The following is a 72,089-nucleotide window of genomic DNA, read 5'->3' as shown; positions in this document are numbered from 1 at the left end:
TGGAAAATGGCCAAAATCATACCCATATTTAAAACTGGGGATAAACACTCCCCGGAAAATTACCGTCCAATTTCATTGACCTGCATTTGCTGCAAGATGCTCGAACATATAATTGCTACTCATATTTATAATCACCTAGAATCCAATAATTTCTTTTTTCGCCATCAACATGATTTCAGGAAAGGATTATCATGTGAGACACAGTTACCCGAATTCACAACTGATCTGCACCTAAACATGAACAATAACCAGCAGACCGATTGCATTTTCCTTGACTTTTCCAAAGCATTTGATCGTGTAGCTCATTGTCGCCTTATTGCTAAATTAACTGCACTTTGAATTGACTGCTTCACTCTAACATGGCTTCGTAATTTTCTTTCGAATCGTCAACAGTTCACAGTAGTTAATAATATTGCTTCGTCTCCTACTTGCGTTACTTCTGGTGTGCCCCAGGGCAGTGTTTTAGGCCCTTTACTCTTCCTAATTTACATAAATGATTTGCCGCTTAATGTTTCTTCTCGCTTACGTATTTTCGCTGACGACTGCATTATTTACAGATCAATTAACAGTACTGAGGACCACCTGTCCCTTCAAAATGACCTTAGCCTAATTCATAGTTGGTGTAACACCTGGTTAATGGCTTTAAATGCGTCAAAATGTCAGGTAATTTCTTTTAGTCGTAAGCATGACAACTCACATTTTTTATACAACGTCAATAATAACGAATTGTTACATACAGTATCGTATAAATATTTGGGTGTTCACCTAACCGATAACCTGTCCTGGACAGACTATATTACAGCCGTGCGCGCAAAAGCTTCAAGGACATTAGGCTACCTACGTCGTAATCTGAGTAATTCACCTTCCCACATCCGCAAATTGGCCTATCAGACATTTGTTCGTCCTCAGCTCGAGTATGCATCTTCCATTTGGTCCCCACATCATACATACTTAATCGACATGCTTGAATCAGTCCAGAACCGAGCTGCCCGTTTCATTTCACGTAATTATAGCCATCACTCAAGCGTAACGCAAATGAAACTCGATCATTCCATACAGCCTTTAGTTCTTCGCCTTAATATCGCTCTGTTATCCTTGTTTCACAAATATGTTTATAATGCCACACAATCCACACTACATATCCAGACCGCCTCGAACACGTCTCGTCGTTTAAATAACCAGTTAAGTTTTGCGCGCATGTACGGTACAACACATGCTTTTAACTTTTCCGCACTCCCTACCGCCATTCGCTTGTGGAATAATCTGCCTGATCACATTGCTTCCGAGTCAGATCTAGAAAAATTTCGTCATCTCCTACACGAGCATTGTTCATAATAGCACTTACAAATAACTTTATCTTGTTTCTTACACTTGGCAATCTGCTTCGAACTTCTTGTGATATTTCTGATGCATTGCTATCTCGCTCCTGTGAATTGCTATTTTATGCTGCGTCGTGTGTTCAGTTGTATGACCTGCATATATTATTGCTTTTTTGCGTCTTTTTCCCTGAATATCACTTTAAGAATTGTACTCCCTGATATGTTCATTCTTTGTGTATTTTACTTTCTAGTATTAATGTCTTACGTTAAGTTTTACTCATGTTATTTCCTTAAGTGTACCTTTGTGGCCTTTCATTACTACAGTTGTTCCTGTTTCATGTTTTTATCTTGGTAGTAATGTTGATGAGCCCTGTATTGAGGTGTATCTTTTGTATACCACATTAGAAGGCTGCTTACTCTGTAACCCCTCTTACACAATGCCCCCATAGGGCCTGTAAGGTATGTTGAATAAATAAATAAAGAATACTTAAAACGACCTAAGAACGGGACGAAAGGAACTATATTCACTGTGTAAGTCCGTCGGGTGACTGGCGCAGGTTTTGTGATCAACGATATCGCTCACCACACAGAAAGTTCGCGCTGTTTCAAATTTGACAAAAATGGACGGGCACTTGTCCATATTCTTTCGCGCTGTGTGTTCGGTCGATTTTATTTATTTCCCTACGCGCCTTCCTGTACGTGCTTCCTTCTTATCTTTTGCTAGTTTTTGCCTCGTGCCTAAATATTCTTAGGCAACAAAATGCGCTAAGCGAATGATAGCAGTGTAAATCATTCATCATTAAAATACATAGCGCAGCTTAAACCAGACAATCACAAAGACGAGAGTAGACACATGAGCGCTTTCTTCTCTCATCTTGCTTCGGCTCTCGTCTTTGTGCTTTTCTGTTTTAAGCTGCGCTCTATATTTTTAATCATGGATTAGCAACTAGCCCACACCCTTACCATCGTAAATAATTCGTCTTGCAATTTTTTTTTACAAAATCTCACCAAAGTCGACCTTCCGTTGATCAGCGCCCTGTGACGGAGCAAACCAGCAAACTGTTGGTAACATATTGGCAAGCATGAAACACCCGGTAGAATTCGCGTGCGGCCGCTAAATGAATAACACAGTTTTTTCCTTACAATATTTCTGTTTCTCTTTCAGCCGAAGAACGTGCCCATAAGAGTGTCCATACAGCAAAACAACGAAAGGATAAGAAAACAATGCTTTTCTCTTTCCTTTCGCTGTTTTGCGCTATGGAACCTCGTGTGAATCGCGCACTATCCCGAACCCTCACCCTTTCAATGTGCCCATAATGTTACTTACAAGTTGATGTCATGTGAGGCCTATAAAAATAAAGGCGCGAATTTGGTGTGCTAGCACTGTGTGGTGTCTGTTCTGCATTGTTTGTCGTGCTTACAATTTGTTATTCATTTCATTGCTATGTGATTAAATTGGTATCAAGTGTATTCTGTGCGTTGTGTGGGTTTGCATGGCATGGACGAGGCGCTGTAGATACGGTACACAATCTTTATTGCAGTCGTTATATGCATTCATATAGCTCACGCCTCGCGCTCTGCAGAAAACCCTGTGTCGTCGGCGTTGTAAGCGGAAAAGCAGGTAGCCCGTCGCCACCTAAGTCACGTGACCTTGTGACGTCATCACAACTTGCCCACCACGGCGGGTGGCAAACACCTGTTAGCCGGAGGACCTTACCGACAAAAAGCATTTCCAAGAGTGATCGCTTGAGTGCTAGCGCAATAAAACTACAAAGAAATCACTGTTTTTTTGTTTTAATTTACTCCAACTAACGATAGCCTGCCCCAGAATGTAACAAACAAAAACAAAAATGGACCCCTAATTTTATTATGTGTCGACAATACTATAGCGTTAGAAGTTGTTGGTGCCTTTGGCGGATATTGCAGGTGGGGCTTTCTAAACCCAGGTTGCTTTTCCAGAGTTCCCAAAAAAACTCTACCACCTGTCGCTGTTGGCAGCTGGGAGGTTCATACAGACCAACCTGGCCTGGTGACGTCACTGCTGGTGCAAAAATTTCCTTAGACAGTCTATAACTGTCCATAAACTTCTGTCTATAAAGTCCATAAACAGTCTATAGACAAACCCTAGAGAACTGTTTATAGGCAATAAAAATCCTACTGATAGTCCATAGACAATCTATAGATTCATGGCCATACACTTTGAGTAGACTTTTATCTATAGACAGTGTATAGACTATGAATAGACGAAAAGAAATATTTATAGCAAGGCAATAGAGGCTATAAGAAGCCTATAGACTGTCTACAGACCATTTATGTAAGGGCTGTTTAGATTTTTCTGCTCTGGTGACGTTACTGATTACTTCACAGCCCGCCAGCCAATCAGGATTTTTCTGGACAGCGCCGAACTGTCACCGCCAGCTTTTTGCTGCGGTAAGGCTTTTGTGTTGTCACATAATAAATATAAAACCTATTACGTCGCTATTTTCGTGTGTCTCATGTGACGTCACCGTTGTTTTAACCCGTCTTTGACATAATAGCCACCGTTTAGCTGTTGAAGACAGAACAATAGGAATATGAAAGTAAACATTTATTTATAAATCATTTCTGTGGCTTAGGTGGATTACACGTGCCGATCCATGTTCACAGATATATTTTGCATCCTTCAAGTGAGCGAACGAGCAACAAACATTCGCTGCCTCTGCTATTATGCAGTTTTCTTTTTAAAATTTTATATGTCTAATATCGCATTCGTATTTCTTTGTGTCTGAACTGTGAAGCATCGGGCTTATCCTCCAAACTAAATTTGAGCCATTAAGGAATAGCTGGGTTGGCTCGCCAATCACGCCATCGACAGAAAGCATGCTACATACGTCATCACCGTAGCTCGCCAACCCATTTCTCCTTCGACTTTCGTATTATGCGGACGTGTGCGCTTTCTCCTCTCCTTTCTACTAGAAAAGACGTGGCGACTTCCCGACCCATTTGGCGAGCCAAAATGCAGCTCCTTCGGTGACAGTGGCAATAGTAACAGCAATATCCTAAAATACTGCGACGCCGGGAAGCCTGTGACGAAGCTATGCGAAAAAGGTGTCAGGAGGAAGACTCCTTGGCACCTTATGTTGCCGATTAAGAAAATTTGAAAAACTGGCTTACCTTCGTTGTTGATGGCCATCAATATCGTCATATAATCTTACCCCTTAAAATTAAACAAAAATTTCATTCGTTAGTCTAATTATTCCTCAAATTATTGATCCATATGGGGTGCATAATGTCCGGCTCACTTTGCAATCCAGCTCAACAGACCTCACCGACGTATCTCTCGAGTTTTTAAAACAAAAATCTGTGGAGGTTACAACAAATCCTTTAAACGCCTTCACAAGCGCCTTAATCACACCGCCGCGCTGGTTGAACATGGGGGCTTCTCGACTATCGCATGAAGCGCTTTGCGACCTAACTGCCATTGTCTTGGCAAACTCAGGCTGGGTCTATTTATACAACATTCTTTTCCTACAGCGACAGTTGTGTGCGCACGTGCGGTGGTATCATGTCGACATCGGTACCGTCGTACGTGCTTTCGGCATCTCCCAATCGCTCATCTCCTTTTCTCTCCTTTAATTTCCCTGCATTCCCTTTCTCCCGTTTACCTCAATATTCTTGTCACACATGAGGCCGGCTTTATATACTACCCTACGCTACCATGACTGACGCACAGTGACATATGTTAGGCCACGCCTACCCTACATCCCTCTCTCCCGCCCTCGACCCCTACACAGAACTACAAACACTGCGACTAGCGTCAACATTTCCTAAGACCCAAGCTCTGAATGCAACTCTTATTAGCCCAGGAGAAAATGCCTTGTAATTTCGTTTTTATTTAGCGGAAAAGTTTAACGGAGAAGGGTACATTTTAATGCAACCAACCTGAATATAACACATCCTCATAAAGTGGCAGCGTTAAGGAAAGATTGATAACCACGACGAGTTAACATTTCCATGGTGCACCAAAATCGGATTACAAAATTGGTTGTTTCCCAGCAAGTTGTTGCATTGTAATAGGAATTCTCATCCGAAGCACGGCTCGAACAAGAAAGACGAGAAAGCGCTTGGTAATAGAAATTCGTTTCTTGTTTTTTTTTTCTCGGACCAAGCGCGGTCACTGCGAAAGGAATTGTGAAATGATGTAAAGGCACAGGGCTTCTAAAAAAAGTGAGCAGCGCCATTAGAAAACCTATACTAAGAAGTTTGTGAACCTGATTCGTGTGGAAGAAATTTTTTAAGCTGCCTTGTTGATTACTTTTAATTGCAGCCTGACACTTAGGGTTGCACGTGCCTTCCCTTTGCATACACGATTCTTTAAAGGGCCGCTGACCATGTCTGGACATTTCAAACAAAAAGTGCTGTGCATAGATGAGGCATCGAAGAAAACCTCGGCGCAATACTAGAGCCAAGCGCGCCTCGAAAATGAGTAAAAATTGAAATCACAGCCCGTTCGCTAACCTTCTCGGGAAGCCATTCTCCTCACCCTCTACACTGGCATTCCGAGCCTTGAAGATGACGTCATCGTCCAAATTTTTGCGAAAGGCGTTTCACTGGTGCGCCATTTTGACTGTCGGGAAGAAGGACGGGTGTAGCCGAGGCATAGCGCCGTCTGTTTCTATGCTTGCGCGCTTTTTTATCCCGTTTTTAGATTTCGCACACGCATACTAAGCCACAAAAACAAGGTTTCTAATTTTCTGTCCCAGTTCATGTGTACTTCAGCGTATTCTGTGGGCTGTGTCATTTCGTACGCTGCTTCTCGCTCGACCATTTTGTCTATATACACTGCCGCTGTCCTGGTTGGTCTTGCCTCCTTTGAAAACTGGGAACTTAGAACTAGAAAAAACAAAAAGGCGCAGAATAAACAAACAGGGACGCACACACGCGTGCACAGGCTTTCTTACCAGAAATGCCGGATGGTTTTCGGGTCCACGCTTCGCCGTGCGCTTCGAACAAAACGGGTTCCTGCCCCTCTGGTCGTAAAGCGGTGGGGAGGCGTCACGGAAACAAAAACATAGTCACGAAAAGGGCGCCCACTGACTATGAATGACAGTGACGAAAACAAACAGATATATGAAAGAGTGCAGTTGCTAAAACGTTGCGGTGGTGAAGCTGGTCGTGTCGGTCGACCGTTGCGTGTGTGGAAAGAATACCTCAACACTCATCCAGAACGGGCAAAGGAGGTCTGGAGGAGGCGGAAAAAAGTTTGAAACGAAAAAAAAACGGGGGCGAGGAAGGGCAAGAGAAAAAAGCGCAAGGAAACACCGCTACTTCCTCTGCTTGCTCGTGGTCAACAAATGTTGCTGTGCAACAACCAACGCTGGAAAGGACATATTGTATGGAATGTTAGTCCGCATGCTTGGAGATACAAAGCAAGAACGGATGCGGGAGGTACGTACCTTCACAAAGAGCCAAATCCACCAGGGACCAAGAATAGCGGAACATTATGTTGCACAAACCCTGCAAGGTGACTGCGATATAGATGAACCAAGTCCTCTACAGCTGAGTAAAGGGCATCAAAAAATAGGTGCGCCCTCTACACGCAGCGAAGCGAAGCAAGTAATAGCTCACCTCAAACCAGACTTTAAAAAAGCTGGAAAAATGGTATCTAATCTTCTCGAGCGATATTGAAAAAATGATATCCAATACTCTAAGTTGAAATAGCTAATGACTAGGGCGCATGAATAGTTATTCTCAACTTTCCTACATTGCAAACTAGTGAGGGTATGCAAAAAGTAAAGGCGTAAAATAAATATGTCATCTATCGAAATATTTCGCCCGTGAACATAAAGCACTGTCTAAGACCATCAGAGAAATGATAAAAGCATGCAGGAGTGCAATAATGGAATTTTTTTTAGAACCCTACGGGCACTTTGGGAGAACAAATTAGCGTTAACAAATGATCACAATTCTCCGACCAAGGTGCGAAGCCAAATTCCGGCGGACAAAGTAGGAGAATAGATGATAGCACACACATCTCAGTTTCTTCTGACATGGCGAGGAAAGGTCGGTGCCCCGTTTTGTGGACTTTTTATAACTGCCCGATTGTTCTTCAATTTGCTGGAAACAAAAAGCAGCGACTGTAAAACGAAAATCTCTAACTTGGGTAATAAAAGCGGTGATCTTTAATTTCTCTTATTGATGCCTCAGTTTCATACCAAGTGCAGGGAAAGGGTTAAGAGGCATCTTCCCACTGAGGGCACAAGAGCAGAAAAAGATGCAAGGCTTAGTTATCCTACATGGGCGTCGTAAAATTTACGCATTACAAGGACCAGGGGCCTCTCAGCACGCTTGTATATATGTCCAAAGCAAAACAATAGCTTCCATTTTGAGGAAGTTTCCAAAGCACACAGATCAAAAGAGCTGAATAAAATGAAAATCGCAGACATTCATTCAGTGAATGATAATACGACAGATATAAGCGCACCGCGCATATAGGTCGTAATTTAGATGAACTATAAAACATTCACAACTAAGAATGCGAGCTAAAGAAGAAAATATCCTGTATGATGATGCGGAGTAAAGTTGAGGGAAGTAAGCTTAAACTATGATCTGAATCACAAGCCTGACGTACAACCTAAATTTTATAACCTTGTAAACAAATGTCTGGCTATTTAACATTGCTAAGCACGAAATATTGTTCGAAAGCACGGTTTTCTGCAAATGGACACTACCGCCACGTACTTGAAAGCGCGATACAGGTGTCCGCTCACCCAGAGAGCCAGTTATGCACGCTTCAACATTTTTATCATCAACGGAAATTTAACCAACGTACGCCGGCAGCCTATGGTCCAGTGACGCGTTTTGCTAACGCCAACGTGAATTGCTCTAGTGCTGTGTTTCTGCCACAACGTTGTCCATGCCAACGCATGCAGCGCACAACTCTCTGTCACTATACAGCCACATAGCTCAAAGCGCGTTGCTCCTATCCATCCGAGGTGTTCCTGCCCCACCGGAACCTCCGCTTCTCTGTCCCCTCCCCCCCCCCTGCCACGCTCTCCCTTACGCTTTTACAACCTTGGCTTCTGATATCAGTATTAGTTGATGAAAATGAGGTGCAGTGCACAGCGAGTGTTTTCCAGTTGAACACCGGGCTTCTTCGACTGCGCAATAGCCTAGTGCATTCGCGCAGTGACCACCGAAGGTGATCTGTTCGCGCGACCGCGGGTTCGAATTCCTATCGCTTATAATAATTTGATGTTTATTTATTTATTTTACTTGACACAGACGCTCAAACATCGCAAGATCGCAACCATTTTTCTCCTAGCGAATACTTTACGTTTATTTATTTATTTTAATTTTTATTCTATAGTGCCAGGCTTGCTAGGGCCACGCAGGGGGGAATACATCATGAAAGAATGCAAGCTCAATATTCATATCACCAATTAAAAACAGAAAGAAAGGGCTTCATATGCATGGATTCTAAGCCTAAATTGTAACTGAACACAGCAAGAATTCCGAGCCAGAAAATCTGTCACATATAATAGGGAGTTTGAAATAGCGGTATGAACGAAAGAGGTTTGAAGAAGACGACGAGGATGGCGATAAGAATGACGTGTATTAACTCATGAATAGAGAAGAAGCATTTGGTGAGGTGGGAAGAGATGATTTGTGGAGAAGAGACGAAGAGGACGACGACAAGGATGATGTGTACCAACGCGAAGGTTATAGCGTGGCACGGGGGGGGGGGGAAGAACAGAGAAGCGCAGGTTCCGGCAGGGCAGGAACACCTCGGCTGGAAGAGAGCAACGCCGGCTACTGCTGCGGTCTCGAGTTCTACGCCATCGCATCGTGGACTTCCTGCCGTGCCTGAGCCCGTTCCGGGGAGTCGACGGCTGACGCAACCACCTGCTACGGCCAGGGGTGCTCCAGCGCTGTTTCCACCCATCCGGGTGGTGCCCACAACGCCAGCATCACCAGCAGCACCTCCACGGGCACTTAGACCGGGAGCTCGTACGATGCAGCCAACGACGCCGCCAGTGACGCCAGCCTGACACCTTCGAACGCCATCTCGACGCCGGCTACTGGACCCATGCAACGCTGCGTCAGCACTGAACCGTGAGCACGAACGCCGAACGCTAGCAATAGAACGCTAGTAGTAGACGCTGATGGTAGTGTTCCCGGGTCACGTGTATTGGTAATCTTCGTGCTTTGTGTGAGTTTTGTTAGTTCTGGGTGCTAGTGTTTGTGTCACGTAGGGTGTATTAAATTTGCGTCTGTGTGGGTGCATCTGTCGCCTAGTCTATTGTTTTTGCCCGAGTGTTCTTCGGAGATCCCTGACAAAGTTAAGCGGCGAGCCTGTTCCAGGATTCATTTTCTTCGATCTCTCGACGGCAGAAAGGACGGATATGGCAAAAACGTTAGAACTGGCGCTCAAGCTAAGGTTAAGCGCAAGGAAGAGGCGATGTGTCTCCGTGAAAAGGATGCAAAGAAGCAGAGAGAGAAGGGCGCAAGCATGCACAGACGCTCGCAAAGCAGAAGAGCGGGATGATAAAAGAGATCGCCAAGCAGAAGAGGGGGAGGAGAAAAGAGCTCGCGTGGCAGAAGAGCGAGAGAATAGAAGAGCTCCGAGGCAGATGAGCGGGAGGGTAGAAGAGCTCGCGAGGCAGCAGAACAGGACAAAAGAAGGATAGAACGGGAGAACGAGTTTATTTTGTGGAAACAGGCTCATGTTGCAGGAGGATTTGAGGAGACCACGGACAATAATCAGCGTTCCTTAGCGGGTACCGAATCTACTAGACAGGCCAGAGTTTGTCCAAGAAAGCTGATGACCCCTTTCGATGACGTGAGAGATGATCTGGTCGCCCACCTGCAATGATTCGAGCGGATAGCTTTGGAGAAAAACTGGCTGCGCAGTGAATGGGCCACGGCACTTAGCATGTGTTTAATAGGGGAGGCGCTGAATGTGTTTGAGAAGATGCCTGCTGCTGATTCCATGGAATAGGAGAAAGTCAAGAAGGCACTCCTCCAAAGAGTCAGGCTTACGGGGGAGGTTTTTCGCGAGAGATTTCGCACCGCGAAACCGGAGGATTCTGAAATCGCTAAGCAATTTTCTTGCAGGCTGACCAACTATTCCGACAGGTGGCTTGATATGTCAGGCACCGAAAACAGTTTTGAAGAGGTGCGTGACAAGCTGGTCACAAAACAATTTTGTAGCGATAGCTGCATTAAGGTAGAATTTCGAGCCTTCAACGTGGCTGCACCGCTAAGGTGTCACGTGGTTAGTCACGTGGTGCGCAGCAGCTGCTGCTGCCGGGGGCGCCGCGCGCCGGCCAAACCGAACTGCAACAGCTGTGCGCATGCGCCGTGCTGAGTGGTACGGAGATGAACAAGGAACGCCCAGCGGAACGGAGCGGGGAAAGACTGACTTTGCAATTCAACTGAGCAAACTGCACTCGGCCAGCTGTAGCTATCGCGTCACTCCAGTTTTAACCAGAGCTAAACCACCGCCAGTTTTTTTAGCATGTTGCAGTCCAAAGCTAGCGCTATTCCTGAAAAAAAAAGAAAGTTGTGTTCATTGGAAGAGTTTGCCGACACCGCGGACCAATTCGAGGCTCAACGGCTGAGAAATATGAGTAAGAAAAAAATAGGAAACTCAAAAAGTTGTAGAGACGAAGGCGACAAAACCAATAGCCTATGGCGGTGCATCTAAGGCGCCAGTAAGGTGTTTCCTCTGTGGCAAGGTAGGACACCGTGCAGTCGACTGTCGGACTAGTAGCGCTGCCCAAAAGACACAGGTTGTGTGTCAAGGTTGTAAGAAGAGGGTGCATGCTCTAAATGAGTGCCGATATAGAACGCAAGACCGAGCTGCATGCGTTGTCGACTCTCGGGCAGAACTTGTCACACCACCTGAAGTTCCACAGCAAAAAAGAGAGCATATGCCGCTAGAAAATGCGGCGGTGAGTGGAACACCCAAGTTGAAAGCAGCAATGCCCGTTTTGGTTGGGCAAATAGGGGACTGTCCTATATTGGTGCTTAGAGACAGCGAAGCCAACACAGTTTTGGTTCGGAGAAGACTGGTGAAGGACGAGGATCTTACAGGGGAAGCGTCGGCCGTCACTCTTGTAGACAGCACAGTAAGGTACCTTCCTGAAGCCAGGATTCTAGTGTCCACGCCATATTACACTGGGCAGGTAGTGGCAATATGCGTGGAACAGCCAATCTATGATCTCATCTTGAGGAACATTACGGGTGCAAGAAGTGTCGAAGACTTCGATCCCGAGTGGAAGTTGTTCGACGTTGAAGAACATCCAAAGGAGGAAAGGCCCGCGACAGGTCAGACGGGTGCAGTCAGTTCCTCGTCGGCAGTGGAGGCAACAGCTCAAATTACAGCCCGAGCAACGCAGCGTCTGCTCTCTACTCCCGTGACAATGTGCCTGAGCGTAACACCGGGCGAAATTTCAATTAGGCAAAGAGAAGACCCGAGCTTGAAAGCCTGCTTCGAAAGAGTGGGGGAAAAAGTGAAAAGAAAGAGGAGTCGTACGTCATTAGAATATCAATGGGTAAGCGGTCTTCTGCATAGAGAATGCATATTTTGCTCGGGAAGGCGGGTCCAACAGCTGCTGTTACCGAAAGATGAGAGACAGTGTTACTCTTAGGACATGACGTCATTATGGCCGGACAGCAGGGTGTTCAAAAGACGGTGTCTAGAATCACCGAGGAGTTCTTCTTGACAGGTAACCAGAGTGACATGAAACGCTTTGTTCGCTCGTATGACGTATGCCAGCGCACAGTTCCGAAGGGAAGAGTTGGTCCCGTACCTCTGGGCAAGATGCCAGCCATCGACCCACCTTTTAAGAGTGGCTATTGACATTGTGGAGCCTATCTTTCCAGTATCCGCCAGAGACAATAGATATGTGCTTACCCTGGTTGGCGCGGCCACTCGTTATCCTGACGCTACTCCCTTGAAGACTATTGACAGTATCCAAGTGGCGGAGGGTCTTGTGGAAATGTTCTCGCGTTACGGGTTCCCGAGGGAATTTTTGAGTGAACGGGGCTCGAAGTTCACATCGGAACTAATGAAGGAGGTTAACCGCCTTTTGTCAGTAAGGCAGTTACTGACGACCCCTTACCATCCCATGTGTAACGGGCTTGTAGAGCGGTTCAACGGCACTCTCAAAAATATGATCAAGAAAATGTGCCAGGAGAGACCTACTGACTGGGATAGATACCTCCCAGCTCTTTTGTACGCTTACCGCGAAGTACCGCAAATGAGACTTCGTTTCTCACCTTTCGAGGTGCTGTATAGGAGAACCCTAAGAGGCCCACTTACAATACTCAAGGAGCTGTGGGCTAATAAAGAGATTACGTCAGATCTCAAGACAACATACACTTACGTCCTTGACTTGCGAGACAAGTCGGAGGAAACATGCAGGCGTGCACACTAGGGCCTGGAAATGGAGCGCGAACGCTACAAGAGCTACTATGACAAGAAAGCCCCTCACATAAATCTGAATCAGGGCGACAAGGTTCTAATTCTGCTGCCCGCGGATCATAATAAGTTACTGACGCAATGAAAGGGCTCTTACCTTGTGACGCAGAAGAAAAACGACACGAATTATTAATTACTGACAAATAACACCAAGAAGGTCTTTCATGCAAATATGTTGAAAAAATACCAAGAAAGAATTCCTGTACCGGTGCACCCCCAAGGTAGTATGCTCGGTAGTGGCAGAGGACGTAGATAATGTTGCCGATGTGGCCATGTGCAGTGGGAAGAAAAGCGTAGGATGGGATGAGGTACTAATAAACGCCAACTTGAATGAAGACAGACGATCACAGCTCTACTCAAAATCAAAGGTGGTGTGTTTTCGTATGTGCCGGAAAAAACGGAGGTCATATCTTGCAAATGAGATCTCTCTGCAGATAGAGCCAACTAAACAGCTCTAGCTATCTCTGGGATGTACCTTTTTGTTTTATGTTGTATGCTTATAAAAGGAAGTGTGTTATGGAGATTATTATGTTTATTAAGGACCCCGTGCAGACAACGGCAGTGGTGTGTTAATGTCCGTATATGCAGTTTGGTGTGCTGTGTCAGTGGTGTGCTTTTGGTGTGTGCTTGACATCTGGCGTGTGTTGTGTGCTGGGTCCAGAATCGCCACAGAGGATAGTCGGTTGGCTGGAAGACTTGAAGATGGGGATGATGTGAGCAGTTTTGAATGAAAAAACTCTTGATAGAGGGGGCCTTTGTGACATATAATAGGTAGTTTGAAAAAGAAGTATGAACTTAAGAGGTTTGGAGAAGACGGCGAGGATGGCGATAACAATGACGTGTATTACACGAAGAATAGAGGAGATGAAGTATTTGGTGAGGTGGGAGCGGATGATTGGTGGAGAAAAGAAAACGAAGACGACGACAATAAGGATAATGTGTACCAACGCCAAGGTTATAGTGTGACACGAGGGAGAAAGAATAGAGAAGCGGAGGCACCGTCTGACCAGACAGGTACCTAATAATAATAATTGGTTTTGGGGGGAAAGGAAATGGCGCAGTATCTGTCTCATATATCGTTGGACACCTGAACCGCGCCGTAAGGGAAGGGATAAAGGAGGGAGTGAAAGAAGAAAGGAAGAAGGAGATGCCGTAGTGGAGGGCTCCGGAATAATTTCGACCACCTGGGGATCTTTAACGTGCACTGACATCGTACAGCACACGGGCGCCTTAGCGTTTTTCCTCCATAAAAACGCAGCCGCCGCGGTCGGGTTCGAACCCGGGACAGGTACCTACGCTTCTCTATTCTTTCCCCCTCAGGAACACCTCGGACGGAAGAGAGCAAGGTCGGCTATTGCTCCGGTGACCTCAAGTTCTACGCACCACCGCGGAGTTCCCGCCGTTCCTGAGCTCATTTCGGGGAGTGAACGGCTAACGCAACCACCTGCTACGGCCAGGGGTGCCTCTGGCGCTGTTTCCACCCATCCGGGTGGTGCCCAGAACGCCATTATAAGCAGCATCGCCTCTGCGGGCATTTAAACCGGGAGCTCGTATGACGCAGCCAACGACGCCAAACCGAGCACTTCGAACGCCACCTCGACGCCGGCTACTGAACCCACGTAACGCCGCAGCCACACCGAACCAACCGTGCGCACAAACGCCGAACGCTGGTAGTAGAAGGCTAGTAGTAGAGGCTTTTAGTAGTGCTCCCGGGTCGTGTGTATTGGTAGTCATTGTGTTTTGTGTTAGTTTTGCGAGCTACTGTTTGTGTCACGTAAGGTGTATTAAATGTGCGTCTATGTGGGTTCATCTTCCGCCTAGCCCAATCTTTCGGCCCGAGTGTTCTGCGGGGATCCGTGACAAACTCACATCCAGAAATTCACATGCTAGGCTTAAGATAAAGCCCCCCTCCCTATATAGGTGCATTGGACACTAAATTCTTTTAGGTGGAGTTAACTAGCACGCACGGATATCCTCACGTATTGTGGTCTCTAGAGGAAAATATCCCCCTCACGACGTGCAGGATGGGGCCACTGGGCCACCCACCTATTTCGATACCCAGTCGATATTGCACTTCAGTGAAGGAGCTAAAGCCAGCAATTTTTCTATGACTTGGGGCAACATTTGCTAGTGCCTACTCACAAAGAAGAAAGTCGCTCCTCTGAATAACATCATTCATTGTCTCCTTGCTAAGAATACCTGCAAAGTCCACGCTGTCGCCTAGCTATTTTTAGCCCTCTTTGTCGACCTGTCAGTTCTCTGGTGCCAACAGCGCGTCTTCGAAAACAGCACATGGGATGCGATTAGTGCCGTGAATCGCTAAACGAGTGGAGTAAATAGAATTGCATGGTTCAAGGATTATTGGTTCGATTTCTATTTGGATATAATGCATCGACAAAAGGAGCTGAAGGCATTGTCGCTGGCGGTTTTCATACGCAGAAATTTCCCCGAAGACCAAATTAACAGGCTAATCGTTAGCAAGGAACAGCCAGAGGACTGGTGGCTTAAAGGTAGGCGAGTGATCTAAAGACTCCAGTTGAAAGCTTAAAGAAAGATTAACAAGTGCTGCATCTTTTGGCCATTGCGCCTTGTCTACATTCTACCAAACATAGCCCCTGAGTCCAGGCACCTCAAGAACTGCTTACTACCACAGTTAAGATGTTGAACTGAACAGTCGTAAACGTTGGTTTTAACAAAGACTTTACGGTTTTAAAACTATTTTAAAAATTTCTTCGTTTCGTGCAGTATTTTGTTCACATTCTGATGAACTGACATTATTTTTCATTAGTTTTTGACGGCTGCATATCTTCATGAAATAAAGTGCACTCTGGCTCTTTTGTTCTTGCGCGCATAAATTGTTAGCGCGAAGGAAACAGAAGACAAAGAAAAAAGGCTTTTATCGTGTAGCCTTTGTTTTTCGATTGTCAAACCATTCTGATGGTCTACTTAACTGCCGTAGTTTGTTCTATGCCTTACTAATATATGTGTGCGTGCTCATTGATTGAACGGTTCCTTCTGTGTGTTCAGTATCACGTAAGTGCGCTGTAACTGTGAACTGCATGATCTCTGCACCTGACATGTTGTTGGTATTGCTTTTTTTTTTCAATTAACATATATTTCCCTGACTTCTGAAGTGTACTGCCATTGGCCGAATTGCATTCATTCCGTGTTAAATTTGTAGATGGAGGCTGAGGCTCCGTCCACTATTGCTACTCCTTAAGCTTCGACCCTCACTCCCTGAGACGTGTTCTAATAAATAAATAAATAAAATACAGCTAATATGTAATATACTCATAAATCATGTATAGCATTACTAAAGCCCTTAGCCCATATTGGGAGGCCACCGTCGCGCGCAACCAAGGCATTCCAGAATCGAGACCCGCTGCATGGAACGCAACAGAAGAAAGACAGCTGACATCGAAGGTAACAGTGCAAGATTTCCCCAACTCAAGGAGCCTGAACCGTGGTCCGAAATAAAGTTCAGTCAATGAGTGCTCCCAAGATAAGGGACCATGAGGACAAGAGACAAACAAAAGACTCCTCCTGCTGCTTGTTTGTTTGTACAGTATATATACCTAAATAAAAAAAATATGTTCTTTAACTTTTGACTCCTCCTAAGAATCAACAGAATATTGAGTCTACCTCATGAAGCATAAGTATTATAGTTCATTATTATCTCGCAAAAGCCAACCACGGAATCTCTTTAAATACGGATGCGATGACTTTCCATAATGAAGACTGACCGCCGAGACGACCTCTAATGTCTGACGGCCATGGATTTCATGATTTAAAATATCTGCTTGCTTAGGATTTGAATGCGGTTATCATATTCGATGTCTCCTGCTCGAAAAGATTGTATTGTTACTTAAAAATCGCGGGTGAAATTTTCTTAAGCTCAGTGCCAAATAAAAATAGGTCTAATAGTTTCCAAAACAAAAAGAAAACGATACCAAAGTCTCCGTGCCTTTATTATTAGTTACTTCGTTGGAGCCATTTTAAACAGATTTAGAACACATTCATTTCATTCAATCAGTGCCGCAATGCTGCACCACGCCATTAAATTATCCTCGAGATATATATTAACAAAAAACAAAGACATCGCTGTCATTAAACAAAAAGTGATTTTCATTTTTGTTCCGCTCCGAAGCAATTTCTGTCCTTCTCACTTCTCTCTTAATCAACGGCAATAAGTGGCTATAATAAACTCCGTGAAGGCGCGAACAACCCACTGTTCTATCTTTCGCTCTTTCTCAACAAAACTTTCTAGCGGCAGTTTCACTCGACTGAGCATTCTCCAATCTTTTATTAGTGCTTTCTTGCATTGCTTTGATGCTTTATGTTTTCCTAAAATGCGAAGGTTTGCAGTATACTTGAGACATTCAGTAATCTAAGACTACGAATTTCGTAAGAGTAGCAAAATTGAAACGTTTGACTTTTTCATTTGTTTGGATTTCTTGGAATGATCGCTAGCCCGACAAGAAGAATTAATATGTAGGGATAGGCAGAAGGTAAGAACTTACATCGGATTGAGGATGAGCAAGCTTTTCGCATGGATTCAAGCCATTTTTTTTTGTTCCTGATGTAGTCAGCTTGTGCCGAAATGATATCAGCGCTTCTAAGGCTCAGTCAATTATAGCCTCCCTCAATTTCTCAATAGCTACAGGTGCGCTTGGCGTTCAAGCTCTTCATTTTTACGTGTGGGCCTCGTATCTCTCTAGCTCATTTTTATTCTGAATAAAACTTCACAACTGTCTCTTTTCAGCGTGGCCAGAGAGCCTTTCAAAATCGATTTTTTTACTTATTCTTTCTGGACCAACCGACACATACAGACATTTTCATATTTATTTGTCGGGAATTTTTCAAATTCCTGTGCGCCAACTACTAGTCCAATAGAGAGCAGACATCGCCCGCAAGGTAGGTTATTATTCTTACGTTCTTTGAAAAGCAAATAAACATCGGTACTTCCCTGATTTTATTTTTTGTAATTACTGAAATACGTTTGTAGTCCACGAGTACTGTTTTCGGAAAGGCTGGCGAGATGCCGTAAAAAGGGGCTGTGCCAGCTGCCGGTTGGAAAAGCAAGCGATGGCTACTGGGCAAGTTGTGCGGTTCCTTCAAGATACTAATGCGTCTGCTCGTTAAAGTTAAGTCAAAAGGAAGAACCATCCTTGCTCTAAAACATCGCAGAAATGCGACAGTAAGCTTCAAAACAAACGCGCAACTCACCCACCCACCGAGCAGGGCTTTCGGTTGCTTCTTCATCCGACGGGGGAGTAGCCCGTATATATGCCAAGCTCGTGTCTGGGAAAACTGTTTTCGCAGGCAACAGCAGTTCCTCGTTAATACTAGAAAAATGCAGGCAAAGTCCTTATGTTTCATTACATCTCAAGGGGCGTAAACCGTAATATGCTATCTTGTGAGTGAAGTTTTCCCTCGATTAGTGCAGTAGTTTGCGCACAGGGTTCTTTTGTACCTGCAGACAGATAAGTACGGAAGTCTCCGTAGCTGTGCATCGGCATGTCCCGCAGGGAACGTGTGCCGATGTGGCACAGGAGAAACTACATCGGGTGGTCACAATTAAACCTTAGTATCCCGCTACGGCATCCCTTTCAGCCCAAGAATCCAGAGAGGACCAAACTGATAAGAAAATCATTACGACCAATATTGATGCAACCAGCCGCGGTGGCTCTGTGGTTAAGGCGCTCGTCTACTGTGCCGGAGTTCCCGCGTTCAACCCCGACCGCGCCGGTCGCGTGTCGATGGAGGCGAAACGCAAAAGGCACCCGTGTGCTGTGTGATGTCAGTGCACGTTAAAGATTCCCACTAACGCTCTAGCGATCGCTCTAACGATAGCTAGCACAAAGGCTGATCTGATTTTCCGTGACTAGAAAACGGCCATCTGCAATTTCGTGAGGGGCCGGATATCGGCTTCGGCGTCTCGGCTTTTGAGCCAAGTCATACGTGGAGGTATGGGAGAGGTTGAGGTGATATGGGTGCCAGCGCACTCCGGAAACCCGGTGAACGAGGCGGCTAACGCAAACGATCGAGGTTTCGAGAGGTAGGCTGGTGTCCTTCCATGACATTAAAAATCACTACAAGTTGAGCCGGAGGGATTCCCCGCCGCCAGATAAGACATTGGTCAAGGAGTAGTAGTGTGTTTGAGAAGACTCCATACGAGATCATTCCTAAGTCCTTACTTTGCAAAATATATCCGCAAGAGGTGAAGCCGGAGTGTGAATGGTGTAGGGACCCGGTGGCATATAAACATATCCTGTGGGAATGCAAGAAAGAACCGCCTCCTATCGCTCTGCTGCAATATCTTTCTCTTGACCATTGGGAGGCCGTGTTGGCCAGCTCAGACCCAGCCATCCAGGCCCGGGCCGCGGAATGGGCCGCCCAGGACGCCTTCACTCGAGGACTGATGTCCATCTAGCACTGAGGCATCTACACGCGCTTTTGACGAAGTAAAGTTTTCCCGCCACCACCAGATGGTCGAAATTATTCCGGAGACCTTCACTACGGCACCTCTTTCTTCCTTTGTTCTTTCCCTGCTTCCTTTATCCCTTCCTTTACAGCGCGGTGGTGGTGCCTAGTAAGATAGGTGAAACAGTTGCTGCGTCAATTCTTTTCCTTAAAACCATTTTCAATTTTTTTATATATTGATATTGATGGATTGTCTGTTTCTACCGTAGCCCTACCGCGGTGGCCACGCTTCGATGAAGGCGAAACGCAGAAGGCGCCCGCGTGCTTTGCGATATCAGTGCACGTTAAAAATCTCCAGGTGGCCGAAATTATTCCGGAGCCCTCCACTACGGAACCTCTTACTTCCTTTCTTCTTTCACTCCCTCCTTTCACTCGAAGTTCAAAAGTGTTGTGCCTGTGTCGCAGCGTGAATTGTCGTAATTATTGTGTTGTTTTCGATCGGCAGTTTTACGCCGGGGACCTCCGCACGTGGGCACCAAAGGTAAACGTGTAGCCTATGTCGTATAGCAACATGTACATTGCTATATATTATAGTTTGTTGGAATTTCAGCTTAAGTTCAAACAAACAAAACAAACTCGGAGGACAGTTATCTCAGCGTTATGTAAATATTCAGCGAAAGCTGTTCAGTTCTTTTCATAGCTTGATATATAAAATAAATACGGGATGCGCCAACCGCAACCACCAGATGGTTGCCGTGACAGCCACGTATGCCTGGCTACGCCCGCTTGTAATGAGGCGGAGACGACGCTTAACTCAGGGAGCGCGCCTCCATCAGCTGTCACAGCACAACATGCCGCCCACCTTCTAAGTGGAATCTCCCTTGAGAAAAATAGGAACACGTTCGCGCGAAATTTCCAGCAACGTGCCAACTGACTTCTTTTCTAATAAATATTGGCCAGCCAAACGCGCATATCCTCCGTCGTTCCCATCTACAGCACGGGAGGTTTCACACCAGTGTCTGATACAGGTTGGTAGGCCTTGTAGTAACTGCAGCAATGCAGGTCACAGTGTTCTCTTCAATGTTATGAGTAATACACGAAACATGCCGTAATTACTTTGATTTGATCCGTATATACGTGTTTACAGGTATCAGCAATGGAATAATTAAATTCCACATGCGTACTTCACATAACATATGTTTCCGAAAGGCGCCATCTATGCTACTTTTAATGAAACCATCAATGGCGGTAGAATTGCACGCCCTAATATTCGCTTTAGGCTTTGGACGCGCAGCTTCAAAACTTTTGAGCTGGTTGATTATGAGCGATTAACACGCTTTGCCGATCAGAGTGAACATCCTCAGCCAGGACCAAAGCAATGATTCATTGGCGTAGGGAATTCTGAAGAGTGTACTCAAAAGCAAGTGTGCTCCACCACAAAGTGTTATATCGGTGAGTTTCGTGTCATTGCCACATCTCCTGAAAGGCAGCAGTTAATTTTCCGGCGAACGCAACCGGTCCGACAAATCAGACAACAGTTTTCTTGAGAAAACAGTTTTATTGAGCCACAAATGGGCTTCTACCTCACGAGGCGGATTTAGGCTTGCTTAGCGGCGGATCTTATCTCTGATCAGTCAAGGAAACTGTGGTCAAGACCCTTTTCCCAAGCATCTCACCCCATAACAGCCGAGAACCAGGCTGGGGGAAATCTTGTACTCATTAGAAAACCGGTGGGTGCCCGGCGGCACTGGGGATCGAACCCAGCACCTCCCGAAAACTTTTGTGATAGGCAGAAGCAAAGACATAACCACGCGATTAATAATTCAAGCTAAAACGATTAATGCTTCATGTGCGACTTGTGTCAGCACTCCATCTATACATTTATGTGATGAAGAACTATCGTTACTCAGCCATGAATAATGTGAGCACAAGTGATAGCATGTCTTTGGCGTATAAATGTGACGCATCTGTGAAATAAAACTTTTTGGAAGTTAGCGCTTCTCTTGTTCGTTTCTTCTTCGTGTGTCCTCTTCCTCTGCTGCACTACAGTCTCGCTTTTAATATGCACCAACAAGCCTAAAAATGCCACGCTGTTGAAATCAGCCGTGCCCTCCTTCCTTTGGCAAAGCTTGATACGGGTATTATTCATCGCCATCGCTGTATACGGCTGATTTCAGAGTGTTAGGGCGAATATCAAATCGATCGGTACCCCGCTGGATGCATAAAGGCAATTTCGTTGGAGCCAATAAAATGGTCGGACGCTTCAAAGGCAACATAACTGGCTGAAATTAGCATTTCTGTACACAAGTAGGGAGTTATCAATGCTCACATTAAAGGCCACAGGAGCTAAGAAGTTAGCTTACCACGTCCTCTCCTACGATGCGTGGCGGCTGCTCTTAGCGCATATAAACCAAACTCTCGGCTTCGACCCTCCGATTACACACATGGTTCTTCCCACGTGCCTCTTTTCTAGTTTCACGAGTGCTTGCTCCACGACGTCTGATCGCAGCCTTCCGGATGTCGCACTCTGAAAATATATTCGAAAATGTGAACCTTACTGGGAAGTGTAGACGTTTTTTCAATTAAAGTGGGTAAGCCTCACTTTCGCGCCGGGGCTCCTAACCAGAGCGCAGTATCCAGCGCTGCTAAAATTCAAACCCGTGCTTCTATTCTAGGTCCTTTCTCAGCGAACAAGAGGGTAAAGAAAATTAAAAAAACAGCTGCACTTCGGCTTAGTAATGTCTGTGACATTTCTTTCCCGGAGCGGATCCGAGTAATCGACTGTACTATATATAGGATGTATCGATTTATCTTTGTCTGCTTTCATATATTTGCATCACAGTATAAAATTTCGTTCATTCAATTATAAAGACTTCTTGAGGTTCTGACGTAGCCGATGGATCTCAAATGGTTATGTTGGAAAAATTCAAAGACAGTCCGTGGAAACTGCATGGCGGCAAAAAAAAAGTGGGATTTTTTTTTGTCTGCGTTTAGCACTTTCCTGCCGCATGGCAACGGCAGTTAGCCCGATGCTACTTTAGACTGTATCTGATACGTGACTGCGTCCCAAGCTTAACAGCCATTTTTCAGTACTGTAGTTCAATTTTTTTTTTGCTTTAAAAGACATTCAGATCGCCTGTTGGGAGCGCGGGGGTTGGGGGGGGGGGGGGGGGCGACCTTTGCGAAAAACAAGACAAATGCCAGTTTCCGTTTCCGAGAAACCCTAGCCACAAAACTCAACTTTGACAGAAGCTCCCGGTTCAAAAAAAAACTCGTTTCGATGCAAGGTAAGACAAAATTGAAGAGGACGCCCTACTTCTTGTGTTTTATTTCTTCACACTAGTTGCGTTTTCCCTTTTCCGCTTTCCTTTGCTTCGTAACCTTACTAGAAGGACGGTGATGATCTTGCCCAGTATACTGGCTGTGCGGTAAAATTTTCCGAAGCTCTCTCTTTCCCTCTCTCTCAAGCACACAGAAATAAGAAAAACCTCTTTCGTAATCTCTAAATACACACTGTTACTTTGCCAATCTCTGCGCAAAAGCTAAATATGCTTCCGAGGCGCTGCAGGCGATCGTCTTGCATGTATCGCTTGGCGTCATTTACTTTTTATTAATACGGCACCAAAGACTACATGACCGCGCTTTTATTGCAAGAGCGTCTGGCCCTGTTTCGTCGCCATTGACGCTGTGCTACGGCGTCCCACGCACGGACGGACGGACGGACGGATGGATGGATGGATGGATGGATGGATGGATGGATGGATGGATGGATGGATGGATGGATGGATGGATGGATGGATGGATGGATGGATGGATGGATGGACGGACGGACAGGTGGGTGGTTGGGTGAATTTTGGATGGATGGATGGATGGATGGATGGATGGATGGATGGATGGATGGACGGACGGACGGACGGACGGACGGACGGACGGACGGACGGACGGGTGGATGGATGGATGGATGGATGGATGGATGGATGGATGGATGGATGGATGGATGGATGGATGGATGGATGGACGGACAGGTGGGTGGTTGGGTGAAATTTGGATGGATGGATGGATGGATGGATGGATGGATGGATGGATGGATGGATGGATGGATGGATGGATGGATGGATGGATGGATGGACGGACGGACAGGTGGGTGGTTGGGTGAATTTTGGATGGATGGATGGATGGATGGATGGATGGATGGATGGATGGATGGATGGACGGACGGACGGACGGACGGACGGACGGACGGACGGACGGACGGACGGACGGGTGGATGGATGGATGGATGGATGGATGGATGGATGGATGGATGGATGGATGGATGGATGGATGGATGGATGGATGGATGGACGGACAGGTGGGTGGTTGGGTGAAATTTGGATGGATGGATGGATGGATGGATGGATGGATGGATGGATGGATGGATGGATGGATGGATGGATGGATGGATGGATGGACGGACGGACGGACGGACGGACGGACGGACAGGTGGGTGGTTGGGTGAATTTTGGGTGCATGGATGGATGGATGGATGGATGGATGGATGGATGGATGGATGGATGGATGGATGGATGGATGGATGGATGGATGGATGGACGGACGGACGGACGGACGGACGGACGGACAGGTGGGTGGTTGGGTGAATTTTGGGTGCATGGATGGATGGATGGATGGATGGATGGATGGATGGATGGATGGATGGATGGACGGACGGACGGACGGACAGGTGGGTGGTTGGGTGAATTTTGGGTGCATGGATGGATGGACGAACGGACGGACGGACGGACGGACGGACAGGTGGGTGGTTGGGTGAATTTTGGATGGATGGATGGATGGATGGATGGATGGATGGATGGATGGATGGATGGATGGATGGATGGATGGATGGATGGATGGATGGATGGATGGATGGATGGATGGATGGATGGATACAAAACTCAACTATCATTCACAAAAGAATTCCGCCGAATCAGTGCGATGCAGAAGCGTGCAGGCGTGCAGTCGTGGAGGCGTGGAGGTGAGGGCGAAAAAGTTTGGTTTTTTGCATTGCTTCAGGAGTAGCGCACCAGAAAAAAAAGAAAGGAAGAAGGGAAGTGTTTTTTTCTGATGCGCTGCTCCTTAATCATGTCAAACCAACTAGCCCTACATTTCATATTGTGTAAATAGTTTGTGTACATTACCTCTCCCCCTAGTCTCTCTTCCTGTTCCCTCACCTCTCATTTCATTTCTCCATTCTGCCTGCCTTTCCTTCATTTCTGCTGCCCCAGCTCAAGTGCTTCAGTATCGATTTCAGATGCCGGGGCTATAAAAAATCTGTACCTTCCTTTATATTATTATTTTAATAAAACCACTTACTGCTACTACCAGCCCAGTCTTCCGCTTTGTTCGCTGCGTTACGATGCAGACGTTGTGCAGCAGTTCAGCGCCCCCTGCCCCGCACGGCGCTCAGTCATGTTCGAGCTAGTGGTTGCGAAGGATGCTTCCCAGTGTACAGTCTGGCGTAGGCATACCGACACAGCCCATCGTGCTCTGCAAGGCTAATAGCGACAACCAAAGCCCGTTTCACGTTCTGCGAATTTCGCCACCTGAAATTCGTTCGGTCTGCGGCTAGAGGGGCCGGAGACGGCTTGTGAACGATTTTTGTGCGACTGGAATTCATTCGCAGACCGAACGAATTCTCAGCGTCTGACAGTGCAGCTTCGTTGCTTAGTGCCACTGAAGAAAGCAGCTGCGCTGTAAAGAGAAATGGGGTAAAGCCGGGGCTCGAACCGCTGCCGCTTGGGTACCCCTCCACCACTGAGAAGCGTTCGTTCAGCGCCACTGTTCAGGGGCTTTCAGCGGCCACCTCATAACGGCTCATCGTCATCAGCCAGCAGACTATGCCCACTGCAGGACGAAGGCCTCTCCTAAGTCTCCGCAATTAACTCCATACAGCATAGTTCACAGAAAATACGAAAAAATAATAGTTTATACAAAAAGAGTGCGTTTCTGCGAAGTGGTATGCAAAGAGGAGTTCAGGCCGCTAAACGTATGCATTAACGCTAAGACGTCATACACTTAGGGCGGAGCTTAAGTGCATCCCGAATTTTGTTCTTTTTCAGTACTGTGTTCCGTGGTTACTTCCTCAAAATGAATATATTCCCTAATTGGTCGCAACAGGTGCTTAGCTATCGTCAGCCACTTCTGCTTCGTGAAACCACTGAGCACTGCTTTTCTTATATGCGCACAAATTTTATTAAAAGCACTATTAAGTTAAAATGTCCGGAGCCAAATTATCGAAAGTGACAAACATGACGAAAATAGAATAATCGGATTACTTGCTAGTTTTGGGAACGATTAAGCTGGTGTCCATTGTGTTTGCATTCCGGAATTGAAAATATTGAAGGCTCAAATCTACAACCTTGACGAAAACTCTTCGGACCGCAAGGTTTGGTTTACATCCCTGCAGTTTCTAACTTTCGACTGCCTTTAAGCACTATATCTCGGCGAAAAGACACTCAGAGGGCACACCTGCCGGTGCGTCCCTATTTAATCCGGGCTGAGGCCACACCTGAGCACTGCGGTCTTTGTACCTGTCAACCTGGCAAATACGGAGCATAGAGTGTAATCCACCTAAATCCCGCGAGTCGCAGCGTCCACGCCGATATTTCTTGAGCTCCTCCGCAACAACTACAAGGACAACACACCACAGTGTGGTTCACCTTGTATTGACCTTGTATTCACTCTGCACTGCGGGTGGCCCGCTTTTTCTGCAGACCCTCCCATTCCTTTGTTCGGTCTTCCAATAAGTGGAATGAATATTCTTGAGACAAAGCGCTTAGGCAGGTCTTGGGATAAGGCGATTCAGTTAAATCTTCGCGCACCCGCCCTGATATTAGAAGCCGACGAGGCTGCGATCAAGTTTGCGTGGGGTTCGTCTAAGTCAACGTGAACCCAGCCTTGCCGGACACTTGATGGACATAAAATTTGCCACGAATTGTGGCGTTCTTTTTTCATTTATTTACTGGATGTGTAAGGCGAGTTTTGTGTCTGACTGGCGCGAAGGCTACTCCATTTTACGTTATGGAGCAACTCACCAGAAGTGCAGGCATATTGCTCAAGAATACACGTCATTACAAAACGCTGTAGACTACAGAATGAGCACAATTCTAACACTAAAATTTCAAGCATTAATGAAAATAAGAAAATAAGCACTAAATATTGAAGAACCCTAATTATATGTAAACAGTAAAGACTTAGCAATAGACTGAATAGATGCACAGCAGAACGTAGGCAGTGACATAACATGAAATAAGCATGGGCCATTTCTAATACTCTTGGAGAAAAATTTTGAATACTGAAAAATTGTAAGGTGGTGATATGGAAATATTGAAGATAGTGTTCCCTTTTTCTGATATGTAGCAAAGTCATTATTTTCTAGTGTTTCCATCGCTGGCATCGAGCATTAAAAAGAACTAATGGGGAACGCTTTCTACGACAGCAAAAACGTTAATAACAAAAACGCAAGCCTGCCAACGGGAGTTCTGCGGATATATCGATTGTTATAGTCAAATCTCCTCCTAGTTTAAAAATGCTTTTGTGCAGAATTGTTCGGTACGATACGGACGAGTCAATGAAGTAATATTTGGGAACGCATGAAGCGGACCTAAACATTGGTTAGTGAGTGCGATGGTTGTTTGACAACCATCGCACTCATTAAATGTAATGACAGCAGTGGAAGCCAGCACTGTAGAGCCGGCGACCAGTTTGAATGCGTATTATTGAATGTGAACTTGAACTTCCGATTGAACTTAATAATTTCATCAAAAGAGCAAAGGTGATGAGGGTCCTCGGGGACGTATGTTTTACTCGTTAATAGCTGAGAGTAAATGCAGTCAGCCACTTTGGACAGGCATACATTATTTGGCAGCCAAGTGGTTTAGAACATGCAGGAGTTCATTTCGATTAGGAAACAACGAATATTAAGGAATGCTTCTGAATTATGCGCAAAACATTCGAATACAGTGCTTACCTTTGATGGCCGGCTTCAGCAGCTCGCCCCTCCATAATAGAGAAACAGTTTCAAGTTCTAGGCTGACTTAGCTAAGAGGGAGCCTAGCGGTCTCTGATCGGTGGGTGCAGAGTGCAATGAAATTCCTCGTCGTACCGCAACGTCACGACGCCATCCTGCGTGCCGTATTCAACGCAGTGAACTGAGGTTTTACCTGGGGAATTTCTGTGGCCTTTTGTCTTGTTGATGAGGTTGCAAAAGGAATGAACGCAAGAAGGTGGAGAAAAGAAAAAAGAAAAAGGAAAGTCAGATAGAAAGCAAGAAAGGTAGGAAGAAACAATAAAGTAAGGAGGAAAGAAAGGAAGAAAAAGGAATTGAAAAGAACAAATTAAGATAAATTAAAGGAAGAAAGAAAGAAAGCGCGAAAGGAACAAAATGATGGAAAGAATGAAAGAAAGGAAAAAAGGAAGGAAGAAGGAAAAAAAAGAAGGCATAAGCGCCTAAAAGATCCTCCGGTCACGGTTCAGTAATTAACGTCGTGTTCGGTACAGGCGTTGGACGGAATGTCCCTGAAGAAATTGGTTTCGGGAAACTTCATTACCGATTGACATATGCTATAGGTGCCGCCAAGTACTGCTACCAGAGATCTTATCGCTGACGGCTTAATGTCGTCAATCTTCCAGTGCCACCGATTCCATTGAACTCGGGGGGTCAAAGCCCGCATTAGGTCGGTGACCCTAGGGTGTCTGGAGCCAGACTTGCAAAAAGCGGTATTTGAAAGGCACCCCGCGGCTAATGCCTAATGAATATCTATTATTCCACCCTGTCTACTGGATGCTCTCATCTGTGTCCAACACAATGCTGTCAGCGATTGTTCACTTCTTCGAGTTTATATATCCCGCCCACTTCCGTTCCATGAATCGGGTCCTAACTTCCATTAAGTTCATACTGTATCCCTAAAACGGAAGTGCGTGTTATTCATGCGTTGCTATTCCTTCAGTGTGCATGTCCGGGTCAATGATATGCGTGGCTTCTCTGGGATCGTTGTCTTACAGACACTGAGTGTTGCTAATTTTGCAGTGTCAGTTTTTCGGCACACTCAAAAAAAGAGAGCACTTGAAGTCTTGCATTTCGGATTGTGACGTCGGAGGTCAGGCGTGATTGAACCCCGGACGTTCACCTTATTGTTACGTCTTCGCATTCAGTTCAATAGCCACTTATAATGAAAGTTGCATCGCCCTTGCATAAAAGTGACAAACAAAATAATTCTGTGTTTCCCCAACGCGCGTCTTTTTTTTAAATATATCCGCTTTTTCGACAATGATGTTTGTGCAGCAGGTCTTCCTTATGGATTAGACATGTAGAAAAATTATATTAATATGCGGTTTCCTGCCAGTACCTCAAGGGCGCTATTCTAATAACGTTCGTGCATGAAAAACTACGAGCTATCGTATAGACGACCTTTTTATGGAATAAAGCTGCTGTCCAGCCTTTATAAAGAACGTGGTTCTCATTTCCCGTGGTTTATTACATATCTTCTCGAATGGCGGCTCTTAAATACAAACGGACGTTAATAGCCTGTCATAGAAAGAAAAATTAAACTCAAAACGGCATGGAAAACCTTTCGCTTTAAGAGTGTACCCAGCGCCAAAGCGCGCATAATGGAAGCTGTGAAGTCATTATTTCATTATAACTAGCACTAACTGTTATCGACTTAATTTTCACATCATATTCTTCCTTCTAATCACTCGTCCATCTCAAGTGTGAAATAACCGGTCGATTACGCATGTGCCTAGTTTCTAGTCGCATGAAACCTGTCTTGCATTTCACACATGCTCTGTGCTCCCTAATCCAGATCGCCATCCCCAGTACAAAATGATATTTTCGTTGCATGTATCAAACAAAAAAAAATTAGATGGAAGTAGGTTTGTGATTTTTTTCCGGCGGCCAGAGAAACGACTTACCACATCTGTTCTACGTGGTCTAATAAATATAACGGCTTCATGCGCAGATCCGCTACAGGTTCTACGACCGCACATACGCTGTAACTACATCGTGCCTCGTCGAATCATCAGCCTGATAATACACGCAATTTTATCAGTCGGATATTGACCACGGTGGTTGCGCACAACACATTTAGACAGTGGGTTTGAACTCCATCTGCGACCGTGCCAAATAGAAGGAACCCGCCTTCTGGTTCCCGCTTAGCTCGCACCTGCGCTCGATGGACGACTGCTTCTTTTGCAGCAGAACCATAATCTGTATTCCCTGCAGCAATATCCAAAGAACGTGCCTATTTCGTGAAGTAAGCTTGGCGGCCCGTTTATATGAACGGCGAAGTCCGTGTGCTCGCGAACACCGATGACCTTACTGTCCTAGGCTGAGCAGCACTGAACCAGGCCGGGATTTCTCTTGAGAAAGGAGATTTCTTTCTTCGGTTTCTGCCAGCGCGTGTAGCGAAAACACTTAATTCACGTCGACGTACACCGTTCGATGAGCCACCCCGCCAGAGGTCAGAAGTAGGAACGAAACAACAAGAATAGATTACAAATGCCCGAATTCTTTCGAAAAGGAGCGGCCAAAGAGGGAGGTTAGGCGGTGGTTGGGGGTGGGGGGCAGGCTTAGTATTTTTTTGCATTTGGTACTCTTTTAGCCAAAACCTTGCTGCTCCAAGACGCCCTGCAACAGGCGATGGATCAAGTGAAAAAAATGAGACACTTGATGCTGGCTGCAATATGTGCCCCTGAAAATTCAGAACTCATTCTCTTCAGAGGGAGGAAGGAAGAATCCTTAGTCATCCTTCGACCAGAGACTCAGCGCATTCCAGAAGTCTAAATAAACAAGATTCTAAGCCTTATCGTAAGCAACGCGCATGGAAGAAGGAAGAAATAATCAGAATTAGAAGCACTACTACGAACCAAGTAGCAGTCATTATCAGCCTGCTGTCGGGCTGTAATTTCGTGGTCAAGGAAAAGAAAGTTACAAATGTAGTTCACGCCTTCAGAGGACGACAAGTAGGGTCGCATTATCAGCACCTTATCTCAGCTGTAAGAATGACGACAAAAAAAGTAGACGCAGTTATACGGAAAGCAGTCAGGAAGAACTGCGGTTCACAGCCAACGCCAGCACCACTAAACTCAAAAATATTAGACCTCATAACACCCTAGACAAAAGCGCTGGAGGTGAAATCACGCCGCAGATCTTCAGGTTATCTGATATTAAAGCCGGCCGTCGGGGACTCGAACACCTACGCGTAGAATGTGCGCCTAAGATTTGCAGAGGAGCGACATTTGCGCAGATATATCTCGATAGATATATTTATATAGTTATGCATATCTATAGCGCACAGATTTAGTCCGGCCGCTCACGAGGAACATGCCCCCCGAGTTTCGCATAAAAAGAAGATTATCCAGAGAAAAGCTATCCTGGAAACTTTGGACTGCAAAGAGGAAGCAATATATGTTGTGGCAGATGGACCCATCAAAGGTCATGACCGGGCATGCCCGGGCCGAGAGGGTAAATTTCTAAGCGCAGTCTCGATTAAACGCACACAATCAGAAGATGCAGCGGTGGAGTGCGATGTCTCCACAACGAGCTATAATGCAAACAAGCATGTGATCGCTGATCCATAAAAAACATTAAGAAACTACAGGATAGAAAGCGCACGCAAACATCTACTCCGCATCCTCCAAACGCACAATACAGACAAGATCTCGACAACCCAGGACACTGCTCTTATGGAAGGAACGGAGGTGCTCACGCACAGTCTGCGCATTCCTCCCCATGGCACCCTCCTGTTCTGAGGATACCACACTAGATGAAGTGATAGGCAACAGAAACATTCTCCAGCCCCACAGATTAAGTAGAAGAGGACACGCTCCAACGGACTCCTCTCTCAACAAGGATCAAGAAATAACTTCGAGATGCCTACGGTAGTAAACATGTCTGAGTCCAGCTAGATAGTGGGAGCTATCGGAGTCCTGGACTGAGGACCCCGCCCACGTGGACCGCCCCTTTCTAAATAAAGTTTGTCACTGCCACGTAGACTATATGTACCCAGAAGACACATACCCACAGCGTATCATGTCCAACAATTCTGGCGAAAAGCATGTTTGAGCGGGAAGAAGTGTATGAGCGAAATTCTTTCATATAATGTAAGCTTTAATTGTAACTATCGATATATCTGCAGATTTCCCATCGGCAGGCTTGGGTTTTTTTGCCATTGACGTTTCTGCTGTTGTCAAGATCGTTCCCTATTGTTTTTTCATGACAGCTCAACTTCTCGATGCGAGCGATGGAAACACTTTAAAAGAAAGACTGTGCTACATATCAGAAGAATGGCCATTAGCTTTGTACTAATGTCTTAAAGTTTCTCAATTTTCAAAATTTCCCACCACGCATGTAAGGAATATTCTGTGGGTGGGTGGCCTCCCTTAACCGTGCGGGATGGGAGTCGCAGGAAAATCGAGAGCTAGAAAGGATAACAAGCCAAACGACGGGCTGGGAGGCGACGCTATCCACCTCCTTCTCTGAGATCCAGCTACGGCTGGTGTGCAGTACAGAGCCGGCAGCCGAAACCAACGGATTTTCGGACTAAAGAACTGACCAATCATGCTTAAGAATATCATAAATGAATGCTTTCAATCTACATTCAACGAAACGAACAACTGGGCGGTGTAACTTGTCTAACATTCTCGGATATAAACTTTGAGTTTTGAAAAATTTCAAGGGACTCTTATGGAAATTGAATGTAATGATTCATTCCTTGGATGTGTAGCAAAACCATTCTTTCAATTTTTTTTCCCGTCACTCGCATCGAGCAGCTAAGACTGCCTTAAAAAAATAATGGGGAAAGCTTTTGAGTATCACATTTGAGTATAGAAAATGCAAGTCTGTCGGCGGAAGATCTGCAAATATATTATTGTTACAGTGAAATCTTGCAATATGTGAAAAAATTGCGTTCATAAACTCTTTCCCGCTCAAAAACGGTTTTGTCTACTGTTGTTGGGTATGAATCTTCTATCTGCACGTTAAGTGACCGCCAAAAAAAGAGCAGAAGTGAACGATGGCTGCGCTCTAGAAAAAGTGCACAAAAGTTATGAGAAAATGGCGCATATTGCAGCGTAGCGGTGACTGGAGTCGAAGCGAAAAGTGCTTCTAAAAGCAAACTGCTTATTGCGCTGACCTGCGCCCACAGTGGACCAAATCCCTCGGCGGCGGCGTAGAAACAAGCGTGCTCGGCGGTCGTCGAACAAAATGCCCGCCGCTGTCGGCCGTGCTCAATTTAAAGCTGATAGCGAACTTTCGAGATGCGGCGTTCAAAGTTACAACATACTGGAACAACCTAGAATCGGCTCCGCCTGGATACGATCAATCGAGATAAATCTGGTCGCCTCTGGAATCACAAAGTGATAAAGCCGCGTGTCCGCACTTTTGAAAAATTAACAAACAGTACAAAGATTCGCGGCAATATTAACAAGAAAACATCTCGAATATGTCCAGGCGACCTTTTTAAATCTGGTGCGGTCAGACCAAGAGGAAACTCAGTGGAAACGAACAGATCAAAACGGTTAACAACGGACGAAACCGAGTTAAATCTTTTATCTCCGCTTGCTAAAGATGTGACATAAACGGCAGCATGAAAGACAGCAAAAATAAAAGTGGATAGGTGGGCATACGTCGGTGGCCCTCACCACCATAATAAGCCGAGGGCTAAAAACGGAATGGGATAAAGCCAGGATCGAATCCAACCCAATAGTTTTGGCGTCCGCTTAAGGAAAGCAGTACTAAATTTCTTCATACGCTTTCCAGCTTCAGATGCTTGGACCTGGCACAAGTTCCGTTGCGTTTCCTTTCTTCTGAAAGCATTTTAATGCTTTAAAGGCGCACAGAGGACCAACTGATGCTAGCCATAGTCTGTAGGTGACCCCTTTCAAATGGCAAATAGCCGAGGTTTAAATAAAACAAGAGTGTCTAAAATGTTGAAACGGCGAACATTGCAAGAAAGGCATCGTCATCGCCGGCCGTTCTCGCCATTACAAAGATTCAATCGTGTGATTTTTTCTTTGAATTAACAAAGAAAAATAACGGTGGAAAACAAAATAACACAACCCCGCGTTATTCCCGTCATCACAAACGTCAATTATCTGAACTGGAGTAGGGGGAAAATCTGCTCCAGCTTTATCGCCGGATTTACCAGCAATCAAGGTCTTTCCCGTCAAATAAACGTCAACAAAGTCAGGAGAGGCCCCCTGTTGGATTTCACCAGGGAAGAAGGTGTTACAGTCTTCTATCTCAGTGTCTGTTAACGAGCACCTCTAAAAATAAAGAAATGGATAATGGCAGAAGAGCCTGTGAAGAACATAGCCCGCCTGCCGCCGCTTGAATCTGCTGGTAGTTGTACTGTAATTGTAATTTTAAGGTGAATGGTCCAAATCAAGGAATTCATTCTCGCCTTGGGCGAGCTGCGGCAGCCTCAGTCTTGTCCAGGGTTTTCAGCTCTTTCTTCGTGGCCCTAAAGAAAATGGCGCTCGGATTAAAGTTATGTTTTCACGAAATTATTCCGAAGCCCTCAACTACAGCACCTCTTTCTTCCTTTCTTCTTTCACTTCCTCTTTTATCCCTTCCCTTACGGCGCGGTTCAGGTGTCCGCCGATACGCGAGACAGATACTGCGCTATTTTCTTTCGCCAAAAACCAATTATAATAATATTAATAATAATAATAATAATAATAATAATAATAATAATTATTATTATTATTATTATTATTATTATTATTATTATTATTATTATTATTATTATTATTATTATTATTATTATTATTATTATTATTATTATTATTATTATTGTTGTTAAGAAATTTGTAGCCTCTGTGTTTCTTTTGTTGTTAACCTGTAAAAGAAAGTAATCAAAACATTCTCGCATATTTAAAAGAATAAAACTTCATTAGGTTTTCTACGTTGCCGTGAGGGGTGTGACTTGAATCGGTTTTTAGTCATGGTCATGGAATACTTTTAGTTCCCGTTGTCGGCGCGCCGCGGGTGACCTTGGTCCCAGAATGGAGGCGAACACGGAGCGAAACCTAGACGAAAACTGGCGAAACTTTCAGTACGTCAGTCCTTTGTGCCTACGTGCTGCGGTGCCGCTGGAGCTGCGCACACGTGAACAACAACGTCTTCATGGCACAGTGGCAGTAAAAGTCCGCGTGCGCCTCGAAGGAGACTATGTTTTCTCCTGCCGCCAGAGAGGAGCATGCGTAGTTAAGTAGCCCTTGATGAGCGAGGCAACAGCTCCTCGTGAGGTGCCGTCATTACGTAATGAGCGCGCCGGCGGCGCAATCCATCAGCACGGCCGGTAATAAGCGTGAGTCACGCAGGTCGCCATACATAAAAAGTGGCAAGGAAAGCCGAACGCGCTGTAACTCGCGAAGGGAAGCTCACGAAAAGAAAGCGGCTGATGCGGAACCCTGGTCAAAACTCAAGTGCGGCTATCAGTATCTATAAGCGGTCCTGGAATACGCGCCTTTTCTGCAGGGCATTTTATGCTTATATCTACTTTCGACAACAACAGTCCGTGAATTTTGTGTTTTTGAATATTCGGCGTACTTTCTCGAGTGATTATTTCAGAACGCTGGTTTCGGTTCTTTTACGGTACGTACCATTTTCGACAAATGAAATGCTGTCTTTTTCTGTAAGTTGACGTGGGAATCATGCGTGGTCCAAATAAACTTAGATTCTATTTCGGCCGTTTTGTCTGAAGTTAATGTGCCAGTAATTAACGTGCAAGCAGTACAACCTGGAGTCCTGATTGTAAAACGAATTGCTATCATCATTAAAACGCAACCAAAATTAAATGTGATGGCCGGCACACAAAATCTTCCCTGCATTACTTAGTAAGCATTAGGCGCACGTGGTATCGTTTGGTTTTCGCGATGGGTAGAGCGAGAGGGCAGATCACGACAGTCTGCGTGGTGACGGCAGCGATAGAACTGCCGCTCAACTCCCGCGGTAGACAGAATATGATACATTTTGGTGACGCCTATGTGTGGTTTCGGGGGGGCGCCCGACAAGCAATTGATGAAGTTTAATTAGCCGGCTAACTGCTCTAAGCGGGTGATGATAGTAAACAAACTGATTACCAGGCGACGAGGCAGTGGTGCCTCTTGGTCTGCGGAGGCGCATAAGCGCCTCTAAGCTAGCAGAACCGTACCTGAAATGACACGACTGCACTTCTTATCTAAAAATACTACCGTCGCATTATGCAGACTTCCCTACTTTATTCGTTTTCACTTTTTACTGAGTGTAGCCCGTACTCAACAGCCACCTACTATGCCTTGCAGACCAAAAATAGTGGCCGTTTTCGGTTAAAAGTGGATTTGAAAAAGTGTAGTCGGCGTAGTTCCATCGGATATTTCAGCGTAAACCGAAACGTCAAATCCCAGCTTATACAGCCACATGGCTATACGATGCTACTGCGACCTGTAGACAACACCTAACAATGCAACAGTCACTTTTCTTATAGCAATGCCCCCAACCGGCACCATTCATATTTAAATGCTTCACTGAAGCTAACTGGAACTCGTGTTTGTTCCTTACATTTCCCATCTGAGCCTTCACATTACCACTTCATGTACTTCATCTCACCGCACAGACTTCGCTGCCGACCCACTAGACACAATTTTGTTCCGAGAAAAAGGGCAAAATAGAAAATGAGTGGATGATGCGGCCTGAAATATAAATCACCGAGAAAAAAAAATCCCAAAACCACCCTTTGTTCAATGCGCCCATCCGTCGACGTGAAATCCGCGCCGCAGAAAGCACCTTTTCTGCTGCTCCCAGTCCGGATCTTTCCGGAGCGACGAAGCTGCGGCTGCCTCGTCTCCTTTCACTCCTCATTCGTTTCCGCCCATCATCCCCATCTAAGTAGTGCCTACACTCCTGCCCTCCTTTCGTAACAGCGCAAAGTAGCAATTCTCTTCGCTTCCTTACTCTTCCCTCACGCTCAGCCCCGTTGCCTTTCCTCGAGGTCGATCGCAAGCCCGTACCCTCCCCACTTCTATTTCCCTCGCCCGCTCTCACGTTTTTCCCTCGAACTTCCGTTCCGAACTTCCCTCGAGACTCCGCACGTACTCCCCCTTTCCTCTTCTCGTCGCTCGCTCTCTCCCCTCTCTTCCTCTCAGGCTCCAAGTTCCCGACTTACCCCCGAGATACCGCGCGTGGTTTCGCAGTCAGCGCGTCGGAGCGCCCGAGGCTCAGCCAGTCAGTCAATCCAGGGATCGCGAGGTGGTCGCCGCGCCGCGCTTGCGCCAAGTCATTTCCTGTGCTGAACGTTTCCAGTCGCAGGCACTCACCTTACGCTTGATGAAAGTGGACAAAGCGGATACTCAGCATTACTTAGGTCTTCACGGACACTTACCAGTGCTGTTCAGGTCCTAAAGTGCGCTAACTTTTTTTTGTTCATCTTGCGTTGTGCACCTCGCCGCAACAAGTTCGTCGCTGGAGCTTCTGTCGTCACAGCGCGTCTGAGAATGTGCAAAAATCAACGGTGAAAGAGGATCGTGCTGATATTGTGAGAGAACAGCTCCTCGTGAGACTTCCTTACTTTGTGATCTCTTCACTAAACCGAGAGTGGGGCGTTGGTGAGTTCTACTTGCGCGCAAAAGCTTGAAATGAATGGGCAATCGACGAAGAATTGAAGAAGCAAAGCGTCCTTGTATTGACTTAACCACCTCATAGCGAGCTCAACGCTATGAAGTCATGGGTAAAGAGATGGTCTCCTAATATCTCCAGCGTAGACGTGAATGACGGTATTGCATCGAGACACTTATACGCAGCTTTTGGCGAAGAAACATGCGTGTCATTGAGGCTCGCATAAGATTTAACCAAACAAAACAAATGTAGAACACCCTTTCCCTTGGCTTGAAATTTTCTGCGTTGGACGAAAGCCCTCCACGAAGAACAGTGTTCTGTGTTTGCGTAGATTGTAAGTCCTAAGGCTACACAACACAAATCATCTGATTTCCTGCTGTCTATGGTTCGTCAAGATAGACTACATCGTGTCATCCAACTACATTGACGTCATCGCAAAGGTTTTGTTCGTTTGCCTCTTGCCTATACGCCGTACTTTCGATTGTCTGTCACTGCGCCTGAAACGTTGAAATGTCTAGGAACCAGCTTAAGCACGACAACCCTTATTCACTGCATTTGTTCATCGCGCTACGTTGATTCTCAGCAAACGCAAGTATCAAAGAACAAAATTGTTGGACTGCGGCTTGAAGCTGGTTGAAGCAAGCGCTGTTTTTTCGGAGCATGTTTATCTCCCTATGTCGAGAGAATATCAAGGAAGAGGGTCGAAAGCCCTGTCTGGAAACAAGATGGTGTATCGTATAGCTTGGTCTGGATCCGCTTCTTAAAAAGACAATAAGTAAAACAAAGCGCGATCAGAAGAGGATTCAATATCAGTTGAAGACGCAGGCCTGTTTTTCAGTGAATGCGCCGACGCACTTTCTGGCTTTACTATCCAGCGAACAAAAAGCAGCTAAAAAGAAGGAAGATGAAATTGCTGCCAAGGCCCAAACTCGTCTGTTGTAAATGTCAGAGCAGAAAAAGTCGACGGAAGTAACCATCGTATCCACGAAGGCGTGGAAGAAAAGCGCCTGTCATTTCTGAGCTTTATTTCGCCCACACGCGATGCAGAAAACAAAAGGAAAAAGATTGTTGAAACAACCTTGATATTAGAGTGCTATTATTGGAGCTGGTATTATATGACTACGAAATACGACGGCGAAAATGTGATGCTTTAATGAAATGAAGGCTGCAGAGACCCCTCCGATGACACAATGCTTGGAAAGCTGCTTCTCTCTGCCTGAGGAAGGGCGATTTCAGAATTGCTAGCGGACACAATTTACTCAGTGCTTAAAGGCCTCGATATAGAGACCTTAAAACAAGAGAAGTCCTCGCTCGCTCAAGTTTGCTGTTTTGCGAACACGTGCGAACTCATGAAATGGATGTTCAAGATTGTACCCCACTGACTCAAACACTTTGATCCTTCGTGTAGCCTAGCAGTGCTAACAGTCCCATGCTGCTTTGATGATGTCTTCTCGCTTTGCTAGCTTGCCAGCTAACAACTGGTAACCGCTGCGGCGTAAGCAGTTTACGTGGGTGTGTTATCGACCTTTGCGACTCTTTATAGCAGCATAAGGCTTCCATCACAAATTCATCACAACTTCTCAACCACTGTCTGTAAAAAAACACATCGCAGGTAATGATTTTTTTCTTTAACTGAAGTGGAGACTTTTTAAAAGGCTTCAAACTTATAAACTGTGCATTATTTTGGCCCAAGGGCTAGACACTACAGTTAAATGCTACAAATGAAGGTCTGCTCCGTAAGAGGAGGCGAAGAGAAGCGCAGGAGCTGCTGATATCATTTCCAAAATATGTGAAATATGCGAGCCAATGGATTCTTCTGGCGGCAAACCAGCCGTGTTTTGCTGTAATCAATAACTCGACAAAGGAGTAGACTGGCTGATACCTTAAAGAATTCAGCGCTTAATGCAACTATAATTATACTAGCGCAATTCAAGCATTGCTGAAAACGGTAAACATTTTGCAGTCTGATACGGCACGTGCACTGCCTCGTCCTTAGTATCGTAACGCATTGTACTCGTTTTCTGAAGCCGGTTGTGTTTGTGAGGTTTCATTAGCTGCTGACATCCGCGCAAATATCGTGAATAGGAGATTTTCAACTCGAACGATGGCACATGCTATTTATTTAATTCACATATAGCAGTATGTGTTTCTTAATTTTAGTTCCCAGCGAAAAGAAGCGTCTTATTCTGGCATTATATAGGGCAAAAAATGGCAGTCAGATGACATCTATCATTGTACGGAACATGGACACCCGTTGCAAGAGTCCATTTAAATGCCTCTGTTAATTTGTTGGTGCACAAGAGTACTCAAATGTTAGCGCAACTTCGTTTCCCTGACATGATAAGTAGAAATATTGACCTCCGTTGTGATACCATAAAAGAGCAATACCGTTAGAAATCGACCGACACGTGCCGTAGTCATCTTACTGAACTGTAGTTTGCGGCTACCTCCAGTTTCTGTCTCAAGCGTCATCCTTGCCTTACCGAAACTGGTGCATTCGATTAGAGTTATGGCATTTCTTGCTACAGCAAGTCGCGCATTATGCATTTTTCATGTCTAAAGCTGCATGCAAGGTGGTAGTTTTCCCCAGCATTGTCTGTAGTGCCTGCTTTGGGACGACCGGCTCAGGATCTGCCAGGCAGCGAGACGCTCTTTAAGAAGGAAGATGCGAAGCGGACAAGGCGTTAGTGACTTTTCATCCTCAGTTACCTCTACGCGGCCACACTGAGATATAACACACCTACAACTGTTAGCCGCAGAAGCAGATTCGCACTTGCTCTACTGCCGTAGCCTCGCTTCACATAATCACGGTCCGAATCGTTTCCTTCTTGTGGGCGTATTTCTTCATTCTGAAATACTACGTTGTGAAGATTGCAACCAAGCTGTGTGTTGAAAGTGGATTCTACGAGTATTGTTTACTAATGCGTCGTGATTACAGAGCATCACTGATGAGGACCACACGAGCTTACTGCAATTAAAGCTTGTGACTTAACTTCTCGAGTGCTTTAAGAAAATAGCTAAACACCTTGTGCCCTTGCGAGTGTGTCTGTGCACAATCTGCCAGTTACGTGGACTGCGCTTGACACTGGGTTAGTGGAGAACTCCTGGACGTACGACTAAACAACGAGTGACACATTAGAGGCATCACGTTTTCCCCACGACGCCGCAATGGTGACACTTTGTACGGCCCTGTTTATCCCAGACCCTGTACAGTACAGCAAGATGCTAGTGCTGTTCGCCAGCCTTTTCGTGGCTGTGTTTGCGAGCAACGGGAACTGCAACAGCGGCTACGTCGCCGACACCCTGCTGGCGTCTTCCCGACGTCGCGCATCCTGCGATAAAGCCGAGCAGTCCTGCATCGGCCGGCTCGTGTGCGGCATGGCCTTCCACGGCCATCGTCTCGACTGCAGGCGAGAGCTGGGCGGCCTCACTCCAGGTCGCTGCTCGGTCTACTGCCGCCAGTCTCTCGTCTCTCTGGCGAGCACCGAGGAAGGCTACGCGTACATCGGTTGCGAATGTGGCAGCGACGATTTCTGCAGCACCCTCAGGCTGCGGCTGGCCCCTTGTTGGTGGAACAAACCGTGCCCAACATCACCTGCCACTGCCAATGCAACCAGTGGTTTCCAGTTGCCAGGAGGCTTGACGCTGATCTCGTTCTCATCCTCTTCGCCCTCAGCGACTTCACTGCATCTCTCCAAACCACTGTGTTCGCAGCTGACCCAAGACTGCACCTCGGATCCCGTGTGCTCGGTGGCGTGGAATTACTACCGGCGTTTCTGCCAGGATGTGCTGGACGGCGTCTCCCAGAACTGCTCGACTCGGTGTCGCAACAGCGTCCGCGTATTGGTGCGAATGGAGAAGGCTCACAGACTGCTGGACTGCGCGTGCGAAGGACGTGGCATGGGGATCTTGTGCGAAAAGGAACTGAGCAGGATACGCAGGAACTGCTTCCGAATGGACGGTGTAGGCCCGAACCACGGCGGTGAACTGCCGAGTGCTGGTGTAGTCTTGATTTTGGCTGTACTGTTCCAGGTTGTGTCCTCGAGGAGTGGCCGTTGAAGACTAGTTGTGTGTGTTCAATACCTTTAACGCCGCAGAGTTCAGGAGGTTGATAGCGAGGACGACGGTGTGCTGCCCCGCCGATGTGTGCACTACTGTGTGCCGATAGACGGCAAGGAAAGAGTCTGACACCGCAGCGAAAAACCACTATCATGAAACTCATTTTTGGTAATTCTTTTTACTGTACCGAGCTAGTAGACGTTGAAAGTCAAGGTAGGGGCGCATCTATCGCCAACTTTTGGAGCGGGAGAGGGGTGTGCCAGGAGAGACGGGAGAAGATAGAGTCATATTCGCACTTGTGCATTCTAGTTTCTAAGCAGAAAAAAAATGAATGGTAAGAGAAGATTTTAAAAGGAAATTTCGTGGTCTAGAAAGTGAGATATTAAACTCTGAACCCAGCGGAAACTCTTGAAGGTCATTTAAATGCCGAAAGCTTCAAACCTTGACCAAAAGAACGTCACTGCTATCCAGAAACTTAGGAAGGCACCAATTGTCTGCCCTTAACATCTTTAGTGTATAAAATGGTGCGGTATTTTTTAATAAAATAAAAGGGAAAGACAGGAAGGCATGCTCAAATAATAATTTATAAGTAAGTGAAGAATAGAACTTCTTAAAACTTTAAAGGGACGATATAAGTGTCAAGCTGGCGGCGGTCAATTCGGTACACAAAACACAAGACCCTTCGTGAAGCGGTAATAAATGTGCCATTAATTCTTGGATCAGAATTATATTGCAAATCTACCGTGCTGGAAGAGCACTGTCTTCCATTTTTTTTCTTTATCCGCTTCTTTCATCAGAGCTGATCACTGAATCGAGACATCATCATCAGCCTAACTACGCCCTATGCACGACAAAGGCCCCTCCCATATCTCCCGAACTTACCCTGTCCTGTGCCAACTGCGGCCGCCACATCCCCACAAACTTTTTATTCTCATCCGCCCAACATCCGAACCAACAGTACCCCTTTTCGTTTAGTTGTCGGGGCCCTAGATATTGCTGCTAGAATAACGGGGTCAGCATTAAAACACTAAAATGTTAGCGCTTTTAAGATTATTGACACTAAGTAACAAGTGAGTTCATTTCCATTCGAATCGTGCCCCGTACTCCGATAACTTCTCTGATATCACTTCGTATCTAGAGAGCGCGTAAGAAGTTTTTCTTGACCAGGCCATGGGCACTGACGTATGAAATATTGGCGTTATGTTCCGAAGGATAATCCTTCGGGGCAATAAAAATAGATTTCGAGGAAACTTGTCACCAGTAGTTACGTCTGAACAGGTTGAAGCGGGTTCGAAAATAAAAAGGAAACATGGACAAACAAATAAAAAAACAGGGGTCACGGTAAACGCAAGCGTTCACTGCGAGCACACGGAAGGCCGAAAGTCCGCATGGAAAGCTTTTTTTTTTCAAAAATCCTGAATACAAAAATAAAAAAGTGATGACACCGTGAAAAAGTGAAAAAGTGAAGACACAGTAATAACTTAAGAAGATATAAACTCATAGACAGCCCATGCACAACAAGCAAATAAAAGCGATTTAATGGCCGGCAACAAGACGGCGCAAGAGATTATGAATGTGCACAAAAATAAAATGTTTGTATAAGTGAGGGTCTGCAGAGGGATCCCGGGAGAGAATTTTGACTATGCTGTTTAAAGATGACGAGCGCGAATGAGGTTCGAGAAAAAAAAATGAATATAGCGGAGAAATCTAAGTGTACAGCAAAAGTAAATCAGTTATATCTAATGAAACTGGATCTTAGCACATGTTCAACCAATACCGCTGAGGAAAAAGCAAAACTGCCGCTCGCCAAGTAAGCCTAGCCTTGCGTGCAGAGAACGCCAAAAAGTGAACCCTGATTTAGTGACGTCAAGTTACTTTTCCGTGAATACGATGGCTGGCCTTGCAGTTTGAAAAGAAATGCGACACTTAAGCAACAAGTGGCAAGCGTTAAATCATGAAAGAGGAGATTTCACACTGGCCTTCTTGTGCCACGAAGCACCCAATTATAACTGATTATAACTGATTATTATAACTGGTTTGCTGCCGTGTGTGTGTCGATCCGGTCCTTAGAAGCTCTCGACAAAAGCAGATTTCCCTCCAAAATACAGGATAGTTAAGAGCGGTCTGTAAATGAAGGCATGTTCATGCAAGTGACCACAAATACCTTGCTGTTCTGTGCTTGCCGACCTTTCTCACCAATACTGCCATTTTGCAGAGGTCCCCCCCCCCCCCCCCCTTCCGCCTCCAATTGGAGGGAAATGGCTCAAGGCGAAGAAAAGTGTGACATGCATGATTCCAATACCGACAAGCCCCGAGTTAGCAGACAACTCAACCGCAATTAAAACAGCAAAAGATCGATTGCATCGCGGCATTGGAATTTGCGAAGGTAGCTCTGCGAGCCAGCATGCGAACTACGCACGCGAAGTAGGTTGCAGGCATTGAACAACTGTCGTCAGTAGAAACAGACACCGGGCGAAAAAAATACATAGCTTGGTATTGTTTTCCAGATCAGACGTATTCCAAAAACGCAGGAGGCAGCTGCATCAACTAAGGTCCCTCTATTTTATGGAAAAATTGTAATTACGATTTTTCTGCCAGTTTCCTCCTGAACGCACGCTACCTTTATTGACTGCTAGCTCCCCTAGTGAGGGCCAAGTGTTTGGTGTTTAAAGGAAAAAAAACGCCAAGATTTTTCAGTGTCTTGCGTTGCGATTGTAAGCAATTGGTAATGTGGCTCATTACTCCCCTCAGCGAATGATCACTCGCGCACTCGCTCGTGCTGCGACTCGTGCAGTCACTCATGAAATCGGCTGCGACGCGTAAGCACCCTGTTCACGTGCTGAAGTTTTGATCCCTGTGTGAACCAAAATAAAAAGCGACGCTAACTTTGTAATTCATCACGTGGATGTGCTGGGTCAGTGACAGATGCAGAAGAGAGAAGGAATAAAAAAATTGTTTAAAATCTAAGAAGACGGCGGCAACGTGAGAGAATTGCGCCACCTAAAGAGAGAATATAACATCAACTTACGGCAGCCCTCGTAAGCTCCCACGTTTTCTCTCCGCAGTACTAACTGTTCCCAACATGAACCTCTTTTTTTTCTTTTTTTTTTAAATTGAAAGTTATCGTCGAAGGCAGAAGTTCATGGTTGAGAGTCTAATGATGTAAGTCAGTGTTGTGTGCGCTCCTGCGAGCTCTTTTTGTTTAACCGGTACGCTTAATTGTGCACTCTCCTTTTTATAAAGCGGTCTAATCTAACGTATTTTGTAAAATTGATACTGTTTTCATTCCGTCCCCAAACACTTAATAGTGTTGCTCAATAGACTGCTATGACTTTATGGGTATAATTTTTTTCTCGAAAGCGCATGTATTCTGGCGCGATTTAGCAAAAATTTGTTGAGCCACAGCGCCGAGAGTAACCCCGTTTCCGAAATTCTAAAATCTGATATGGATATTGCTTACGGTAGACAACACGACTCTCAATAATAAAGGAGCCTAAGGATAATAGTTAAAAAGTTAACTATTCAGTATTGGCTAAGCAGCCTTCTGGTTAGCACGTCTTAGCTGTGTTCTGATGTACTACACCGCTGACAATGCGAAGCCGAAAAGCGCTCTTCTAACTCCAAAGCCTGTTTTTAAAAATCGCTTAAAGTGTTAGGTGAAACAGCCCGTATATCTTACCAAGCATCCCGGAGAACTGACCTCTGTCATCACGAGAAGCAGTCGAGTATAACGCGATAATTTTCTGACCAGAATTTTTTTTGTGCTGGTTGCTTTAACTCGCGAGCCTCAGTCCGAAATGAAACAGCGATCTCGTTAAAGCATTCGATTACTCCATTCCTATGACCCTCAGGGAATCGAGAAATTGCGTCCTAGCATAAGATGCACGTAAAACATGATACGACGGAAGATGCGTCATCGTATGAAGAAGGCTTCTATTACGCTGACTTAGAAAGAGCTGGTGTCACCAGTATATATATATATATATCTTTTTTTTTGCGGCCCAGCATTCCTGCCAAATCGCGCTTACTGTTCCAGGACTGCTTCGCTGATCCAACTAAACCAAGACGGCTCGGACTGCCAGCGTTGAAAGAGGCTCGATCGCACCGTATGCTGTATGTGAAACAGTTTTGTTTGGATGCGAGCGGAGAAACTGCGCAGAAATAATTAAGCGTTTGGTTCATAACATAACCAAGGCAGTTATCAATCGGTGCAAGAAAATGACAAAATTATGTTTTTAAATACTGTCGTTGCGTACAGCTATTACAAGGAGAAATGATTCAAACAGGACTATCGAAACAAGAAAATAGGACTATCCAAAAAAAAGTCAATTTGAATAAACCAGGCATTTTTGAGCGTGATATATACATGAAGAGATGAACTGACGTCACAGAATCAGTTCGTTGTGAATGTGGTAAAATACGAATGAATGAGTTAATAGAGAAAGCGGGGTATCCGTAGGGAGAGCGTCACTAGACGGAATAAGAAAGGGTGCCAAGATTTTTTAATATTTGTTCTTGACTGCTTTGTCTGGGTCTTGCATGGCTCACGTTGCCAACCAAAGCATGCATCGTAAGCAACAGCTCCATAGCCTCAGCATTATTGAACATTCATCGTACGAGCGCATGTATTTTGAATTAGGCTTCACTTCATGCGTAGCAGATTATTCACAATAGCATATGGAATGCACGATGCTGTTTGTCTACACCGAAGCGCGAGGATTGGAGAGCTGGAGGATACGATTGTCATTAACCTGTCAGAGTCTCATTGTGAATTTTGTTGTATGTTCTCATTGAACTAGCAGATCTTCGGTAGCAGCTTCATGTCGCTAGCCTTGTTCAGAAATTCTCTAAAGACTCTGCCTGTGTGGGAAGGCGTAAGGCCTTCGACATGCGCTCTATCGCATAACAGCTGTATGCTCCGCTTTAGCGTTACGTAGTGTTCGCAGGCAGTTTCGTGAATTATGAGCCTCGATTAAATGAAGCCGACAACGCAGGGTAGAGTCAGGGGATGGAGTTGAGCAAGATGATCCGAACTCGATGGCTGCCTCTTTATGTAAACTCGGTACGAGCGAAACAATTCCCGTGGCACGCCCTGTGAGACGCGGCCGGACGAGTAGTAAACCGGCTCCTGCTTGTGTTCTCCCCAGCAGAAAACACTTTCCCCAAGCGTTAATTAAGCATAATTTCCAGAGACTGCGGCGAGTCAGCCGACCTCTGGCGGCGGAGTTGAGGGGTCGAGCCCAGTCGACTCTCCGACCCGACTCGGTTGCGTTTACATGAACGCACTGACTTGTCCCCTACCCGACAACTCAGCTCAGCCAAGTCCACTCGAGGGTACATAACCGCTGCTATAGAGCTAAATATATTCGAGTAGGTCTATTTGGCGTCCAATAGATTTCTAGTAACACATTTATGTGATGTCAGTTACGCTTTCCTTTTGGTTTTTGCGAAGAAGAATGAATCAAATATGTTATCTGGTGTCATTTCTAAAGAGCACATTGCGATATAATATCCCGCCTCATACACAGAAGGCGTACTCAATGTTACAACAGATTGCTTACAAGAGCCCATGACTAAGCATTACTGACATTCCGACACTATTGTTAAAAAAGCGCTTGAACAGTATTTAAAGCAGGTAATGAATGCATTTTATAGTCAACGAAACGGCTTCATGCCGCGATAATGTTCCGAACGCGTTTTCCGCAGCGAGATCAGCGGGAACCGGAATTCAACATTTGCCCTCGTCGCCCTTTCTTTACCCTCTGGTGATCCCTGACGCACTAAATCTCTCCACCAGCCCCACCGAGTGAAGCGTCACCGTTGACGTTCCCACGTCCTCCTTTGTTTAAAATCGTTAGCTGTCATTTGCTCGATCGTGAGTTCCGCGCCGCCGTCGGAGCCCATAGCGGCACCTGCCTCGGTTGGGAGTTAGAACAGTGGCGAGAGGGGAACCCCCTCTCCTGATCTTCGGGCACAAGAAGCTACGGAAAAGAGGGCGACGAATAAAGTATTAGAGACGACGGGTGGTCTGTAGCCGGATACAAGTCAGGAAAAAGAGGGTTTTCCCCCTTCAAAAGACTCTTTCCCAGCCAAAGGCGTCGGCCGATTCTCACGAATCATTTATCGTAATAATGCAGGCAGTCGCAGATGAAAGGGGATTGTCCCCTCCTTGCACTGTCACGCTATTCCCTGCATTGTCCTGCTATTCCGGCTAGCAGTTTCATGAGCATCGGCCGACGTTGTTGGCTGGAAGGGGGTTCTTTGACGGTTAAAAGCTTTTTTTTTTCTGGACTTGTACCAGACTACAGTTGCTTGGGCGTTCACCTCGACTACGAGAGCTGGTTGGATCACAAACCACTGCTGCACATTGATCAATATATCAGTCCCTCAGACAGGCGTCTGGCTTGTTTCATTGCAGTCCCACCACAGCTAACGAAAAAGCATTCGCGTTACTCGTTCGTAACCGTACTGTTACTTTTTGTGATTTTTTTATGTCTCACGTGAGGCACGTGACAAATATTTCAGAGTATCGCCGTAGAGGCTTTCTTCCCAGCTATGCGAACTATGATTGTTGGCCTTCAGTAAAACTTCAAGGTATTTCAGTGCCATAGAATGCTAGGAACGAACAATCTGGACAACAGAAATGGAACCGAACAATTCGGCTAATCGAACAACTTCGTAAATGTTTTGCTTGTCAACACAGGAGATCACCGAGATCGTCTACGTAAACCAGTACCTTGAACTGGCTACCTTAAATAAGAAAACCAAGAAAGACACAACTAATCAGAATGCCCGTACACAGCAGGCATAAATAAAGAGCGAACAGCAGCTATAGGGATAGCGGGCACCCTTATTTACCGAAGGATAAGAAAGGCAAATGATTCTCTAGGCCCTATATTTTTTCATTGTTTTAATATGACACGTCCAGTTTTTATGGCTACACTCGCCACGCTATCGACGATAATTCCCCGTTGACGGCGAAATAGAGTTCCTGGAGAAAGCTCATAAATACGTCACTACCCGACGCTGTACGAATCTCCGAGTGGTGGCGTCGCGTTTTCTTCGCCCTACGCAGTTTTCCGCTAAAAAACTTTATTTTTTCAAGAAAGGACATATTTGTTTTCATACTCTCCTAACCTAAGAGTATAGGCTGTTCTAGTTTTCCCTTTTAATGTTCCTTTAAATAAATTCATAAGCTGTTACTAAGGCCACTTGTTCCCGTACGCAACTGAAGAACACCACAGATCTAACTGGACAGTAATTCACATATCCATGTCATGTAGCAACTTGCAGTGCTCTAAAAGTGGGAAAAACGAAGACCATACCACTTAAAAAATTCTCATGTTCGTGAAACTTTTTGGCGTACGCCGACTTTACCCTCTCTACACGAAAAACTCTCGTGTACTCTTACAAAATCCGCACCATTCAAAAGCTATTGAGCTTAACTTAAAGAAACACCACGTGTTCACTCACATTGACGCTGAAATAGTGAGTACACAGTGGCGCTTTACTCGCAAACGAATATTTACTGCCTTTTAGCCAGTCTGTTTCGCCTGAGTCGAAACCCTGCTCGTTTCTGCGAAGCTTTCTTTTTTTCTCGCTGGGTGACTCTTCGAAACAAATGAAATAAGTTTCAAATATTAAGCCCTTAGCAGCGTGAGCACAAAGCCTTCAATATTAGGAGGTTTGCATGTAAAAAAGACTATTTTTTGGTTATATCTGTCGCTGAAGTAAAAGTGCTTTATGTGGCTTAATTTTTTGGAGTGGCAAATGGGCTATGAGACGCCGTAGTGGCGGTCGCTGCAATAATTTCGACCACCTTGGGGTTTCGCACTGCACAGAACAAGAATGCCTGTTCCATTTGGCCTTCCGTTCAAACGTGGCCGCCACGGCTGCAATTCGGTCCCACGACCTTGCTCTCAGCCGCAGAATGCCATAGCCATTTTTTCCCTTCTATTTGTTCTCTAAAAAAACATAAAACGTAAAAAGAAGAGAGCGGGAGCCCAGACCAGCAACGCTTTGGTAGGCTTAAACCTATGTCAAGATAAAAGAAAGCATCTAAACGCTCAAGATAAAAAACAAATTTCAGAAGAAAAGCAGTGAAGTGAAAACCACAAAACAAAAACAAGAGAAAAGCAAAGCATCGACTCAGTCAGACAGAGTCAGGCAGTGAATTAACAGTGTGTAGGCCACGAGGAGAGGCACCCATGCCCAACAAAGGAGCACGAAGCCCTCCTGTGCAGAGCTTGTGCACTATAAGCTAGTGAAGAAGGAAATGGGCGTGTGTAATTAATATAAATATGCTGCTTATGAGATGAATCATTTGGAGCAGAACAGCACCCGCAGCAGGGTCTCGCCCGAGAGAGGGATAAGAAGGTGGTGTAATGTCTGATGAGTAAAGAGACTTTTAGCGGGAAATGAAAGGAGCAGTAAGTGAACAATTCAGAAGTATTGGCGGAACAAGTGGAATATGAACAATCCGTGGAAGGAAACAGCGCGTCAGTACAAGTGGAAGATTGAGATAAGAAGTGAGGCTGGTATATTAGAGTGAAAAGAACTGTTAAGCACTTCTGTAACCACAGGGAAAAGATTAGGTGCGCCGACAAATGTGTTTTAAATGTCGTATTCTTTATTTAGTTTATGGAGTTTAACATCCCAGAGCGGCACAGGCTATGAAAGAAGTTAGGACGGCGCTAAAACGACAAAGACAAAGAGGCACGAACACAACAGGACGGGCGCCCGTCCTGTTGTGTTCGTGCCTCTTTGTCTTTGTCGTTTTAGCGCCGTCCTAACTTCTTTCAAGATATGAACCAACTAGCCCAAATCAAAGTACTTCTTGAACAGGCTATGAGAGACGCCGTAGTGGAGGGCTCCGGAAAATTTTGACCATCTGGGTTCCTTTAACTTGCCCTGACATCGCACAGTACACGGGCCTCTTTTTTCCCCCTCCATCGAAATACGATCACCGTGGCCTGTACTGAACCCTCGTCTTTGCAGTCAGCAGCCGAGCGCCATAACCACTGAGCCACTGCGGCGGCTGGTGAATACAATGATGAGAGCTCTGGAGTATAGGCAAAGCTACATCAAGTGAGGTGCCTCTAGAAGGTTGACCAACGCTTCAACCGAATATAGTCATCATCATCATCAGTCCGACAACGCCCACTGCAGTGCAAACGCCTCTCTCACATCTCTCAAGTTAACCCTGTAATGTGCCAGATGCGGCCACCCCTTCCCCGCAGACTTGGCAATATCATCCGCCCGCCTAACTTTCTGCCGTCCCCTGCAACGCTTCTCTTCCCTTGGAATCCAGTCTGCTACCCTTAAGGATCATCAGTTATCTTCCCTTCGCGTTAGTATCCCCGTGTAATATTCCCTGCTGTAGACAATGCATTAAGTTTCACTTATGAGGAACCCGGAAAAGGAAACTGGAGGCAAGGAAGCAAACTGTCGCAATTTCGATACAGGAGGCTCAGCCTTTGCCAGCGAGCCGCGTTGCTGTGAGACCATTTGGACTGAGCTGAAGAGTATGACGGAAAAAAAATACCAGAAAGACAACCAACTTAAAACACACTAAAGCAAACAAAGAGCACGGCAAGAGGGCTGTTATCAAAAGTAACAACAAAAAAGTGAACGCGAATTGCAGTGCGCTGTTTCACTCTATCCCTTTTTCTCCGACACCAGCGGCACTAATAGCGAATTGAAGTTAGACCTCTCAAGAGCGGCAAGGAAGCAAGAGCATGCGCAAAGGGGCTATCTCTACGCCCTTTGGAAGAATAAAAAAAAAGAAGAGGGCGTAAGTCAAGAGGAAGAAGAAGAAAAAGTCAGGAGCACAACCCTACACAAGCGAGACCCGACAAGAATGTAATGTCGGCACAGTCCAAATGCCCAAAGGCTTATGGCGCAGCAGGAATCAAGAGAAGCAAAAAAAAAGATAAAAGAGAAGATGAACGCTGTAGACCGCACAGGGCTTCACCTCCACTATTTTTTTTTTTGTGTGTTTTGCCGTATCTTCTCTTCATTATCCTTCCTGTATTTTGTTTGTTGCTTTTTGGACTGTTTTGAACGGCCTTTAGGAGGCTCGGATGTGCAATAAATGGGCTCCCACTTCGTCGCTCTCACTACGCTTATCTTAACTTTTCACCGCCTGTCGTCTTCAGCCGTTGCCTGGCTCTTTTCCTTCCTTTTTTTCATTCTTTGCTCCAGTCCTCTTTTTTCGGAGCCTTTTACAGAGTCACACGGACACCTTTGTTTACGCAGTGCTAAAACAGTGCACTGCAGTCATCGATTTCTTTTGTAATTCATTCCGCTGCACATTATTCCTTCGAGAAAAAAGAGCAGATTTATTTTCATTTTGAAAGAAGGCGTGGGGCAGTCTATAATATTATAAACACGTTTCTTTTCAGGACAATTATTCGTTTTATTAAAACAGAAATATCATTTAAGCAGGAGCATAAACTATTGACGGTCTTTTATGGTTGCTCTTTGGTGCTAAGTGTGTTCTCGACGCCTGGAGAAAGTAGCACTGATGGAACAAGCGAGATTTCCTTTTGCGCAGGGCTTAACTGATTTAGTGGTGTCGCTTATTAGCTGCGACGTCTTAAGTAAACTGCTGAAGCGATTATTAATAAAATAACAGAAAAACTGAGCAACATTGCAAGAAGCAAAACATAACGAAAGAAGCAGGGCAGGTGCACGATACAAAAAAATTCTTGTCTCCGCCAGCTAATGAATACACTGGCCACAGCTGGACTAACCTTTTCTGACAGCGTGTTTAGTGTATTAATATTGGACCCAGATAGACTTGTCCGGTTTCATAAAATGACCAGTTAAAACCTGTGTTTTATATATTTCATCTCGAATGGATGTTGTTTAAGCTTTCTTTTGTGCGGAGCACAATCTTCTGCAGCCTGCTATTAGCGTTTTTAAGTGCAACTAGTCGATGTGACTAAAGTAGCCATCTTGTTGTTTTTCCTCCATACGGTTATGTGCATCCCGGACCCAGTCACTTTATAACGCGTCCCAGATGAACTAGGTAACCGCTCGCGACATTAAAAGCTGAGCGCAATGAGAGATCACTTCCTTTTTTTTTTCTCTGTTGGGCACGTTGCATCGGCGATTCAGTGGCGGAGCGACAGCTTCCTTAGGCCTTGTCGTTTTGCCGAAGTTAACACAGGGGCCGACAGGGTTGGAACGAGGTCATTGGTGGCTCGTAAGAGGCGACAGATGTGACTACAGTGTGTGCTGTGTCACTACTTAAGAATTGGCTTTCCACTTAAGGTGCGTCTTTTTCTGTCTCACAGAATGGATGGCTCGGATAAATACGCATTGTTTGTGCCACTTTCAAGTGAGAGGAAATATTTTTTCTCTCAGTTCACAAAGATGATTGCCCTTAACTGCATGCTGTGGAAACCGATGAGGGTGTTATTGTTGTGAGGTGTGTATCAGCGTTGAAAGCAGCTAGACTACTACGCCGAAGAATAATGGACGTTCTCTCACAACCACGCGCTTTCTGACCGAGGTGCTGTTTTATGCGGTTTCGAGCAAGATCGCTCGTTCTCGGTCGCGAAACACTGAATTAATAAAACTTGCAATGGCTTAGCTCGGCTTTGCCAGGATATACGTAGCGAAAGCACGTAGCTTACGCATATACGTAGCATATACGTACCGGCACTTAGCATATACGTATCATAGCTTGGTTAGCCTTGGTTAATGTTGATTGCAAATCCAGGTTAGTGGGGTTGTCTGGCTAGTCCTTGTCACGTGGTTCGTCACGCGGTTGCTCACATGACCAGTCACGTGGTTGGTCACGTGGTACGGTGCGACCACGGAGGGACTGCGAGCACGGCGAAACTGCGAGTTCGTGCCCAACGTAGCTTTCACACTAAAAACTCGACATGCCGACGGGTTTCCGAAATGTAAATTTTAAGTTGTAAGTTGCGAGGTTTAGCATCCCGAAGTGGCACGTGGGCGGCGAGGGAGGCTGTGGCGAAGCGCCGTAACAGTTTAGGTAGGTCGCCTGGGGCACTTTATAGACATCGGACAGCACACGGCCTCCATTTCCGTCCCTCCTTCAACAAAGCATGGCTGCCGCGGCATAAATTCAACCTCAGCGCTCCGGCTCAGTAGCCGAGCAAAGAAAAAATATATTCGGCTATTCCAGTTCTTTTTTTTTCTAGACCACTTGAACTGTAATTTAATGTTCACAAGAAGCTTTTACTGCAATATTCACGGCGCATACTGCGCCCGCGATTTATTGCCATTTGCTTACAGACCTTTATCTCCAGAGAGAATGGTATGCCGGCAAAAAAATGCCTTCAGCCGCGCCGAAATATTGTATATGTATTCTTAAGCATTCTTTACTCTCTGCGGATTCTTTGTCTCTAACGTAAGCAGTGCACAAAAAAAGAAATGCAAATGTACAATACACGTGCATTTCATTTGGCTCCCTGATCGCTTTCAAATAACACTGGCTAGTAATGAGACTCATCTCCTGTAGTGCAGCTTAAAAAAGGTGGTAATTCTTTCAGCCCTTAAATGTAATAAGCGACACGATCGTTGTTTTTTATGAGGAATTCGTCGTATGCAGACCTGAACCAAAATTATCTGGGATCACATGTCTGCAAACTGGAAGGGCGGCATTGCTCGCCCCATTTACACCCTCAGATACTAAGTTTTTACACAGTTCAGTGTTGGGAAAACGGAGCTCAAAGCAGGAAATTCCGCTAGAAATTGGTAACACATGGCTATCTGAGTTTCTTTGTTTCCTGTATTTAGGCAGACTTCTCAGATTGAGGATGTTTCACTTAGTTGAATGTTCCATTGCCCAGTGCCGCCGTTTAGAAATCGCACGGAACTCAACGAATGTTTCAGTCACGCTACGTTGTTGCGCTAGCCTGAGCTTCTGATGCCATGGCAGTTTTAAATTCGCAACCCCCCTCCCACACACACACACACACACACGCACACCACACGCACACAAACATGTTAAGGCATCTTTTAAATGCGGTACTGCTTTATAACGTGATTTTTAGTAGTGTACGAATTACTTCGAAAGTGTCCTCGTTCAAAAGATGCAGTAGTCTGTTCCATCTACTATCCAAGAATATGCCGCTAGTGTACACCATGATGCAGCGCTGGGCCACATTTCACTCTTCGCAGGCTCCGATCGCTTGCATTTCAATGGTGGTTTTACGAGGAACAGCGTACTACTTAAGGTCCAGCCATATCTGCTTGTCGAAATTTTGTGCTACTCAAATATTCTCAAAATTCGACTGGAGCCGCAAGCGCGAAAAATTGAACTCGTAAAAAATAAGTCGTTTACACTAAACGGTTTGAAGTACTATTTATTTATTTCTTCAGAAAAAGAGAAGTGACTGCGCACACGACGCAACAACGCAAATATATCCAGAAACGTTGAATAAAATATCTGCCAATAAATTTTCATCAATAAATCGTTCCAACCAAAATAAAACTCTAACCTAATTGCTGTTTGTAATGATGATCCGCTTGAGTTGAAACCACGTCTCCCAGTAAGAATTTTTACACCACGTGGATAACATCGATTGATACTGCCGTTCCCTGCAGAGCTCGCAAAGTCATGTACACAACTTATTTTTCTTCCATGGGCAGCTATCTTCTATCTGCTACGTTTCGAAAGCTCTTTTTACTGCATTAAGATATAGTGTGCGGCGGAGTCTTTTAGAGCACGCAAAAGCCGATCCTTTTTCTACTCGTCAAAAACTAAAGGCTCACCTGGTATTTCATTCTGCTTTCATGCAGACCAATGACGTCATGCAACAGCTGCCGCTGAGGCAAGTTCAACCCGCATATCAATTTCAAGGTCGTTAATATTCTGCACATTACAATACGCAGCTGAAAGTATTAGTGCAGGACGCCTGTGTAAAGCGTGCAGATAATGCCGCGCAGGCTCCATCAAAATCGCTCTGATCTGTCTTTCATAAATGCGGTGTGCATAGCCCACTGCATACAAAATATCCCAAATTTAGCAGCAACTTGTATGAGGTAAGCTCATAGCGCGTGCACGAAATATGTTTATATGGAGCGCTTCAGAGCGCGGATACGTTTTTCGCGTGTTCAGACCGCGCACACCGTCGCGTTGCTTTTGAAATCAAAACAGAACTCGCGCACCTGTGCGTCGAAAACTCGTTTTCCTGGCGGCGCCTGCAGGGCGTTGTGCGGAGCACGAAAAGTTTCGAAACCGGCAGCAGGTCATGTACCTTCAATAGGCAGGCTAGTCACCGCGCTGTGCAATAATGAAAAAGTGCACGTTTAAAAATATTGTTTCGCGGCATTTTTACTCTCCTGTGTATTGCGAAAGGTCATCAGCTGCTTTTATGTCTTCTCCATGCGACTGGACTTATGTATGTTGCGAGACCCATCGATAATTTCCCACGGACGCGATCTGTTTACGGGCACAGTGCATTGCGTAAGTATACAGTTTTTCTACTGCCTCTGTGAAGTTGGAAAGAAAGTTGGAAAGTCTCTTCTGTCGGTTTGTGAGCCAGTTTTTTTTTTATCTCTTGGCAAATGCACCAGCATGTCTTCGTGCAGCGCTTCTCTGAAATCGCATTTAGAACGACGTTCTTACACGAATTATGATCATAGGAAGGGTAGCATCTTGTGAAATACCTGTATATTACAAACGAAAGCGCTGACCTTAAAGAATAGCGTGTGGTTCAGTGCCATGTATGGCGCCAACAGCAGGCCCTACTCTTCTTCAGTTTCGTGGCAGCTGTTCCTTAGTATAGCTCAAAAAAAATTGTTTACACGCCGTTTCCACGTGGCAAACCCTCTCTGCTCTTGATATCTGGACAGCCGGAGAGGCAGTTGCCAGCTATTAACATCCGGGCAACCAATTGTGCCAAGGACACCGGCCGTAGTCTGCAGCGGCGTAACAGTTGCGATGAAGAAAACTGAGTACTTCTTGCTTCCGTCTTGTTCGCTCGAACAAATTTATTAAGATCTTTAAGTTTTCGGCGTTTCTTTTTTTTTGCGATGTCAAAGTGCGTGGACATAGCGGGGACGTTTCTCAAAGTAAACCACTAAAGCTACTCTGTCCCATAATGATTTTCGCTTGTTACTGCAAGCACGATACTCAAAATACAGGTGCACATGACATAGATAACAATAATAAGCTATAATTACATTAGTTATAATAATCTGACGCATAAAAAGCACTAACATATCACACTAGGGGCTATGCAAAGAATGTCTAATAGATTAGTACGTCACCTGTGAGGAGCTATGGAAACTACGTTCAAAATTCCCTTTAGGTCAATCTTTTACCTTGCCAAAACATCAATGAAACTTGAATAACCGCAGGGTAGCTTTCGCCTTCTGTGAAAAGAGTGTGTGTCATGTCATATTATTTTGGGTGTCTTCACCAAAACAAACTTCGAAAAAAAATCTCGGCACTCCCCAGCTCTCCACATTCTCATGTCACCAAAAATAATGACTGCCACACGTAGCAGCATTTTGCTATTATTGGTTAAAGGAAGCATTTTTAATGTAATAATATTAGTCTGCAAAAATCCCGCACAAAGATATAAAGTTGATTTTTTACTCAGATCGGCTCTTTCGTATCACTTGATTCGCCGGTCCTAAGGGACTTCTCATGGAGAGGGTTCCCGTGTCTGGCGCAGAGGAAATATTGTTTAGTCATTCGAAAATTTAGGAACATTATCCAGCTTACCTAAAAACTGTATGAATGTGATTACGAAGGTTTTTTTTTTTCATCGTTTGAAACTCAGTCCAATTATACCCAGAATTGTTGGGTATGTTACCGTGGTATGCATTCCTACACTCTCACCGTAGCGTCCTCCTTTTGCCGTACCCTCCTTCTCCTTCTAGTGTGACTACCCTCCGGTTGGTTCCCATGGCAACCACGTACAGGTTGCGCGTTCTCACGCTCCCGCCATACCCTCCTCTTTCCACGATAATCATCCTCCGGTTGGGGATTTCTCCGCTTCTGCCACACCCTCCTCCTTCCACAGTAACCATCTTCCGGACGGTTACGGTATAGCCATCCTCTGGTTACGCCTACATACACTCTCGCCACAAGGCCGCCTTCCATGGTAACCCTCCTCATCCTTCCAGGGTAACTACTCTCCGGATGGTTTCCGTGACAAATGCCGACCGGCTGAGCCTTCTTGCGCTGTCACCATACCCTCCTACTTCTAGTAAAATCATCCTCCGGGTGGGGGATTCCTCCGGCCTCCCGATACACTCGTCCTTCCTTCCACGATAACCACCCGTCGGATGGTTCCTGTGGTAACCAACCACGTGTTACGCATTTCTGCGCTCATGTCATATATCCTCGATACAGGGTAACTATACCTCCCAGTTGTTCCCATGGCAACACACCCACCGGCTACGCCGACTACGACATAGTACTAGGACATCAAACACAGTAAGTGTCGCTGAACAGCTGTCCCTGTAAAAGTCAAAATACACAAACCAACTTACACTTTCGTCACCTGACAATAATAACAAAAGCTTGCCACAAAGTACAAAATTTAAGCTATTCATCCTCTATCGATTGGCATAAAAGACAGAACGATAACTATTAAAAATAAAAAAACGTGGCATAGGTTGTCGAGTCCCTCACAAAATCAGGCACGATATTCAAGTGGAACTGTTATCATAGTTATTGCAGTACTTCCTACTGCTTTCTGTACATAATATATGGGTATGAATCAGAAGATATGAATAAAGGATGGAGAAAGGTGAAGATAGTTACTGGCGTTATATGACGTCATGTAGACGACGCAGAAATCTCGCGAGGATCAGAGTGACACTACAAGAAGAAATTGAAAGCACACAGATTTCAGTGTGTTTTCCCTCTCACGCGGACTAGGGATTCCAATAATTCTGCAACTGCGGCTTGTAAAGAAACATTTCAGTAGGTTATCACTTCTTGATGCAATAAAGAACATAAAACTTCTCTCCTTTCACTAAACTGAAAGCACGAAATATATCTGCACCATGACATCGTTCCCCCCTTGAGTGCTCCTTCCTAACACTCGCTTGGTCCTTTGCAGATGCCACATTTTTCGGAGCGCACACATTCGAGCTCCTAATGGCTCTAGCAGCTCCGTTGTCTCGCAGCAAGTTGGAACAAAAGTTCTCGGTTGTAGTGTATCCTGCGATATCATGAGCGCTGTTTATGCAAGACGACGTCTGTGATACAGCTATCATTGTAGTCTCATAAAAGATGAAAAAGGAGAAAAACAGACAAGTGCATCCAACAATATCCTCTGCTCCGGCGGCTGCTCCCGCGCTTAACACACGCTACCTACTTGTTCCGCAGGCTCACATACAAAGAAAGGAAAACCCGCCGCACTGATTGCCGGTTTTCAGCGTGCCAGTCGAGCGTCCTATAGCGGCACAAATTGCGCATGCCAGGTTGCGTGGAAGCATCATAAGCAAAGCTCCAGTGATTTTGAAACGGGAGCAAGCTCCGCACATTTCTATTTGCGTGATTATTTTTCTCTATTATACCGAGCTTTAAAGGGTGCCGCGGAATAAAAGCAATAGGAATACATCTCGACGACGTACGAAGCGACCATTTCCGGTCGCAGCCGCCGTGCCTAGAAATAGCCTTGTCAGGCTGCCGCAGCCCCATTTCCAAGAGGCAACGTGTGTCTTTAAAAAGTAATCCTTATTAGTAGGCCTGCGCCATAAACAAATTTCCTTTCTAGTTTAATGAGGCTTTTAAGCAAAACTAATATCATTCAATCATTTCTACATTTATTATGACTTGGAAATTACAAACCAGTCCTTGTAAGAGAAATCACGACAGTGCATTAGGTCATTAATTCTTACAAAATAGCGTTCGAAAAACTAAGATTGTGCCGAGCCAGTTATTGCATTGAAAGCAAAATTTTCGCACTATGTCTTTAAATACTAATCGTGGGGCATCGAAGACCGTTCGAAATACCGTCTTTTTCAACTTTAAGACTGCTGAGGCGCACAGTTTCCTAACTTCGCTTTGGTGTGTTCTCTCTAAAAGTCTGCAAGATGTTTGTATCTGTGACCTTTTGTGAATTTGTATTTGGAACTGCAAACTCGCCTGCAAAGAGTCACTGTATATTAACCGCCTCTAAGTAAAGTAATCTTTTGTATATCTATTTACTTGCATGTGTGCAAAGCTTTTTATCCATTCCTATTGTTTCCCTTCCAGGTTCGGGGCGACGCGTCTAAGCAAGCAAGCATCGAAGCTTTCATATGCGTCATCTGGTTTTTCCACCCGCTGCTGCCTCGAAGCTAATCATAGCTACGCGATTATAATGAAAACGTTCCACAGAGGTCTGTCTGGTTTGGCATGTAAAACTGGGAAATTAACGCCAACCGAGTTCCTTTAAGAAAAAACAACGTTTGAAAACCTTGCTCGTTTTCTTCGTTAAGGTGGGACGGCGGGCGAGTTGGAGCTTGGCTTTTAAACTCTCACAAAGCTGGCCGCTAGGCCACTGAACTTAAACTGTGGATCTAGAAGAGGGAAGGGTTCCGAAGAAGGGATTAATATTTCCCGGCGTCTGCTGAGCGTGCAACCTTGAACTGGAGGAGCAACCTTGTGCGCGGATTTGGCTTGGTCTCCAGCACAATTGTTCTGTCAAAGTCTATCCTGTGGTCACATACCTCGTAGTGCTCAGTACACTTCACTTTCTTCGCTTCGCTCACTTTGACATCAGCTTTGTGCTGCCCCACCCATTACAAAAATATTTTGGTCCCCTACCGTAAACGCGGGGCGCTCAGAGCAGCAGGGTATTTTGTACGCAACACCACGGCCCCTTTAGTTGGAATGACATTCCTTCGGGCGGGGCAGAAGGCATCCGATGGTGGTAACTCACTCAGGCTGATTCCTCTACTTGGCCTTGAACCACCCGACAGTCTATAAAACATCAGTGGTAAAGACATTGCTCAGAAGAGTTGAGACACACTGCAGCACAGAACTGTACAGACGAAAAGGACAACGCACGATATTCAATGAACTATCCATAAACATCTACCCAAAAAACTTAATTCGAAAACTCATTCGCATCCAAAAGCACAGCAACACGAAAAGTTAATGCACAACTACCGACGCCCGAGCGAAGCGGCACCGACGGCACTGTGCCTTACGTCCAAGGTGCCAGCGAAATCATCGACAAAATCCTGAAAAAAGGGGGTCTGCAGGTCGCACACAAGCCAACAAACACAGTTGCGCTTTGCCTACCTGTTCACATAGACCGGCCACGGAGAGAAAGAGCCCAAGGCATTATCTACAAAATTCCTTGCACCGACTGCGACGCAAGCAGACCAAAAATCTTAAAGAATCCGGCAACATAAAAACCATGTGAGCAACTTCAAAATACAGCGAAATCATGTAGCCGAACTTTCTGAAGACTCAGACCACAGAATCAACTTCGCCGAATACATTGCAGCAGCTTCTCCAGTCTTCAATGTGTCGTCACGACCTCTTGACCAATCACTGGCGGCGGCGCGACCCACGTTGTGCACCGCGGAAAATTAAATGTAAAATGAAAATTGGTTTTGGGGGAAAGGAATTGGTGCAGTATCTGTCTCACATGTCGGCGAACACCTGAACCACGCCGTAAGGAATGGGATAAAGGAGAGAGTGAAAGAAGAAAGAGGTGCCGTAGTGGAGGGCTCCGGAATAATTTCGACCATCTGGGGATCTTTAACGTGCACCGACATCGCACAGCACACGGGCGCCTTAGAGTTCCGCCTCCATAAAATACGCAGCACCGCGGTCGGGTTCCAACCCAGGGCTCGGGATCAATAGCCGAGCGCCTAACCACTCAGCCACCGGGCAATGCCCTGTGGCGCCGGCTGCATATTTCTGCTAAAAAAAAAAGCACGATTTGCGCAAGTTTGTGCCTACTTTGACTCCGATATTCCAGTACGCAGCATAAAAAATTGTAATGAGCTGCTGAAATTCTTATTTTCATAAAAAGTGTTTCAGTGTCCATTTAAAGTCGACAGCATTGTTATTTTTAAGATCGCTTAATTTCATGCGCTCAGCATCTCGTTCATGAAGCCCTAAAGACCACACAAAACAACAAAAAACCATGAACTACCAAGAAATGTCTATAAATGATACACATTCCTTCCCTCTTGTTATTAAAAGTTCAGTTTTAGAAAGTTATAATTTGCTTCGCTTTATTGCTTTTCTTTGCCTGTACTTTTTCCCTTTCCATTTTATGCCCGTGTATAAGGAGTCTTTGTCTCGATCTCTCACCCTACCGCATGTCTAGACGGCCGTGCACTTGCATTTTAATCACAAATACTTTAAATTTGCCACTGTAGAGGAACTCGCCACCTGCCGATTGCAAAACCTATGGTTATCGGTGATGCAACGGCCTATTGGTGACCTGTGGAAAAACAGAGCTGCTACTCTCAAAGCAAGCAAGCTACTCAAGAGAAGCCAATGGGGAACTGCCGGAAGAACGCTCAACAGGTTTTACCCTAAAAGGTACTATGAAACCGAGGTGGTCGACTTCTCCAGCGTAGCCAGACTGCATAAAAAGGAAATGCGCATAAAGCCCGGAATACATGGAGCGTTTTTGAGGCGATTTTCGCCCGACGGCGCAGATTTGACGCCCGGCGTCAAGAAAAACGCCCGCCGCCTCCGATCAGGAACGGCTAGATTTTGACGCGGCGTGCGCGCGTCAGACGCTACCGGAAGTGCCTGCCGGACTCACTTCCGTCTGTATTCGGCGGCAGCGGCCAGCCGTCTCAGCGTCCCTTGAGCACTTCGCGCGCGTTATTCACCCTCCTCCTTTCTTACTTGCCAGATGGGGTGCACCTAGAATTTCCTCTTTATTTTCTGCTTGTCTTCTATGTCCCTCATCTTCATGAGCAGTAATCTTTTCTTTAACAACAGAAGACGCCGATCGGCCCCCATGGACACTGGCCTTGGTCACAATAATAGAAGCGGCGTGTTCTCCCTCGCAGTAATGCTTCCTGCTTGCCGTCCGCTCGAAGTAAATGAAAACTCTTTTCAAAACTGGTTTTCAGCAACGAGAGCCACAAGCAATGCACAGAACGAAGCTCACATGTAGTGTGTGCCCAATCCGCACCGCCATTTTAGTCGCACAGGGTCGCCAGACGAAACAGTTCTGGCCAACTCTCTCCGCTGAACATCCACAAAAATATTGAGACAATACTAAACATACCTGAAAATGTGTATGGACATAACTGTAGGATATTTGTTGCCTAATTTAATAATTATAACTCAAGCAAACAACATATAAGCATTGATCGTTCATTTAGTGGTGGCCAAAACATTTTTACCTTGTCTGGCCACACTGCGGCGGCGTTCGCCGCTCGTACGCCTCATGTAGCCTGGCCAGCGTCCCTCCGGCGCGTTTTTTTGTCTACGCGCGATAATCGCAGGAGAAAAACGCCCCATGTAGCCCCCGCTTAAGGCGAAGGAGCATAAACTGTAGCCGGTTTTCAAGAAGTACAATCCCCTCTTCCGTCTAGAGGGTTGATAGTAATGCTAGCCTTCATTTGTGTGACACTAGCTCCCTGGTAACATTGCTTTAAAGCAAACATCGCAGCGCTGTTCCGTATACCCTTTACTTTGTCGAAGCGGCACCTTTGCTGGGGTCACGCAATCTGCAGGCGTGTTCTCAGTCTTGCTTACTACGCTGATCGGTACGCCGCCATTTACAGTGTTTGAGGAGCGCCAAACAGGAGCGCCAATCCAATGTCCTTCTCATTCTATTTCTCTTTTACCCAATCGCACTCCTTCGCACGGTCACGCTGACTCGGCTTTTAACATCTGCCGCCGTAAAATGACCAAAAAAAAACATACGACAGTCCAAGCTCTGTTCCTGCCACTGTGTGCTAATATGCGTGTATGTATGCCTCCTTGTTGTTGATACGTTTTAATCGCAATAATTCTGGCACGAGTCATCCACCTAAACGTAAAGAGCAGCCGCTGAGATATGTACACTGGAGTTCGTTGGAGAGCAAGGCTGAGCTTTGCAGATTTCTGAGTTGGCGAGTGGGCCTTCTTACATGATCGTCTCAAAGATGCTTGAATAGGCCGAACTTCAGCCTGCAATCGGAATCTTGTCGACGGACATAACTTCGCAAATATAGAGAGGTCTCGACAAAAAAAGCCTCATTATTTCATGAATGATGTCACTGAAATGGATCATTCATGAAGTAAAGAGAAAATGATATATTAGGTTTTATATTCCAAATCTGCACATGAGCTAGGAGAGATGTTGTAAAGGAAGGTTGCGGAATTAATTTCTTCTTCCTTCGGTTCCCGCGGCCGTGGACTGAGCAGCCGAAAGGCACAACCACTAAGCCATCGTGGCGCTACGTTACACTCATAAAGATGTAATTTACAATAACGGCCATATTCAGCATGCTACCAGCACAAAATTGCTACTGTGAGAGATAATCATTTCAAGTTTGATTTACACCTCTGCTCAGCGATTAAAAAAGCCTCACACGGCCTATATGAAAAATTTTCGTTAAAAATATACAGCTCAAGGGGTTTGCTTCCAACCCGTGTAACGGGGCGCTTTAGCATATTTGATAGTCCTAAGCTTGTGAGGATTGAGGACTTAAGTTCCTCCCGCCTTCGTGAGATAAGGGTCGCGGAATATGCAAGAGGAGCAGTGCCGCAGAGCGCAAAATCATACTCCTTGGGCTGTATACTTTTGACAAAGACTGTACTTTATAAATACCAATATTTCTTTCCCATTGATGTCTTTGTTAACCTTTATTACACATTTGCTCATTCAGGTAGTAATTATGCTATATCTGTGTGGGGATTCACATATTTATCACACATGGCCTCTTTATATGCTTTTTCAAAAAAGAGCTCTTCAAATTATCGAGCAAAATATCCAGTATGAACATCCGAATGAACTATTTGCCCTTCCGCGCTAAATACGAGTATATACGACCTAGTAACTCACAATACCGCTTTCTTGATTTATCTGATCATTCACAATATACTTAATTTAAGAATAGTACGTCTTCGTTAATCACTATGCACTAAAGTGTCTACTACACGACAACGGGTCTTGCTTCCTATTATACACACCAATACACACCCTTCACGGCTTTTAAAAACACTTAAATCTTTTTTTGTACTAATCTCATCCCAGGCTATTTTCTTCACTGTTTTGTTTAGTGTTTTTCGTCGAAAAATAGCATGTTCACTGGATGTTTTTACTAGTGTTCAGTGTTACTGCTCTAAGATGTTTACTGCTAAATATTTACGTTATTTTTTGCAGTCAGCTACATAATATGCATTAGCTTAAACTGGTTGGGTCCTTGAAGTTGTGTGTTAGTATTTCGTGTTTTATGCTAAATAAACAATCTTTCAAACAAAGAGATCTGCCAAGCCATTCTATAAAGATAGAGGAGCAGGCAAAGGACGTCAACACATTGCTTTCCGGAGGCGGAAGGCCGAATAATGGGAGCACCCAGGTATGAGTAAAGGCGCATCCGATAAACTGCCTACCTAAGGTAGACCGGCGCAGAGAAAACAGGCAGAATCACTGTGTAATTTATCCCACAACTCTCAGTGCATTAGTGCTACATTGTTAGAGCCGTCCGGTAATGAGCGTTGGCATCGCTGTTTAAGACCTAAACATTGGAAATGGGAGACGAATATGCAGGCTGCCCAGCGTGCTGACAAGACGCCCAGCCTCAGACAACGAGCCGAGGGGCTCGTAACACCGGATGCACAGAGCTGGGGAGCATTAAGAAATAATAGGCGCCAGGGAGACAACGAAATAAGAGCAACTAAAAACAAACAGTGATTGCCGCAGGAAGACTAACGCCAAGGAAAAGGGCAAAAAATGAACCGAGACTGGAGTAAGCTTTCCATTCTCTCTCTCTCTCACATACTCAACGCCGCCATTAGTAGCGCATTATATAGAGACAGAGCTCTCACGTCTTGGAAGGAGGCAAGAGCACGCACAACGCGACTAATGCACCAATCTCTCTATCTCCATTATTTTCATGTGTTCTGTAGCATCTCGAATGTACCTAATGGAAGGGCAAAAATCACAAGAGCACAGATCAAGGGCACAGGGCAAGAGAAGCGAGCCACAAAAAGAATGCAGAGTCGGCACAGGCCGAACACCGAAAGGTGTCTGGCAGTACAGTAATCAAGAGAAACGAGGTTGCGATAAAGGTAGGCTGTAATAAGCAGCCAAAAGCGGGAACTGGGGGGCTCTATCTCCGTTATCTTCATGTGTTCTGAGGCATCTTCAGTCTTTCTTCCGGACTTCTTATTTTTGCTTGGGCGGTTTTGAACTCGTTTTGCGAGGCTCGAATGCTGATGGTTCCAGCTCCGGCTTTGTCACCTTCGCCCTACTTCGTTCTGCTAGCTTCTCCTCACCCGTCGTCCTCAGTCTTTGCCTTGGTTATCCTTTCGTTAACTTTTTTTTGTTACTCTTGCGTTTCTTCCTCTTTGTTTCTTTTATTTGGAGCCAGTTACAGAAAGTCATACAGATCTTTTTAGGGCACAAGCACTAATGCGATGGGTACCTGCCCCGAGCAAAATCTTCCGTTGTCACGCTCTATGTTCGCCTGGCGCCAGCGCTCCGTCCCGCGGCACTGCCCGCTCATCGTCGTCTTCTACGTGGCACTGATCCGGTGGTTGTGACCCTAGCAAAACCGTCTCTTGCGTGTCCGTAGCGGGCATAGAGCGTGCGCTCCGTCCCGCGGCACTGCCCGCTCATTCACCTTTTTATTAACGATTTTTATTGCCAACAGGCATCAATGGGCGAAGTTGTGATGAAGCATGCAATAATGATTGAGCTAATGGAAAAGGGCTAGATGATTGGATGAAGTCCAGTAGAAAACGATGGTACGGTCCCTGCGCCCAAACAATATATGAAACAGGAACTTGAAAAAAAAACAGTCACAAAAGACAAGGGACAAGAAAAGGAGTGCACACGCCACAACGACTGGACTGTCAACTTAGATTTATGAGACAAAACATAGTCCCAGCAAGGCCAGCAGAGCATGCGCAGCACCCGTATCACAACTCACAGCACATAGAGCACACAAGATACACCTCTACCGTGACCGGCCTAAAAAAGCAGATTCCTTCTCGAGTAAGCGCACCAAAGTTGTCCTAATGCAAACTTGGCCTGACAAACTGATATGTTATGCCTCCAAGGTTTCTCGCTCTTGCTTACCCTTGCCTCTACCAAGAATCATTACGTTGCTGAACAGTGGATAACACCCACATTCATTGCAATGGCGAGGCAAGTTGGCACCGTTATCAGACCCCAGGGAGGAGTGGCGCTCACGAAGCCGGTCATTAATACATCGACCTGTTTGGCCTATGTATACTCTTTCGCATGTGAGGGGGAACTTGTACACGACCTGAGGGACACACGCCGTGAAGCGGTTGTCGTGCTGCGTTGTACAAACGTGGTTCCTTTCCCTGCCTCGAGAAATGCGCGAGCACAGACGCGAAAGCTTGCAAGGGGCAGAAAACACCACACTCACTCCTTGCACGGCCGCAGCTTTTTTGATGCTGTGGCTCACTTTATGCACGTACGGCATGACCTCAAATTTCTTGTGTTCAGTTGCTCCACCATCAGCCGGCGTCGTCAGTTCTTTCTTGAGCTTCTGAAGCAGCGTTTCAGCCACTGCTTTCAAAAGATGCTTAGGGAACCCTGTGGCTTCCAAACGTTGGAACTGATTATCAAGGCTCTTTTTGATAGCGTGGTGACTGCTTTTTTTCAGTTCATTGCGGAAACAATTCATCACAATGCCACTCTTTACAATCTTTGAGTGCGCAGAACCGAACGGTAACAGAGCGTTCATGCTTCTGGGTAAAAACATCCAGCATAAATGACCATTGTCAAAGAAGGATATTTGCAGTTCTAGGAACCTGATGGAATGATTGTTAGGGGGTTCATGAGCGAAATTTTTCAAAGTTACTATGAACCAAATTTTTCAAGCTACTATGAACCAACTGGCCCGCATTTCAACCCTTCTGCATATGAAACAGGGTTGCTTGGTGAAAGACCCGCTACCCTCAGGTGCCGACTCCTTGTAGGCTTGAGAGCTGGGCAGTCCCACAGTAAGTAACAAATGTCGGATTCAATGTCCTCGCGTTTGTATATCGGACACCCAGGCCGAGGAAAGAAATATCCATATTGAGGCCGCTTCCGAGTGACGGCAGGTGTGAGGGCAACCCCGACCCGGATCCTCCGAAGCGCGACCTCTACCCGCTCACAGCGAATTGCTCTTTGCCTGATAGAAAAGTCTCCTTCCTTATATATGTGCATTTCCAAAAATAAATGGTGGAGCACATTAAATAATAAACGCGCCAGTTTTTTTTTAAACTTATACGCTTTGCTGAAAGACTAAACTTCGCTTCACAAGAAGGACCAACTACTGACGCTCTTTTTTTTTTGGCTTAGCATGGTAAAGCAGGAAATGCTGTCCTGCAGCGCGTTTTGCTGGGCGTGAACAACTAGGTGAAAGAGGCCCCGATGGAATAAGCTAACTTTGTTATTTAGCAGGGCGAAGCTCATCGAATTAAGTGAAGCCGCTTTATAGCATGTTAAGGGGATAAGAGCTGCAACATCTTAGAAAAATTCTTTAATGCAATTACAAAAAGAAGGAATGAAATGTTTATAGAAAGTCATAAGAATAAAACAAAACGAAAAAAACATAGCCCATGCGTGAAAAAGAAAGTATCCTCAACTCGTTTCTCTGCAACTTTTGTCACGTGGTGGTGACAACACCGGGCAGAACAGTCGAGCAGACTATGCCGTCACTAAAACGAGCTATTTGTTTATGTGACTTCTGCCCTCAAAGAATAAAATTACTCAGCGGTGGTGAAAGCAGCAAAAAAGCTCAACGATCGTCGAAAAATGGAATGATCCATATTCGCAACCGAGCTCAGTTTAAAGCGGCCGTAGTTGTTTCAAGATAACGCATGTAAAGCATCGACTACAATCTCGAACAACGTCCAACCAGTCGCACGCGGCTTCTGACATTCCAGATAAATCTCGTCGTATCTTTCGTCGCAAGTAAAGCCGCGTGCTGGCTGGTTTGAAGCTGAAATATAAGAAAGCTTTGTTGCAGTATGCCGGGAACAGCTTGGCTAACTTGTTTCGATATCATGAAAGTATCTTTACTGTGCGAATATGTATCGAATACAGTCCTTATCAAAGCACATTTTGTAGGATTATTATGAGTGTTTATTACCTTCAGCGCGCGTTTCTCATCGGTGGGCTTACTCAAACACATGGCATTCCCAGATGGTCGGAAATCAAATTTTATGTCAACACAGCAACCGTCACTGTACATGTTCTATTCGCAAATCATGCTCATACACTATCGGTTGCTCAAAGTTGCTCGAGCAAAGTCAGACAGCAGACGACCTTCCAGCTCTGCGAACATGAAACAACCATATGTGCCGAAATATGTTATCGCTGATGTCACCGGTGGTCACGGTCACAAGCTGCATGTCTTCTCACAGTGCAAGAGCGAAGTTATGGGGGAGAAATTGTATATCTCTCTGCGATGAGCCGGATGAAAAGTATGCTTATGGCACCATCACCCTTTCTTCTTTTTGACTGAAACTGCGTTTCCGCAACTCACTGCATAGTAACGACGTCAGCTGGCACTGTTCTACGAACCCATCTTTATCACTGTATTATTTATAAATGCTACTCGTGCTTACCAAGCAGCAGGTACTTTTTTGTAGCGATAGCTAGATTACGGTAGCATTTCGAGCCTTCAGCGAGGCGGTGCAGTGGCGGTGGGAGCGCCGCCACGCTGTCACGTGGTTGGTCAGGTGGGGCAGAGCAGCTGCCGGCGGCGCGGCGCCGTGGACGGTCACGTGATGCGGAGCAGCTGCTTCTGCCGGCGGCGCGGCGCGCCGGCGAAACCGAGCTGTCACAGCTGTGCGCATGCGCCTTGTCAAGTGCGATCAAGAGGAAGAAGGAACGCCCAGAGAAACGGAGCGGCGAAAGCGAAATTCAACTCAGCCAGTTCCACTCGGCCAGGTGTAGCTATAACGTCAGTCCAGGTTTAACCAGAGCTAAACCACCGCCAATTTTTTAACTTTATTTCATCATGTTTGTGCATTGCAATTCTATTCTAACGGCGCGTCGGCCTTTGAGTGTCCGTGGTCGGTCCTTTACATACTGCGCCTTTCTCGACGCGCCTCTCATCTGCGCCTTCTGCCATCTCAGCAACTGGGTTAAAATCAGTAAAAAGCGTTTCATCCCAGTGATTCTTCAAGCACGGGCTCACTGTTCGTGACACATGGTATCTCAGTGGTCAGACAAGCAACCTTTCCTACAAATGGCTGGATCTGTGGGAGTGGACAACAGGTCAAACATTTTGTCCATATAGATTTTGATAAAATATCACACTGCCTTTCTGACATCAAATATGTCGGTGACCTTTCAATGTACTCTTCAGTCCAGAATCTGGATAACTAGACACCTTGCTAGAAGCGACATCTTGTCGTGGTCTTTCGTCTAATTTTCATTTTCAGAAACACAAAGCGCTTCTTTTGTGTAACATATTTTTTTACGTTTACTGATTTTTATTTTGAAAACTGTGAGCGATATGCCCATGCGGTCGGTGGAAGAAGATTGTACAAGGCGGACATTATTTACGAGATAAAGCTCAAATAAAATACGACTGATTAACTAAAATAATCAATGCATATTCTTAATTTTGATTTTAAGGGAAAACATATGTATTGCAAAACTGAAGGCCGTCAGAATCAAAGTTGAGTCCGGTATTTTTTTTTCTTCATACACAATCTGAATGGAAACATCGAGCGTCAAAAACATGTATTTGCAAGCTCGGTGAATTCGCTTTTCAGCGTTCCACGTTTATAAAATTATGCCACCCGCATTTCTACTTGTGTACTGCATGACGTAGAAGCAATGAACGCGATTTCCGGGACAATACTACAAGCGGCGAGATTTTATAAATCTGCAGCGCGGTAATGCCAACCTCATGCCAACAAGGCATTTCAGCCTTGTTTTAAAGTTCCGTATTTCAATCCATACTGGCGATAAAAGAATTAATAACTGGGCTCGGCTTGTATGTCGAGGGTCTTCAATTTCGCAATATAACCTTGTCCACCCAAGGTCACAATTGATGAAGTGTATTCGGTAATTTTAATCAATTATTCCTTCAATCATTGAACATCCTTATGTAGCTAATCTCCAACTTCATGCATAATCCATGTGCAGAGATAGCACCGACGTACATTTCAGAGTTTTGAAACTGCAAGTATATAAAAGCAAAAAGTCGCCCTGTATATAAGTCATGTTTTACAAAGAATCGGCGAAGTGATTTACACATCAATTCTTCTATTTATATTTTATTATTAATAATAAAGTAGCCTGATTGAATGAACATGATGCAATGAGCCTGAAAGATTGTAATTTGATCACTTCTATAGAAATGAATTTTTCTTTAAAATTTTCTAACGACAAAAACATAAATTCGTTCCCCACATGGGGTTCAAATACTGCTGTGTTTTCGTTGTATCATACTCTGTAACCAAGTATTTTTTACATCAGGATCGAAGGCAGCCTCCAGTAAAACTGTCTTTCCGTATATGATTAGCAACATTATGTACGCAACCTATTTATCTTCCACGGGATGCTGTCCTTTAAACCACGTGCTCAGAAAACTAGCTTTGTACTGCATAAAAATGTATTCTATAGTGAAATGATTTCCACCTCCTAAAGCCGATCTTATTGCCTGCGTTTTACAGCATGAGTTCCTTTTTATTTGATTCTGCCTTCATACAGAACAATAATTCTTGCAGCGCGTGCCACTGATGCAAGATCGGCCAACATTATGATTATTTCAAGGCCAATCCTAATCAGTACTTTACAGTCGCAGATCAAAGCCCTATCTCAAGAGGCCTGCGCGGAACACGCAAATGGTATCGAGAGGTACCTAGAAAAATCACCCCAACCCATCCTTCATGCATACGATGTGGCTGTCCGCCGACGACTTTCACGGCTACCGGAAGTGTGCCCGTGACGTCGTGGCGGCCGTGGCTCCAGCGAATGACAGTGGATGGTGGCCTGCCGACGTCACTCAACGAGTGACGTCTATTTTCACGATTTTATTTCCAAAATCGGTCACTACGAGAACACCAATCGACACACGAATTTTTAAAAACACGGTATTTAAAAATTCATATTAAATGGCCGGCTCAGTTACGAAGATTCATACTTAGTGTGAATGCTCCTTAGCATCATTTCTAAGCACTCAAAGCATTTAGAAGCGATTTTTAATTCACTGCATAGTCCCTTTAAGCAGCGTGTCGGAGAGAACCACAGCATCTTCACGGACTTACATCTGTGCTCCGAAAATTCTTTTTCCCGACGTCGCCTGCAGGACACTGTGAAAAGAAAGAACAGTTTCGTAATCGAAAGCAGGTCACAGACCCCACTAACGACGCACTATCCATCGCGGTGTCGGATCTTGAAAAAGTAAGCGTCGAAAAATACTACGCCCGCTGAGCATAGAGATGCAAACGGCGGAGTCTCGTGGCGCTTCTGTCGTCCCGTGTCTAAATTAATGTAAATGAGATTCATTAATGTTTTACTACACCCGCGAAACTACGCTCTGTTTGTTTTTGAGCAAGTTTCTTCCAGCTTTCGCCAAGTGCACTATCAAGTCTTCGTGAAGCGTTTCTCTGAAACGGAAAAGGACGATGCTCTTACACGCGTCATAACTATAGGCCGCCGGCATTTGATAAAGGGTTTTTTATAAAACTTTCAATAATATATTGCAAACCTAAGTGGATGCAAACTCCCATAAAAAGCGTGCTCTTTAGTGCTATAAAATTCAGGAAAAGCGGTTAGCACGTTTTAGTTTAAGAGCTGCTCTTTACTTCTAGGGGTTGCACTTCTCGATTTTTATTTTTTTCGTTTCGGCGTGCTTTTCTCGGCGTTTATTTCAGGTTGCATGTTTCGGGGTTTTTTTTCGTTGAATATTATTTCTGACAAATGAATTACTGACTTTTTTCGGTGATTTCATGTGGCAATTCTCTGCTGTCAGGAGTCATTCCGAGTCTATCTGAGCGTTTTTTCAGCGTTAACAGTTTTTTTACCAGTAATTAACGTTCAAATGGTAGTACGTGGAACTGTGCTTGCAGAGCAAATTGTTA

At 45.3% G+C, this 72,089-nt stretch overlaps 1 protein-coding gene across 1 annotated transcript; it reads left to right on the top strand.

The window, feature by feature from the left end:
* The first annotated feature begins 40,009 nt into the window (after positions 1-40,009).
* Positions 40,010-40,900, top strand: LOC144134127 (uncharacterized). The gene has a single exon (XM_077667104.1). It carries the CDS (start codon positions 40,010-40,012, stop codon positions 40,898-40,900), a length of 891 nt encoding a protein of 296 aa, XP_077523230.1.
* Positions 40,901-72,089: the final 31,189 nt, after the last annotated feature.

This window comes from Amblyomma americanum, chromosome 5, assembly GCF_052857255.1.
Source record: "Amblyomma americanum isolate KBUSLIRL-KWMA chromosome 5, ASM5285725v1, whole genome shotgun sequence".
NCBI lineage: Eukaryota > Metazoa > Arthropoda > Arachnida > Ixodida > Ixodidae > Amblyomma > Amblyomma americanum.
Note: the sequence above shows the minus strand (reverse complement) of the source record. Positions and strands in the feature narration are given on the sequence as shown.

Coding starts and splice junctions, on each gene's coding strand:
- LOC144134127 (XM_077667104.1), top strand. CDS start 40,010: ATGGTGACACTTTGTACGGCCCTGTTTATCCCAGACCCTGTACAGTAC.